The sequence below is a fragment of the Cannabis sativa genome, chromosome 7 (assembly GCF_029168945.1).
Source record: "Cannabis sativa cultivar Pink pepper isolate KNU-18-1 chromosome 7, ASM2916894v1, whole genome shotgun sequence".
In the NCBI taxonomy this organism is placed as follows: domain Eukaryota; kingdom Viridiplantae; phylum Streptophyta; class Magnoliopsida; order Rosales; family Cannabaceae; genus Cannabis; species Cannabis sativa.
In genome coordinates this window covers 16,172,341-16,244,429 of record NC_083607.1, presented here as the reverse complement: position 1 = coordinate 16,244,429, position 72,089 = coordinate 16,172,341, and the positions used below count along the sequence as shown (strand labels likewise).

The 72,089-nt window shown below is 32.6% G+C and overlaps 5 protein-coding genes across 7 annotated transcripts; 3 read left to right on the top strand and 2 right to left on the bottom strand.

The window, feature by feature from the left end:
* The first annotated feature begins 21,020 nt into the window (after positions 1-21,020).
* LOC115697360 (AP-4 complex subunit epsilon) lies at positions 21,021-33,562 on the top strand. The gene is made up of 10 exons (XM_030624335.2): positions 21,021-22,150; positions 22,230-22,445; positions 22,566-22,676; positions 22,763-22,960; positions 23,076-23,207; positions 27,748-27,804; positions 27,909-28,025; positions 28,871-28,948; positions 31,345-31,488; positions 31,975-33,562. Exons 1-10 carry the CDS (start codon positions 21,362-21,364, stop codon positions 33,043-33,045), a joined length of 2,913 nt encoding a protein of 970 aa, XP_030480195.1. The 5' UTR covers positions 21,021-21,361; the 3' UTR covers positions 33,046-33,562.
* A 630-nt stretch (positions 33,563-34,192) lies between these two features.
* LOC115697361 (UNC93-like protein 3) lies at positions 34,193-38,198 on the top strand. Of its 2 annotated transcripts, none has more exons than XM_030624336.2 (10): positions 34,193-34,674; positions 34,851-35,014; positions 35,440-35,503; positions 35,583-35,696; positions 35,800-35,844; positions 36,163-36,413; positions 36,537-36,627; positions 37,423-37,535; positions 37,626-37,749; positions 37,886-38,198. In XM_030624336.2, exons 1-10 carry the CDS (start codon positions 34,498-34,500, stop codon positions 38,069-38,071), a joined length of 1,329 nt encoding a protein of 442 aa, XP_030480196.1. In that variant the 5' UTR covers positions 34,193-34,497; the 3' UTR covers positions 38,072-38,198. The 2 variants fall into 2 exon arrangements, with proteins under 2 accessions (XP_030480196.1, XP_030480197.1); XM_030624337.2 differs by having other exon boundaries at positions 34,197-34,674; positions 37,423-37,529.
* An 820-nt stretch (positions 38,199-39,018) lies between these two features.
* Positions 39,019-41,568, top strand: LOC115697364 (uncharacterized). Its single transcript, XM_061101871.1, has one exon. It carries the CDS (start codon positions 39,019-39,021, stop codon positions 39,403-39,405), a length of 387 nt encoding a protein of 128 aa, XP_060957854.1. The 3' UTR covers positions 39,406-41,568.
* LOC115697362 (short-chain dehydrogenase TIC 32 B, chloroplastic) lies at positions 39,595-41,803 on the bottom strand. Of its 2 annotated transcripts, XM_030624338.2 has the most exons (8): positions 41,404-41,803; positions 41,019-41,250; positions 40,835-40,914; positions 40,567-40,720; positions 40,401-40,479; positions 40,225-40,309; positions 40,070-40,116; positions 39,595-39,986 (listed from the first exon to the last, which is right to left on the bottom strand). In XM_030624338.2, exons 1-8 carry the CDS (start codon positions 41,519-41,521, stop codon positions 39,813-39,815), a joined length of 969 nt encoding a protein of 322 aa, XP_030480198.1. In that variant the 5' UTR covers positions 41,522-41,803; the 3' UTR covers positions 39,595-39,812. The 2 variants fall into 2 exon arrangements, with proteins under 2 accessions (XP_030480198.1, XP_060957853.1); XM_061101870.1 differs by lacking the exon at positions 40,070-40,116 and having other exon boundaries at positions 39,595-40,010; positions 40,192-40,309; positions 41,404-41,799.
* A 4,446-nt stretch (positions 41,804-46,249) lies between these two features.
* On the bottom strand, positions 46,250-47,484 carry LOC115696544 (uncharacterized). The gene is made up of 3 exons (XM_030623438.1): positions 47,041-47,484; positions 46,552-46,956; positions 46,250-46,429 (listed from the first exon to the last, which is right to left on the bottom strand). The coding sequence occupies exons 1-3, from the start codon at positions 47,482-47,484 to the stop codon at positions 46,250-46,252; spliced, it is 1,029 nt and encodes a 342-aa protein (XP_030479298.1).
* Positions 47,485-72,089: the final 24,605 nt, after the last annotated feature.

Sequence of the window (72,089 nt, the reverse complement as noted above, 5' to 3'; positions counted from 1 at the left end):
ATATTGACAATGCTCTGCTACAGAAAGGAATCAAGGGCTAGATATCTGAACGGAAGGAGTCATGTTATTCCGCTGCACTCAATGTAAGGTTTCTTAAACTTTATATGTGTTTAATTTATCGTTTTAGAAAGTTCATATTTAGGATGTTAATAAACATACTTGTGAGTAGATCTAAGATCCTGGTAAAATAAATTCCAACAACTGGTATCAGAGCCATGGTAATTGATTTACTTACATGAAATTTGGACTTTAAAACGATTGTTTGTATGTTCTTTGGATGGTATCATGTTGTATTGAGTGTTATTTGATGATTGATTGATGTTTGTGAAATTTTTGTGAAAAATAATTGCGATTTTATCTCTGGAATTATTTTTATTGGATAATATGGAAAAAATTAAGCAAGTTAGCCTTTTACAAAACTTAATTTGGATTTTATTTGAATTAGTTATGATTTTTTGAAGATTTGAAAAAATCGGGGTTGTGCTGATATTTTCCTGCGATCGCAAATTTGTCCGTACAGTTTCGAATTTTTTTGTTTTTCTTCGATTTTTCATGCTTTTTCATGGAATTAACTTCCAATTTTTTGTATAGTTTTGTATTTATACTATTACTATTCCTAATTCAATTCTAATTATCATTTTGAATAAATTTAATATTTTTTAAATTTAATTCAAGATATTAGTGTAATTTGAATTTGAATAGAATTAGTATCTATCTTCTTGCTTAAAAATCTATCTTATTTTTAAATTTGATTATATCTTTTTTTTTTTTTAAATTTAAGGTCAGATTTTATAAGATATTTATAAAATCTTTTAAGATATTTTTTAAAATATCTTATCTTTTAAGATATTTTTAATTATATCTTATCTTTTAAGATTTTTTTTTAAAATTAAATCTTTTTAGATATTTCGACCTTACTTAAATTTAAAATAAGATATTTATAATTTAAATAGATGTAATGTATTTTGCTAACTTTTAAATTTTGTTATTTTATTTATTTAAATTAAATTTAAAATCTGAAAAGATATTTCATTTATCTTTTCTAATTTTTATTTTTAAAATAACATTTAAAATTTAAAAGTAGTTAGCAAATTTTTGAAATGATATTTAGGTTGGTTGAAACCTAATTTTTTCAAAATTGTAGGTTTAATTTTTTTTAATTTTCGAATTTTTTTTTTCAAATTCTTTTAAAATTTTCGAATTTTTTTATTATTTAATTAATTATTTTCGAAATTAAATATTTAATTTAAAATTAAATAAATCCTACATCCAACTATCCAGCTAACCTTGTTGCATGAGTATGTGTTTTAGCTTATGTGTAAGTTTTCAAAACCTATTATTACTTGATTGCAAATAGCCATGGTTACTTTTTGCCAGATCTAATGATCTGATGGCTCCCTTGGTCAAGTTAATAATTTGTAACAGGTATATTTACAATCTTCTTTCATCTGTGTATGACCTAGCAACATGATAGGACCCATCCAAAGTGTGCCTGTGTGAGCCTATGTGTTTAATTTGATTATAGATGCATATAGGTTAATGTTGCTAAAATAAATTATCGTAGTTATTGATAGAATTTATTTAGGCCCATTTAGTTTATGGGCCTATTCAATTAATAACAGTTGTTCTTATTAAGGTTAAATTCCTCTCTTTTGGGCCTTGTGTGAGAGTTGGGAGCCATAGAAGTGGGTACAACATACTGAACCCAGCACCCCCTCACACAAACCACCCCAATTGTGAAGGCACATTTGCCTGATTTGAATGACTGTACTAGGTTAATTACACTAGTTTAACCTAATTAAAATTGATTAGCAACATAATTAATTTCATTTATTTTGAAATTAATTTAGAAAATCATAGTTTAAAGAATTTTATATTCTAAGCTAAACTATATGTATTTTCTTGTATTTAATTAAATATAGAATTATAACCATCTAGATTCTTTCTGGAACTTAATTTAAATTTTTTCATTAAATATTCTTATTTAAGTTTATATTTAGTTATCTACAACTAACCAACTTAAATCTGAATATCTTTTGAATTTCAAATTTCAAAATTAAGTTGAGGAATTTTAGGCATTGGTTATTAAGATTCTTTAGATATTTTTTAAGTTAATATCTTTTCGAATATTAACTTAAAATGGAATATTTTCAAATTAAGTGGTTACAACTTAATTTTTTATATTTAATTAAATTTAAATTTGAAAAATATTTAAGTTCTAGATTTTTTCTAATACAACTTAAATTAGATATTTTTTCAAATTTTGTGGAAAATATACTTAGTCAAATAAGATATTTTCTAGATAGTTATTTCTAGACTACTTATTATTTCTAATATTAAATAGGAAAATATTATAAATTGTGAAATTAATTATTTAATTAATTTTGGTACAATTTATTTTAAGTATATTTTTCCTAGTATTAAACTAGAGATTAATAATTAAGCCTTCTCTACACTTAATTATTTATTTCTTGAATTTAATACATTTAATTAATTTGAAAATTAAATATCTAAGTTGATTTTTATCATCATACTTAAATATTTCTTTTTTCATGATATTATTTTTAGTTGAAATTTATTTTTTCAACTAAATTTAAATAATTTTCAAAATATATTTTTTTTATTTTATTAATCAATTTTCGAAATTGCATTTCTTAAATGCTAGAATTTCGAATTTTATCTTGAAAAATAGATTAAGTTGTAAATTAATTATTTATTTTAATTAATTCTTGGATCAACTTAAATCAATGATTTTTTCATTTATTGATTAATTTAAAATAAATTAAATTAAAGTATATTATTAGAAATTGAATTAATTAGTCAAAGGAAAATATAGATGGATGATATTTTTGCTTGAAGTATTTTTCTAGTGTATTTAATTAAATAGAAAATTAATATTTAAGTTGATTTTCATCATCATACTTAAATATTTGAAATTTTTCTTATATATTTAATTAAATAGGAAAATTATATTTTTTGTTGTAAATTAATTTTATTAATTAATTTTGGGCCAACATTAAATTAGAATAATTTTTCCAGGATTAATTTTTTATTTTAACATGCATTTTCGAAAATTGTATTCTTAAATACTTTAATTTTTCGAAATGCAATATATATTTATAGAAAATTAAATTTGAGTTGTAAATTAATTTATATTAATTTTGTAACAACTTAAATTGAATATTTTTCTAAATATTTATTGGAAATTATTACTAAGATGGAAATAATTCATGTTATTTTCATATCCATCTAAGTAAAATTTATAAATATTAAATTAAAATCTATATTTAGAATTTTTCATTCTAAATTGGAAATTTTAAATAAATATATATTTAAAATAAATAAATTAAATAAAGAGAATCAAAGAAAATACAACTCACTTTAAATAATGAGCTTGATTATTATTAAGATATTCGATCTCCATTGTTGGTCTTACAAAAGTTAAATGTTTTCAATATAACCTCGAGACGCTAGACTTCGTCCCCCTATGGATGGTTATTCGTTGAACGCATTTAACACCGTAAGATTTCATTTGATAAGTGTTTTGTAAGTTTTCGTCTCTATTAGACTCTCCCCTACGGTGACTACTTTGAGATAAACTTATGAAATATGAAACAATGGTAGAGGCTCATGAAATGAGAATAACCTTGACTCTCGCCTACCAGGACAACGTTGGATTCTTATTTTGATCGAATAAAAGGTTGCTAGAATGGTTTCTATTTTAGATGAGCTGACAACTCTATTCAATAAATGATGCTTTGACTCTCGCCTCTTAGGGACCTTTGTATCAGTTTGTTGAAAACCTTGGAAATTATTTAGGATTGTATGTTTTAGTATTTTCACTAGTCATTCCTACTTGCTATATGTTTATAATTTCTGAATTGTTTATGAATTTATATTGAAACATATTATTTTCTGTTATTAAGTTGTAGTTTAATTTCGAATCTTCATTGTTGGTCTAACATGTTAGTTTTTCTAATGAGATAAATCCCTAATGGATTTTCACCATTAGACATACATAATAGTGTTAGATCTCGAAAGATAAATATTGTATATGCGACATCTAACTGTTCATCAATTGATGACACCTTAGACTAGTATTTTTACAATATGAAACAAGAAGATTACATAAATAAGATTACTTTGTCTTTCGCTAATCGAAGCATCGTTGGATTCTTATTTATAAACGAAATTATCCTAATTCCTCTTAGCTTATTCATATCGAATTAGCTTCAAAACATATCATTGGATGAATGGTCTATAAATCATTTCGTGTCATTCTATATTTTCTCTTAAGAAATTTAATGACGCATATGATTATAATCCCGAAATTCTATTCCCAATTGATATAAATCCTCAATCTTAGACATCTCCTACTTGTATGGGCAAATCTGACATAGAGTTAAATTAGTAGTGGTGGTCCAAGAAAGAATTACTCATTATATTTGGTTGAATTTAAGTCTTTGACTTTAATTTTAGAATCCAAACAGAAATTTTCTTATATTTCTAATTCCAGAATACAATACAGTTACACTTTCTCAAGTGTTTAATATCCATCTTCTATTAATGGATTAAAACTGTATGGAATATGAGTTAGGTATTTTGTGACCAGGATCCACTTGCAGTATTCTAAGAACTCTTTGATGTAACTAAACCTATGTCATCAATAGACACTACAATTCTTTTAATCTATGGCATTTGTATCTTGTTCATAGTGGATTTGACAAGATCAATTTCTGCAAAGAGTTAATATGCCTATATCCACTGAAAGTAGTTCATCTCATTCGCAGATGGATGTACATTCAGGGGTGGATATGAGTTTTTTCGTTGTATTCTTAAAACGATAACTCTAGATTATACCTTTTAGCAAAGAAATTTGAAATGTTTGAAAAATTTCATTAATTTCTAGCAATGGTTAAAACCATTAAGGTAAGTGGTTAAAGATCTTGCGAACTGATAGGGGTGGAGAAATAGTTAGTTGATATGCAGTTGAAAGATCATTAATTTGATTTTTGAATTATATCCAAACTTACCTCCCCAGAAATTTCGAGTTGCATGTTGATGATTAGTTACTAGTCGTTGCCTAATTCCTTCTATGGTAATACAATTTCAGAATGATGTAATGGCTGTATACTTAATGTAAATCATTACTAGATTCATGGATGACCTACTCAAAATCTTAAGAAAAGCTAAAACTGCTAACCATGGTTTGTTAGCTATTCTAAGTGATTAGGGGTGGACCATCCCATTGTCAATAGATAAGAAAGTGTTTGTTCAAACAAATACTACTTTTCTAAGAAAATGACTAAGTCTCAAAAACAAGTACAAATAAAGGAGATATTTAATTCTTGATTCCAAAAGTGCTCTATCATCTTATATAACATATGATGATCCCACTGCCTCTGTTGTCTTGTCACAACCGAAGAGATAAATAACATTTTGTTTTCTTAGACATAATTCACGGTGCCTTGTCGTAGTGGGAGAGTTTCTAGGAACTCACCTTCTTATGACTTGGGAGACACTAGTGATTAAAATCCATTGTGAGTTTAAATAAGTAATGGATTGTCAAGATAAGAAACTAAGAAGAAAGCCAATAGAACTATGGTTTAATCCATTCACATGGAGTAACCTAAAGTTTTCTATTACAAGGACATAAAAGGAAATTTTCGTTTATAAGTCCATTCAATGGACTTAACAAAACTTCCTGTTCCTAGTATTATAGGTTTGAGTTTATCTAAACCTATGGCTTGTGGTATACCTGGTAATTACTTACTCTAATGCAAGCAACTTACTTTAGTAAGATGCTGAAGCATTTTCTTTCTAATGGCAATCTATAGAAGCTTCACGACTTCTTAGGTATAGATTTTATTTATCTAAGGAAAAGTCTTAACTATTCTAGAAAAGATAAAGCCATGAAAGAATTTCTTATATCAACAGTGAGAGGTCTCAGATATGCTTTTGTATGCCTTACACCAGACACCTGCTGTTGAGTGGGAGTAATGAGTAGGTATCAGATTAATCCAGGAGAAGAACATTGGAAGACAATCAAGTAAATCTTAAGATTAAGAAGAGGAACTATATGTTAGTCTATAAGGGTGTGTTTAAAACTCTTAGACTACACCATATCAGATTTCGAAATTTGCCTATGTGCTAGTAAATCTTTCTGATAAGATGGTGGTTACTCTGGGGGTGGAATAGTGATTTTAGAGAAGTGTAAAAACCTATCTGAAGTCTCTAGGTCTACCAGAGAGAGACTAAATGTTAAAGCTACAGGAAAGGTACTTATTCAGTCTAAGGAAAGTTCTATACATTTTTGGCATCAATCCAAATTGCCTTAAACTTCTAGTGTTAATTTCCTGATTAACCAAATGTAGTTGCCAAAGATATAGAATCCAGTATCCCAAGAGAGTAGACATATAGAGAGGAATTTCACATTATCAATGATTTTGTGATTAAGGAAGAGTAATAGTGGAGAAAAGGTTGTGGTTAATTCAACCTTTTAGATCCTATTACGAGGAGTTTACTACTACTACACTTGATTTGTATATCAAGGTGTTGAGATTATTTGAAACGCACTTTTTGTTTTATATTAGTGCAAGTGGGAGTTTGTTGGGTTTTATGCCCTAAATAAAACTCTTTTCAATATAATCAGATTTACTTATTAATATAGATCAGAAATAACATTTAATGTTGCATGGTTCACATGATTTATTTCATGATTATATGTATTTAATGTATAAATTCATCTGAAACCCTTTTCACATACTTGATCCTGTTTATTGTGCCGTCAACACATTGGAAAGTAAACATGACTATGTGAATAAAGTTTCCTAGATTTATCAGACACAGGGTTTTACTGATATGATAATCTACAACAGAGTTTACTTGCATTTGGAGAAGTGCTACGTTCTTTCCAGAGCATTGGTTAAAGTAAAGCTCAGGTTGGATGCATGGAGTATGCATCGGAAGGGACCGATATTGAACTTTGACTTAGATTTAATTAAACTTACCGTAAAATCTATTCAAGCCAATATCGCCTAGTTGATCCTAGATCAAATGATCTTAATCCTGTTATGATTAGGCTCAATCTTGAAAGGCTATTCGTGTTCCTTGAATTGTTAGTTAAGCCTACCTTTTGGTCAGGGTGATACGTACTTTTTGGGAACACAGTAGTGCAATTGAGTGGGAGCGCTATCATAAACATGGAATCTATAGCTTCTATCTGGCGAATAGTAAGCAAAGGATGATCTCCTTCGAGCTTGACCAAACGAACATAAATGGTGGAGTACTCATTTCACATAAGCTGAAATATCATTTGTACGGGGTCAAGTGTTTTAAGGAATAAATACATTGTAGGGTGTAACGGTAATTTAATCCCTTTACAGTGTAGATCATTCATATAGAGGATCATTGATCACATTAGGATTATAACAATGGATAACTAATGATGTGTCTGTTAGCCCAAGATATGTTTCCAAGAGGGGGGGTGAATTGGAAATTTAAACTAATTTCGGAAAATTAAAACTTTTAACACAAAATTATGCAATTAGTCAATTAATCAAGTAAAAGCAAGTAGTATGGCAAGCAATATATTAAGACAAATAATTAAACTTGTAAAGTAAAGAGTTTAAGGATTAGAAAATGCAAACTCTCGATTTTTACAAGGTTCGGTAGAACTATGCCACCTACGTCCTTGGTCTTCAAAGCTATGGACCTAGCTTTGAGTTCCAATATCGAGCCAAGTTAACGGGCTTGACTAACCGGGAAATTTTCACCAAGGTATTTCCAAACCTCTTACAATAGTTTCGCACCCCCGAGGACTATTAACCTCTTTCTCGGATTGTTAAAGTGCCAATCTCACTATTTTCGGGTTGTTTACAAAACCGGTGCCAACCTCACCTCAATCACAATATGGAAATGTGTTTGATATACAAGCTAAAATCACTCTAGAAATATGATGATACAATCGAAACCTAGAGTGAAAAGCAAGCACACTTAAGATGAATAAAATCAAATTTTGGCTCAAAGTGTGTGAAATGTGTTGGTTTGGATTTCAAACTTAGAAGCTCCTTAATCTCACTTAGATAGGTTAGATATATGTAATAAATGCTCAACCAACTTGTTTTTTGAAAGAAAAATCGAGTTTATATAGTGTTTGATAAAAAACTAGTCGTTTATAGCCGTTAGCACGTTTCCCGAGGTGGGGTCAGCCATGAACCGGAAGTCCGGATGGGAACCAGAATTCCGGATTGATTACAACCGGAATTCCGGTTGCCATCCGGAATTCTGGATGACTGACCAGTGGCAAAAGTGCCATTTTTCGGGACTTAAACGCGCATAACTTCTTACTCGATTATCCGATTTCAGAAATTCCAACTTTGTTCTCTTAGTTAAACAAAATGTAATTTAGAAATTCAATCAAAAAAAATTTTGAACTATCGTGTGAGAAAACTTGTTGCACAAGTTAGTGAATGAGCCAAAATTCAAATTTATAAAAACTTAGTGTGCTATGCAAATCACTTTAACAAGACTAAAGTAGATTTATACCATTTAATTTTGAGTAGTCTTGATGTAGAAGAGCCTCCTAGCTTGATTTGCATGTTTTTGATCCCAAGTTGATTTTTCCCGAGAGTTGACCTTGACTTTGACTTTGACTTTGACTTTCGGGTTGACTTTTTGACTTTGGGATTTTGAAGACCTCTTTTGAATAGGGTCTTGAGTTGTTGATCCCTTGATGAATCTTTTGCTCTTGACATGCTTGTTGAGTCCATTTAGTGTTGCTCTTAAGAGTTTGGTAAAAATACCAAAATATTTATTTTCTCTTTTAAATTTGCTACAAAATCAATAAATCATTAGTAACAAATAATAATCAAATATTTGCTAATCATCAAAACAAGGAGATCGAAAAGTTTGAGTTAACAATCTCCCCCTTTTTGATGATATCAAATATTTGATTATTTTGAAAGGGAAAGAAAAAATTTAAGCAAAGTAAGTTGGATTAGCTCCCCCTTAATGTGTGCAAGAAAAAAAATTTACCTTTTAATTTTACCTTGCATGAATTTGTAAACTCCCCCTCAATTTTTACTTATGATAAAAGGATTAGATACCAAAAAAAAATTTTGAGGTGATGCCAAAAATTAATCAATAGTTGTTCTCCCCCTTTTGATTCATCAAAAAGGGTGGCAAGGAATTCACAAAAAATAAAAGAAAAGAGAAAAAATAATAAAAAATAAAAACAAAGCAACAAGTCAATGCATTAAAAAAAAACATAACATCCAAAATAACATTCAACACAACAAACAAACAACAAAAAAAAAAAACAAAGAAAAAGTACCAACTAACACAAAGTCAAAAGGCATGAAGCCTTTGCACACAACCAAAAAAAAATAAAAACAAATAAAAAGAAACTAAATAAGCCAAAAAAAAATAATGCAAGAACTAGTTTGGTGGGGGGCCAAAGCGATCCATGTATGCCCTCCATTGTGCCATCTCCTCTTGCACATTAGCAAACCCATGCACCATGTCACTCCTCATGGTGTTGATGTCATTGTTGAGGTTGGTGAGTTGTGAGTTGAGATCATTCCTCAAGGTTTGAAATTGGTTGTCAACCGAAGTGTGAAGACGAGTAAAAGCTTCCTCAAGGTTAAATTGGGGAAAAGTAGGCATGGGAGGAGCTTGAGGAGGCATCTCTTCTTCTTCTTCTTCTTCTTCTTCTTCTTCTTCACTTTCACTTGCGGGCAAATTAATTTCTTCATCATCACTCTCCAAATCAATTTGCATTCTTTGCCCTCTTTTGGGTGTGAACACCCACTCATTGTTAAGGAATTTGTAACCCATAGCCTTGAAAGTTTTGGATCCTAGAATGTCACTAGAGGTAGGATCATTTTTCTTTTCTTGTAGGGTAGGAATTCCTAAGAGAGGAAAAAGGTAGCTAAGAAGAAAACCAAAGGGAAGTGCCTTAATCATATTAGGCTTGTCCACATCAAGTATGAATTTTAAAATAAGATAGCCTAGGTTGATGGGTGTGGTTTTGGCTATGATGAGATGCATGAGTAATTGATCAATGGAATTGATCTCATCTTGGTGGCCACTTCTAGGAGCAAGATTTGCAACAATAAATTTGTGGAGGATTTTAGCCTCTAAAGTGAGTTGGTGTCTTTTTGGTCTCATAATAAAAGGGCCATCACCACAAATATTCCTAGAACACTCATCAAAGTTAAAAATGGCATCATTTTTGAGAGAAAGTTTGGGTTCAAGTAATATGCCACCATTTGGTGCTCCTAACATGTCATTGAGAGAGGCTACATTGAGTTCAAAAGCTACTCCTCTAAGGGTTCCTCTAACACCTAAAGGTTCTAAGGTAGGTTTAATGCAAGCATAAAAACCTTGAACTAGCCTAGGATACAATGGAGTATTAATTTGAATAAAAGATGTCCATCCTAGGGTATCAAAATGATGACTAAAATCAACACAATCAAGGCTAGGGAGATCACAAATTTTACCTTTGAGAATTTTCCTAGAAGAGAAATCATTGACAAACTTGTTGTGATCTTCATCATTGAAGAAGAGAGTGGGCTCTTGCCTTGCTTTTGCCCTTATTTCCCTTTGTTGAATTGCACTAGCCATTCTCTTGGAAGCTCTTGATGAGGAAGCCATTGAAGAACACACTTCTCTTTTTTTTTTAATTATTGGAAGATGAGAGTGAGGCTTTGAAAGAGAGAATTTTAGAGAAAAGAAAAGAGTGGCTGCTGTATTAGGGTTGAAATATCTGAATGGGGGAGGAAAAATTCGGTGGTAGGGTTTAAAAAGGGAAAAAATCGCATTAAAAAGACAAAAATGCCCCTTTTGCTGATCCTGTGCCATCCGGAATTCCGGACGGTTGGTACAGGACCAGAAAAAAAAAAGTTCCTAAAAATGTGCTAAAAAATCCAATTTTGACCCAAATGACCCCAAACCAATTCTAATACCTTTAATATGATAAAACAAAATTACTCAAACAAGAAAATCTGAAAAATAATGAAAAATGACGATTTACGGTAAGTTTTTCGAAAATTGCCAAGAAAACTAGAACCGTACCAAAAATGAGTTTTATGCAACGAAATTGAAAAATTCATTTTCCAGCAGTTTTATAAAATAAAATGTGAGGTGTACAAACTTACGGAATCGAAAAATGTTGAAAAATGAGAGAGTTTGGCGAAAAACACTCTTTTAGGCCTAAAAATCTAAAAATTCAACAAGTGAGGTACCAAAAATTTGTTTCATGCAAATTTCAATCAAGGCAAACCTATAGGCATACTAAATACACTCTATTTCACATATTCAAGCATATAGACACATAAGAAAATCAAATATGCAAAAATTCACATGTTCACTTGTTTAAAAACAAGTCCAAAGTTCACCAAAAATCCACATTTTGACCTATAATTTTAAGTTTTTCAACAAGGATAGTTCATATAGGTCAAGTATCAATAAATTTTCACATCTATGCATATAAATCTCATTAATATCATATTTGGAACAATTATGCATAAATAAGTGAGTAAAGAGACATGAAATTTTTTTTATTTTTTTATTATAGCTAACAAACCTTATATTTCATTTAGGTTGGTCATTCCTAGCTCTCTTCTAATGAAACTAAATCTCTCATCACTAAGAGGCTTGGTGAATATATCCGCTAATTGGAATTCGGTGCTTACAAAGTCTAGCATAATATCACCTCTTTGGATATGATCTCTAAGGAAGTGGTGCCTTATGTCAATATGCTTGGCTCTAGAATGCAATATTGGATTCTTAGAGAGGTTAATGGCACTAGTGTTATCACATTTTATGGGTGTACACTCAAAATCAATATCAAAATCCTTAAGAGTTTGTTTCATCCAAAGTATTTGTGCACAACAACTACCCGCGGCTATATATTCGGCTTCGGTTGTGGATAGAGCTACCGAGTTTTGTTTCTTGCTAAACCATGACACTAAGGAATTTCCTAAAAAGTGACAAGTTCCACTAGTACTTTTTCTATCCGTCTTACAACCGGCAAATTCGGCATCCGAGTAGCTAACTATTTCAAAGTTTGAGTTCTTGGGGTACCAAAGTCCTAGATTCATTGTGCCTATCAAGTATCTAAATATTCTTTTAACGGCACTCAAGTGGGATTCTTTAGGACAAGATTGGTACCTAGCACAAAGACCAACACTAAACAAAATATCCGGTCTACTAGCGGTTAAATATAATAAAGAGCCAATCATACCTCGATACTTGGTGATGTCTACATTCTTACCGCTTTCATCTTTGTCCATCTTTATGGATGTGCTCATGGGTGTATTCATGGACTTTGCATTTGCCAAGTCAAACTTTTGAAGAAGATCCTTAATGTACTTAGTTTGACCTATGAATATGCCATCTTTTTGTTGCTTGATTTGAAGTCCCAGAAAAAAGTTGAGTTCTCCCATCATGCTCATCTCAAACTCACTATGCATACACTTAGAAAATTCTTCACAAAGAACATCATTAGTAGCACCAAAAATAATATCATCAACATAAATTTGTACTATAATAATGTCTTTGGATTTTCTTTTTATAAAAAGTGTATTATCCGCTTTACCCATTGAAAAACCATTTGAAATAAGAAAAGTGCTTAATCTTTCATACCAAGCTCTCGGAGCTTGCTTTAAACCATATAAAGCCTTTTTCAATTTGTAAACATGGTTAGGGTATTTATGATTTTGAAAACCGGGTGGTTGAGAGACATAAACCTCTTCCATAATGTACCCATTTAAGAATGCACTTTTTACATCCATTTGATACAAGATAAAATTCTTGTGGCATGCAAAAGCTAACAACATTCTAATGGACTCAAGTCTTGCTACCGGGGCAAAGGTTTCCTCATAATCAATTCCTTCTTCTTGATTGTAACCTTGGGCCACTAATCTAGCCTTGTTACGCACAATGACCCCATGCTCATCTACCTTATTTCTATAGACCCATTTTGTTCCAATCACCGATTGATGTGACGGTCTTGGAACTAACTCCCAAACATTATTTCTTATAAATTGATTTATTTCTTCTTGCATAGCTAGAAGCCAAAATTCATCAACTTCGGCCTCTTTAAAATTCTTTGGTTCAATTTGAGAAATAAAAGCAATGAAATTACACAAGTTTCTAAGGGAGTTTCTAGTAGTGACACCTTGAGAAGGATCACCTAGAATTTGGTCTATAGGATGAGCACTTTTGAATTTCCACTCATGTGGAAGGTTAGAGTTCATACCTTGGCTTTCATTTACCTTTTCCACGGGTGGTTCCTCTTTGGGAGTTTGTGAAGGAGCATTGGAAGTCTCTCCAATTTCGAGATTTTGAACCTCATCTCCCAAACCTACAACATCATCATCTAAACTTTTGCTTGTAGGCGGGTTAGTCTCATCAAAAGCAACATGAATAGATTCTTCAACAACATTAGTTCTTTTGTTATAAATTCTATAAGCTTTACTATGTGTTGAATACCCTATAAAAATTCCAACATCGGATTTCACATCAAATTTTCCAAGGTTGTCCTTGGTGTTTAAAATGTAACATTTGCATCCAAAAACTTTAAAATAGCCAATGTTGGGTTTTCTTCCTTTCCAAAGCTCATAAGGGGTTTTATTCATGTTGGGCCTAATGAAAACACGATTCAAAATATAGCAAGAGGTATTGACGGCCTCGGCCCAAAAATATTTTGGTAATGAAATTTCATTTAGCATTGACCTAGCCATTTCTTGAATTGTTCTATTCTTCCTTTCGACAACTCCATTTTGTTGTGGAGTTCTTGGTGCCGAAAAGTTATGGTTAAAACCATGATCATCACAAAACAATTCTAAGGCATCATTGTCAAACTCACCACCATGGTCACTCCTAACGGAGGTAATAGAATATCCTTTTTCATTTTGCACATTTTTACAAAATTTGACAAAGTTTTCCAAAACATCACTTTTAAGAGTCAAGAAAATAACCCAAGTAAATCTTGAAAAATCATCAACAATTACAAAAGCATAGCATTTACCACCAAGACTAGCAATTCTAGAAGGACCAAATAAATCAATATGAAGCAATTGCAAAGGTCTAGTAGTTGAAATTTCTTTCTTGGAATGAAAAGATGTTTTAATTTGTTTTCCAAATTGGCATGCATCACAAAGTTTATCTTTAACAAACGGAATAGATGGCAAACCAATAACAAGATCTTTTCTAACCAATTTTGAAATAGAATTCATACTAGCATGTCCTAATCTTCTATGCCACAACCAAGAATTATCATTCATAACGGTTAAACATTTATTTTTACTATCAAAAGAATCAACATCAATAACATACACATTATCCTTCCTTACTCCAAGGAAAATAACTTCATTGGTTGAAACATTTTCAATGGAGCATTTTGAGGATTCAAACACAACACGAAAACCTATATCACATAATTGACTAATACTAAGCAAGTTATGTTTAAGATTATCAACAAGAAGCACATTTTTAATACATGGAGAGTATACGTTACCGATATCACCAATGCCCAAGATTTTTCCTTTTGAATTGTCTCCAAAAGTGACAAAGCCACTTTCCTTGCTTTTAAAGCTTGAAAATCTTGATGGATCACCGGTCATATGCTTTGAACATCCACTATCCAAGAACCATAAGCTTTGGCTCTTTCTTGTTGATTCCTACAAAAACAAGTTCATTTGTTGGCTTTTGGTACCCATATAACTTTGGGTCCATTTATGTTAGTTCTAGAACCCTTTGGTACCCATTTAGTCTTGCCTAGATATGCAAATTTCTTTACATGACAATAGGAAATAGTATGACCATCTCGGTTACAATACGTGCATGTAAAGTGAGGTAGACTAGATGATTTCACAAAAAAGTTTCTCAAAAATTTTTGTTTCTTACTAGGATCATAGCCAATACCATTTTTTGAAAAACCACATGATTGGTTTCCCACCATGAGATCATAGCCTTCCTTACCTCTAGTGAAGGTATATATGTCATTTTTTAGGCTTCTCACATGGGCTTTCAAATCAATAATTTCTTTCTTATGTGAAGCACATGTAGCACATTGAGATTTAGCTATAAGTTCTTTTTCATTTATTTTCAAAATCTCAATTTCTTTTAAAAGCATGTTGGTCTTCTCTCTAAGGGTTTGGTTTTTAATAAGCAATTTACCAAAATCATCAAATAGTTCCTTAAATGAATTAGACAACTCATCATATGACATATCTAAGTTATCATCATCATTTTCGCTATCACAATCATTTTGGTTAGAAATGCTTACCCCATCATCAAGTGCCATCATGCACATGTTTGCCACTTCATTCTTTCCTTCTTCTTCGGAGTCCTCTTCGTCACTATTGAGCCAATCCGCCAACATTGCCCTTCCTTTGTATTTGTTCTTCTTTCTCATTGGACAATCCATCTTCATATGTCCAGGCTTCTTGCACTCAAAGCAAATTGGTGGATCATCTTTGCTTTTTCTTTCTTTTGAGTCACTCCCTCTTTGTGGCCTCTTCCCAAAGTTCTTTTTGAATTTCATGAACTTTTTGTATTTCTTAGAGAAGAGTGCCAAGTCCTCCATGTCACTACATAAGCTTTCCTCATCTTCTTCACTAATGGCATGTGAGGAGGAAGACTTGAATGCAATAGTCTTCTTTTTCTTCTCAACTTCCTCTTCTTCGAGCACTCATGAAAATTTCATGGTTCATGAGTGAGCCAATTAGTTCTTCCAAGGGAAGTGTTGAGAGATCCTTGGCTTCTTGAATGGCAACCACCTTTCCTTGATAAGCCTTGGTGAGACTTCTCAAAATCTTGGTCACCATATCCTTTTGAGTAAGTACCTTGCCAAGAGAGTTCAAACCATTAGTAATTGTAGTGAAGCGAGTATACATATTAGCAATGGTTTCATCCGATTTCATCTTAAAGTTCTCATATTGAGTGGAATAAATTTGAATTTTAGTTTCCTTCATAGCACTAGTTCCTTGATGAGTAAGTTCAAGCATTTTCCACATATCATAAGCGGTAGAGGCTTGTTCAATATTTTTAAAAATATCTCTATCCAAACCACATATAAGAGCATATTTAGCTTTAGCATTTTTAGAAAGCATTTTCTTATCATTTTCATCATATGCTTCATAAGTCTTAATTACTTCAACACCATTTATGACATGTTTAGCAACATAAGGACCACTAGACACAATATGCCACAAATCATAGTCAATAGATTGAAGGTAAGTTTCCATTCTAATTTTCCAATAAGGAAAATCTACTCCATTGAAGTATGGTGCTCTATTTGTGCTAAAACCTTCTAACATGTTATTTTGTGAATTACTTGGAAACGCCATGCTCTAGATTGTGAAATCTAATCAAATAATTTGAGCCCTTGCTCTGATACCAATTGTTAGCCCAAGATATGTTTCCAAGAGGGGGGCTGAATTGGAAATTTAAACTAATTTCGGAAAATTAAAACTTTTAACACAAAATTATGCAATTAGTCAATTAATCAAGTAAAAGCAAGTAGTATGGCAAGCAATATATTAAGACAAATAATTAAACTTGTAAAGTAAAGAGTTTAAGGATTAGAAAATGCAAACTCTCGATTTTTACAAGGTTCGGTAGAACTATGCCACCTACGTCCTTGGTCTTCAAAGCTATGGACCTAGCTTTGAGTTCCAATATCGAGCCAAGTTAACGGGCTTGACTAACCGGGAAATTTTCACCAAGGTATTTCCAAACCTCTTACAATAGTTTTGCACCCCCGAGGACTATTAACCTCTTTCTCGGATTGTTAAAGTGTCAATCTCACTATTTCCGGGTTGTTTACAAAACCGGTGCCAACCTCACCTCAATCACAATATGGAAATGTGTTTGATATACAAGCTAAAATCACTCTAGAAATATGATGATACAATCGAAACCTAGAGTGAAAAGCAAGCACACTTAAGATGAATAAAATCAAATTTTGGCTCAAAGTGTGTGAAATGTGTTGGTTTGGATTTCAAACTTAGAAGCTCCTTAATCTCACTTAGATAGGTTAGATATATGTAATAAATGCTCAACCAACTTGTTTTTTGAAAGAAAAATCGAGTTTATACAGTGTTTGATAAAAAACTAGCCGTTTATAGCCGTTAGCACGTTTCCCGAGGTGGGGTCAGCCATGAACCGGAAGTCCGGATGGGAACCGGAATTCCGGATTGATTACAACCGGAATTCCGGTTGCCATCCGGAATTCGGATGACCGACCAAAGGGCAAAAGTGCCTTTTTTGGGACTTAAACGCGCATAACTTCTTACTCGATTATCCGATTTCAGAAATTCCAACTTTGTTCTCTTAGTTAAACAAAATGTAATTTAGAAATTCAATCAAAAAAATTTTTGAACTATCGTGTGAGAAAACTTGTTGCACAAGTTAGTGAATGAGCCAAAATTCAAATTTATAAAAACTTAGTGTGCTATGCAAATCACTTTAACAAGACTAAAGTAGATTTATACCATTTAATTTTGAGTAGTCTTGATGTAGAAGAGCCTCCTAGCTTGATTTGCATGTTTTTGATCCCAAGTTGATTTTTCCCGAGAGTTGACCTTGACTTTGACTTTGACTTTGACTTTCGGGTTGACTTTTTGACTTTGGGATTTTGAAGACCTCTTTTGAATAGGGTCTTGAGTTGTTGATCCCTTGATGAATCTTTTGCTCTTGACATGCTTGTTGAGTCCATTTAGTGTTGCTCTTAAGAGTTTGGTAAAAATACCAAAATATTTATTTTCTCTTTTAAATTTGCTACAAAATCAATAAATCATTAGTAACAAATAATAATCAAATATTTGCTAATCATCAAAACAAGGAGATCGAAAAGTTTGAGTTAACAGTGTCTATATGGTGGAACATATAGAGCATTCTATATACTGAGAGTGCAATTCTAAGTTCTATGCGTGGATTCAACGAAGAATTAATAAGTTAGTGAATTTTAGTGCTAAATTCTTGATCTACTTATTGGAAGCTCGGTTATATAGACCCATGGTCCCCTCACTAGTTGAGATAATATTGCTTGTAAGACTCATGTAATTGGTTTTGATTAATCAATTATAATTCACAAGTTAGACTATGTCTATTTGTGAAATTTTCACTAAGTAAGGGCGAAATTGTAAAGAAAGAGTTTATAGGGGCATATTTGTTAATTATGATACTTTGTATGGTTCAATTAATAAATATGATAAATGAAAATATTATTTAATAATTATTTATAGTTATTAAATAGTTAGAATTGGCATTTAAATAGTTGAATTAGGAAATTGGCATTTTTGAGAAAATCAGATACAAAAGGTGTTAAAATTGCAAAATTGCAAAGCCCAAGGCCCAATCCACTAATGCTTGGCCGGCCACCTATTGTAGGTTTTTAAATTGATTTTTCATTATTTTAATGCCATATAATTCAAATCTAACCCTAGTGGAATGTTATAAATAGATAGTGAAGGCTTCAGAAAAATTAGACTTTTCTTCTGACACTTTCTGAATCAGAAAAACTAAGCCTTCTCTCTCCCTATCTTTAGCTGCCACTTCTTCTTTCTTCTTCCATTGAAATTTCGAAATTTCTTAGTGTATGAGTAGTGCCCACACACATCAAGTGATACCTCAATCATAGTGAGGAAGATCGTGAAGAAAGATCATCAGCAAAGGAGTTTCAGCATCAAAGATTCAGAGAAAGAGATCCAGGTTCAGATATTGATAATGCTCTGCTACAGAAAGGAATCAAGGGCTAGAAATCTGAACGGAAGGAGTCATATTATTCCGCTGCACCCAATGTAAGGTTTCTTAAACTTTATATGTGTTTAATTTATCGTTTTAGAAAGTTCATATTTAGGATGTTAATAAACATACTTGTGAGTAGATCTAAGATCCTGGTAAAATAAATTCCAACAATAACAAACTAGAAATGTAAAGAGTTTAGGGATAAAAATTACAAACTTTTAATTTTTACAAGGTTCGGTAGAACCGAGCCACCTACGTCCTTGGTCTTCAAAGCTATGGACCTAGCTTTGAGTTTAACTATCAAGCCAAGTCAACGGGCTTGACTAACCCTTACAACCGGGGAATTTTTCACCAAGGTTTTTCCCGAACCTCTCACAATAGTGTTATTCTAAGGACTATCAACCTCACCGGATTGTTGAAGTGCCAATCTCACCAACCGAGTTGTTTTTCCACCGGTACCAACTTCACCTCAACCAATAATTTTCCAAAGGACTATCAACCTCTTCAGATTGTTGAAGTGCCAATCTCACTCTCGGATTGTTGTAGTGACAATCTCACTTTTCTCGAGTTGTTTACAAAAATCAGTGTCAACCTCACCTACAACCGAGTTTTTTTTTCTATCGGTGCCAACCTCACCTCTCAATACAATGAATATGTAATTTTGAAATACAAAACAAACTCTCTCTAATAAGATGAAATACAATGTGAAATCCTAGAGATTTGCAAGCAAACTAGAGAATATAAGGAAAAGTTTGGCTCAAGTGTGTGTGGTTGGTGTGTTTATGAAAATATGATAATTCTTTAACTTAGAACACGTAGAATGATGTTATATGATGAATAGAAGCTAGACTAACCTTAATTTTTGAGTGAAAAATGAGTTTATATAGTGTAGGAACAAAAACTTTCTATTTATAGCTGTTAGCACGTTTTTCAAAAAGAATCCTGGGAAAAACAGACTTCTCTTTTTTTTTTAAAAAAACGGATTACCTATTCTGTGAAAAACGGACTACCTACTGGAAAAAGGTAGGCTGAAAATCAGGCAGGTTCAAAACTTATATTTTTTGGCTCTAAAATGCAACTCTTTACTCGATTCTCCGATTTAAAAAATTCTAGTTGCATTCTCTTAGTTAAAGGATATGTGATTTAAAAAGTCAATTAAAAAGTTTATTGAATTATTTGGTGAGAAAACTTGTCGCACAAGTTAGTGAGTAAGCCACAATTTGTACTTACAAACCCTAGTGTACTATGCAAATCACTTTAACAAGACTAAAGTAAATTCATACCATTTGATTGTGTGTAGTCTTGATGTAGATGAGCTTCTTAGCTTGATTTGCATGTTTTAATCCAAAGTTGACTTTTTCCCGAGAGTTGACTTTGACTTTTGAGTTGACTTTTGACTTTGAGCTTTTGAAGACCTCTTTTGAATAAGGTCTTGAATTCTTGATCCCTTCATGAATCTTTTGCTCTTATCAAGTACGAAGTAGTTGATATACTTGTTGAATCCACTTCTTTGATTATGTTTGACTTTACCGAGTAAACATTGATACTTTGTGATTTGGTTGCAAAATGATCAAGAAAAGATTAGTAACAAATAATAATTAAATATTTGTTTATCATCAAAATAAGTGAGTGATTAACTTTTGGGCAACAGTTTGTCCCTACCAGATTAACCCAAATGGTTATTCAATCCTGTCCACCTTCTTCACCTTTTACCGCCTCACAAATTGGCCTATCCCAACTCCCCATGAAATCAACTTTTTTTTGTGACTTGAAAAGAAGTCCAACTCGAAAAGAAGAGGGATTCTATCACTTCCACCGATTTAGTACATATATAAACAATATAATCAAAAGTAACAGCAGCCTTTACCAGCAGGAATATTTCTATACCATGGGTGAACATATAACCTTTCAAAAAGCCGACCCTTTCAAGAGACATACTCCACTGATTGACATGAAGAGGAGAACAAATGCCATGCTTATTGAAATGGATGGACGGGAAAGAGATGGGAGGACTTTATTTACTACTGAGAACATTTGTAAAGTCGACCTGATAATGTCTTGTTCGAAAGTTTATATTGATACTCGCTTCTCTCATGATTCTTGGACGATGCCAATCAAACAAGATGAAGAGGATGATCAGAGTGCAACTGTCATCTTGTGTAAGACATAACACTCATGCTCATACTTTCGCGAATAGGACTGCTAGATATCTTAGTGTTGTTTTCACTTAGACCTTGTTTTTTGAGCTATTTGGTTGATGTTCTTTCATAAAAATTTTGTTATAAAAAAAAAAAAATAAATAACAGCAAGAAAATCATTTGTCCAACCGAACTAAAAAGAAACCAAGAAAAGCCGTAGTTAACAAATTAACAGTGTGGTAAGGCGAAGTAAAAAACTGTGAACTCGTTTTTGTTGCTCTCTTTTTTCACAAAAGAACAAAACAAAATAAAACGTGGAACATACCTACTTATTCTAAATTTACAATTCCAGAATCGAAAGAAGAATTCAGATCTACATATTTCAGATTCAATTGAATTGTTGGAATGATTTTGGATTCCAATTCCAATCTGTAAAACCCTAGAAACTCATAGTACAGTAAGTAATGGAGCAATTGAAGACCATAGGGCGGGAGTTGGCCATGGGATCGCAGGGTGGCTTCGGCCAATCCAAGGAGTTTCTTGACCTCGTCAAGTCGATCGGAGAAGCTCGATCCAAGGCCGAAGAGGATCGCATCGTTCTTCACGAGATCGAAACCCTCAAGCGCCGTCTCACCGAGCCTGACATCCCCAAGCGCAAGATGAAGGAGTACCTCATCCGTCTCGTCTATGTCGAGATGCTTGGTCACGATGCCTCCTTCGCTTACATCCACGCAGTCAAAATGACTCATGATGACAATCTACTACTCAAGCGCACTGGCTATCTCGCTGTCACTCTCTTCCTCTCCGACGATCACGACCTCATCATTCTCATCGTCAACACCATCCAGAAGGATCTCCGTTCCGATAATTACCTTGTTGTTTGTGCCGCTCTCAATGCCGTCTGCAAGCTCATCAATGACGAGACCATCCCCGCCGTTTTGCCCCAGGTCGTCGACCTCCTCGCTCACCCCAAAGAGGCCGTCAGGAAGAAGGCAATTATGGCCCTCCATCGCTTCCACCACAAATCCCCTTCTTCCATTTCCCATCTTCTCACCAATTTCCGTAAGCGACTCTGTGACAATGATCCTGGAGTTATGGGTGCTACACTCTGTCCGCTCTATGATCTTATCATCACCGATCCCAACTCTTACAAGGACTTGGTAGTTAGCTTCGTCAGCATTCTCAAGCAGGTGGCGGAGCGCAGGCTGCCCAAAGCTTATGACTACCATGCCTTGCCCGCCCCCTTCATTCAGGTGCAAAACCAATTCGTCTCAAGATCAAGTTGGTACTTACTTGTTCATTATAAACTTACTTAGAGAGCTGTGCATGCAGATTAAGTTGCTCAAGATTCTAGCGTTGCTTGGAATTGGGGATAAGCAAGCTAGCGAAAAGATGTACACTGTTGTTGGAGACATATTCCGCAAATGTGATTCATCTACTAATATAGGAAATGCTGTACTTTACGAGTCCATTTGCTGTGTTTCTTCCATATATCCTAATACCAAGCTATTAGGCGATGCCACCGAAGTCATTTCCAGATTTTTGAAGGTTTGTCTTAATGGGTTTCTTAGTTGTTTTTTTCTGTAAGGCACTGCACTGCACTGCATCTAATAGTTATTTTCCAATTTTACAGTTTCTTTTATTCAAAATTTCTATTGTTGTTCACAGAGCGATAGTCATAATCTCAAATATATGGGCATTGACGCTCTCGGTCGACTTATAAAGATGAGTCCCGATATAGCCGAGCCACATCAACTGGCTGTAATTGATTGTTTAGAGGTTAGCAACGCTTGATGCATGATGATTGTTTTTACTTTTCATACTTATTATTATCACTCTAATAAAATCTCGATCTGAACAATCAGGACCCGGATGATACTCTAAAGCGGAAAACGTTTGGACTATTATACAAAATGACCAAGTCCTCCAATGTTGAAGTGATTGTTGACCGTATGATTGATTACATGATAAGCATTAATGATAATCATTACAAAACTTATATAGCATCTAGATGTGTTGAACTTGCGGAACAATTTGCACCTAGTAACATTTGGTTTATACAGGTAATTTGTTTCGCCATTCTTGATTTACTATTTATGAAGGCACAACAAAGGGGAAAAAATTGTTTTCTTCATTGTCATATTGTAATTCTTTGCATGCCTGATATTTGCTCTACAGACAATGAATAAAGTCTTTGAGCATGCCGGAGATCTTGTGAATGTAAAGGTGGCACATAACTTGATGAGATTGATTGCTGAGGGATTTGGAGATGACAATGAAATGGCGGATACTCAGCTGAGATCATCTGCTGTATGTAATTTTGACAATGCTATCTATATATACCTTTCCATGTGTATTGTTGGATTTCTCAATATCAATAAATTCATGGAATTAGTTATTTGCTTTAGTTTACATTTCATGTTTTAGAAAGCGAAATGAGATATGATATCCATTCTGTCGATGATATGATTTGATGATGAAAGGGATAATATAATATAATAGTAATAGGAATAATATGTGTTTCAGTATTGAAAGGGATGATGAAGGAAAAACTTGATGAAATGTGATTCACACAATCACAACTCCATAGGTTTCGAGAGCCTGAGCCTCTCCTATTGATGCTGAAACAAACAATCAGATCAAGCATACCCACTACAACACTCAAAACACATATATATAGCACTCACACACTCACCAAGCCAAACCAAAGCCAACAATAATCACACAATAAATATACTAAAGACCTTTTACTTCTCTAAATTACTTCTAGTGAGACCTTTTACTTCTCCTAGCATAAGTGAAGCGAACCAAGGGTCTAACATTACCCCCCTCCCCACCCCACCCCACAATTTCTTTAACCTTGTCCTTAAATGTCGAAAATTGAGCTCGTATGGTGTCAAATTTTTTCCAAGTGGCTACGAACAAAGGCAGATTCTTTCGCTGAAAAAGCACCTCAATAACAGAATTAGAGTCTGCTCCATTGCACATCAAGAATTGCAATAGGTTCAACAATCAAATCCAAATCCGTTGTTAGAGTTGGTGGCAAGGTAGGAGAGGAGTGCGACATGCCAATGACTGCTCGTAGTTGAGACACATGAAATACTGAGTGAACTACTGAAGATGGAGGTAAATCCAAACGATAGGCGACAACACCAATGCGCTTCAGCACCTTAAAGGGACCATAGAAACGAGTAGCAAGTTTCTCATTTTTGCAAATAGCCAATGACTTTTGTCGATAAGGTCACAACTTAACAAACATAGGATTGCCCTCTTTAAATTCCACCAATCGACGAGACACGTCATCTGAAGATTTCATCTTTTCTTGAGCCTTGAGTAAAGGCATTTTTAAGTCATCTAGAAAGGAATCTCGCTCTTCTAACCGCTTATCCACTGCAATGGCAGCAGTGGTACTAGAAGAATATTAAACCAGTGAAGGAGGATCCCTTCCATACAATACCTTGGAAGGGGTACATCCTAAGGAGGAGTGAAAAGAAGTATTGTACCAATACTCAGGCCATGCTAGCCACTTGGCCCAAACTCTTGGTTTCTTGGAAGCGAAGCATTGTAAATAAGTCTCAAGGCAGCAGTTAACAACCTCTGTTTTCCCATCAGTTTGAGGGTGATAAGTGGTACTATGTTTCAATTTAGCATCGTGGAGACGGAAGAGTTCAGTCCAGAAGTGACTAAGAAAAATGCGATCCCTGTCAGATATGATACTTAGGCAACCCATGAAGTTTGACCACATTATGGAGAAAAGCTTCAACGACTGTTCGAGCAGCAAATGGATGTTTCAGCAATATCAAATGAGCGTACTTACTCAAACGATCCACCACAACAAAGATGGTGTCAAGACTTTTGTATTTGGGTAACCCTTCAATGAAATCCATAGTTAGATCCTCCTAACCCCGCTCGGGTAGCACCAATGGTTGCAACAAACTAGCAGGAGACTTGTTTATGGTCTTGGTACACCTCACACTCCCTTACAAACACAATCACCATCCGCTTCATACCAACCCAAGAAACGTCACCACAAAGTTGTTGGTAAGTGTGAGACTCCCCAAAATGATCGCCAATTGGTAAACAATGATACTTTTTTGAAAAGGAAGGGATTAACGTCGATGTAACAGATAAAACCATCCTCCCTTGATACACCAAGCGATCATGTTCCAAGGCAAAGCCAGGGACCGTAGTACCATTGGCTAAATCAGCTCGAACCCGAGAGAGAAAGACATCTTGTTGAATTTCTTGGATTGATCAGTGAGAGTTTGAGCAATGGTGCCATACCCAGCCACAAACTTCCAGTAATAACCAGTGAGGCTCGAAAAGCCTTGGAGTTCTTTGATGGTTCGAGGTAGCGGCCAATCTAGCATGGCTTGGACTTTAGACGAGTCATCTGTCATACCTTTAGATTAAATTATTTGCCCCAAGTATTCCAACTGTCGTCGAGCAAAGCAACACATCTTCATATTAGCATATAACTGATGCTTGGAAAGAGTTTGCAACACAATGTTGAGATGCTCAACATGAGTAGCTTCATCAGGACTATAAACAAGGATATCATCAAAGAATACCAACACAAAACGATGAAGAAAAGGCCTAAAAAATTCATCTATGAGTGCCTTGAAGGTAGCTGGCGCATTAGTCAAAGGTACCGGTCCTTCCTCTCGCAGACTTTTCTAAAACTTTTGTGGTGGAAACAGATGCTTCGGTTATGGAATCGAAGCTGTTTTGATGCAAGAAGGATCGCTTTAGTTGGACCGATGCTGCTACAAAATAATAGCCAAGCAACTTAACCAGCCACTTCTGATTGTTAGGTGTCACCAGACGTTGTTCCACAATATCCCAGTTTAACCAAGTGGTAGAGGTGAGAATTGAGCATGCCATTATGGGAACTCGAGATAAAGCATCAACAACACTATTGGCCGCCCCAAGTCTGAAATCCCATGATCAGAACTTGGCCGTGATCACAGAACAACCAAAGACGTTGATGAATGGTCAAGCTCGTATCGCCAATGAACTCGCTAGCATCTGTGAAGCTTCTGGGACTTCCCAAACCCCTCTTCGGCGTAATGTTGGTGAGAACTCATCAACCCCAGGTGCAATTTGGTATACACGAGAACGAAGCTGGTGGAAGACGACAAGAGTTCTGAGCTTAAAAAATTGAATTGCCCATGAATTTAGGGGCTGACCCAAACGACTGGACATAGGGCTGATCGTTATTTTGGCCTACAGCAATTGTCGGTAGCAGAATAGCTTGAAGCCGGTGTGTTGTGTTTGGAAGGAGTGGCTCTGCATTGGTTTCGACGGGAGAGCTCGCGATAACCTATACAAACTTGGGAAGAATTAAAAGCCTTGCTCCTTCGACGATTTCGTCCAGCGCATGAGGGACTGTTTACGATCGTTTCCTTCGTCTCCGCCAAGATTCAATTGTCCAAGAATATCGTAGACAATTCGAGAGTTTGGTTGCTTCAGTCAGAACGATTGGAGAGGCTATGTTGGAATGGACTTTCCTTAAAGGGCTTCAAATGGAGATCCAAGGCCAATTATGAAACCCACTGGGCTTGTCCAAACTATGGTGCTTGCTGAAATTATAGAAGCCAATCAAACTTCAGTGAGATGTCATCATCGATTAGGGCATGGGAAGTTGGGATCGACTGGGGCCCGACCCTTTAGTGCATCACAAATGGATGCTACCAAGGGTCTAACAGTCGAATAGCTAAACTTAGTTTATACTTTCAATTATCCACAAAATGTGGCTATTGCATTTTTCCATGCTCAAGTAGTTGAATGTGCCTTTAGCAAAAAAATTATAGTTGAATGCGAGGTGCAAGACCCAACAATTATGGGAATCACGGATCACCTGAATGAAACGGTTTGTGACCATGTGTAAGGATATTCTTTGACATTTTCCTTTACTTTCTACAAGATGGACTTTGTTGGAATATAATTTTTGAAGTGTTGATTTGCCTGTTACTTTCTACAAGATTAGCTTCTTTTTCTTCTATTCCACCAGCTGTACTTATATTCTCTGTGAGTTTTGTATCAAATCACAAGTTTAGAGACAATATCATGTTGTATACATATGCTTTACGAAAATAGTGAACTTTTAAGCATGCTATTCCATTATATTTCCTTGGTACCTTGACGAGTCTTATTATATAATAGTCCCTCTTTCTCTTTCCCCCAGTATATATTTGCAGTCACCTTCTTAAAAATACTGATATATAAGTCTGGTATGATTTTGATTTAAGGGTTTTGTTGATGTACTAGGGCTATTTTGATAACTTTTAGATTGTGCCTTATGATGATTTGTTAGTAATATCAGGTTCCATTTTAGTGTTGTATTATATGGTGGTAACTTATCCAGGATTCTGTGTGGTTTGAATTCCAAGTCATGGGGTGTTTATCTATCCATCTACATAAATATATATTATATGCCTTTACCAAGAACGAGTTTGAGAATTTTTTTTTGTTGCCTTGCTCTTGGAAATATGTGTATGTTGTGATGCATCTTTTAAAGTGTAAAACTGAGGACATCTGCGCTATTATAGGTCTTATTGTCATTGTTCTTATACCTAAAATTGGATATGCTGGAGCTACATTGTAAAATGCTTTGTTCACTGGGATTATCTTGTGTTTGCTGAGGAAGAGCCCACATGATGTGTGAGGCTTTTTTGATTGGTGATACATTTTCTATCTATTTGTAGCTGTGGTCTTATTTACATCTTTTAAAGCATTAACTGCCACCCCAACACTCATTACTTATAGCCCTGTTATCCTTGCGCAAACTTGTCATTAATGCTCCCTAGTTTTAATTATATATTTATATAAGTTGCTTGTAATCATGCAGGTACAGTCGTATTTGTATATTCTTAATGAGCCCAAACTGCCATCAGTGTTTCTTCAGGTATATTTGTGATTTTGTTCTACTTTTTCCACTTGTCAACAAAATGAGGAAGCCTGAAATAGTTCGACAAAGTATAATAAAAGATTGTGGTTTTCACGTGGTAGGTCATTTGTTGGGTATTGGGGGAATATGGAACTGCTGATGGGAAGTATGATGCTGCGTATATCACGGGAAAATTATGTGACATCGCAGAGGCATATTCCGGTGATGAAACTGTGAAGGTATCCTTAAATCTCATTCTACTGTTTATGTTTTGCTATATGAATATTGTTTAATTGGGAATTGGAATTAAAAGACATGATTTGTGCTTGTTTCACTCACATTTCTATGTTTCTTTTCCTTTTCAATTACCAATTATTACCGTGTGTTTGCTAATTGGATAAGAAAGAAAAAGTACCATTATAAATGGACATTCATTTTTTGTTTTTGGATAGCTGCTCACTGCAGTGACGTTATTACAATGAGCTGATCAGCAATCTTCAAATTGTTTGTAAGCACGTTTTGCAGGATGAGCTGGTTAGATCTTTCTGACTTTCTCAAACTTGCTTGCTAACTAATCATTAGTGGGTAAACAGGCAGATTGTGATCTTGATCGGAAACCCACTAACCTGCTGGTGTTTAGATTGTTATATTATAGGTCATTAATGGGGCATATAGTTACATAGGTTGCCTTTATACATGGTGTTAAAATGTTATGGGCATTTTCATTACAAATTACAACCCCATTGCACTTAACTTCATCCTTGCAATCAAAGTATCAATATTTTCTTTTCCGTAGAGCTTCATTATTATTATATTAATTTTGTGATAATTGCAAATATCCTCGCTCAGACTCTCGGAGGGATTCATAGAAAAATATTGCATATGTTTCCATCCATTTCATATTCTTATGCAGATGTGTCTTCTTTGTGTGTACAACATGTGTGTCTACACATGCATTGCCTGTGCTGGTATTTTTATCTGTGTATGTGTCCTTGTGTGTATATGTGAAGTTGTGTGCGTGTTACTTTTTTTTTTGTGCAAATAAAAACTGATTACTAATATTGGAAATTTTGTTTTCTTTTAGGCTTATGCTATCACAGCAATCATGAAAGTATATGCTTTTGAAATAGCAGCTGGGAGAGAAGTGGTTATGCTACCTGAGGTTAGTAGTATTAACAATTCCACAATCCTCTTGTTTTTAGCTTTATTTGCTTGAAGAGTTTAAAGGGTAGAATTTTTTTGATTATGATTTGGATAATGGAGCTAGTGAAAGTGTGTTATAATAATGTAATACCTTGCTAGGTCTGGGATTTGACACCTTATGAGACTAATAATACCTTCAAGTACTTTTTTTTTTCTTATGTTAAATTTCCATCCTTCCAATCCAAAGATTGTAGGGTACACCACATAGAAGGACAATTTATTTATTTAATTTTTAAGAGTTAAGCGGGGTGTATTGTTATAATCCCACATCTACTAAGGGTGTATTTGTTTGTTTGTTTGTTTTTTTTTTTAAGATCAAGACATTTGAATTTGAATGCATATCTGAATAATAAAATATCATATCTAAATCTGAATACTTAAATATTTAGACTGTTTTTTTAACATCTGAATTATTTAATATTTTTAATTTAATAATATTAACAAATTAATTACATTAGTTAATAAATGAAGTTGTTAAAGTGTATTTATTTTTTTGAAAAATACTTAAATATGAAATATAATTCATATATATATTGTTAAAAAAACTGTACTATAAACATAATATTATATAATACTACATATATATTAGAGTTAGTCCCACATTGCTAATGTGTGGAAATAAATTTTCATATAAAAGATGAATGGGCTACTCCTCTCATAGCCTATTGGTTTTGAGATGGAACCCCATGCATCTTATCCTAAATTCTAACATTGTATCAGAGCCATTAATGATTCGTTGTGAGCCCAAAATGTCGCTGGTCCAAAAAGACGAGCCAAACTAAAACCTTTCGTTGTTTCCCCTTTAATCTCCATTTGGGACCTTTTGGCCAATGTGTGCCAGTTTCTAGTGTTGGAGTTTTTGACCTGTTTCAAAATCTACAAATTTCCCGACGTGTACACCTATAAATTTCCCGATATTTTGCCTTTTGTGATTCTTTCAAATGTCACGTTCAGCACTGTGGTCTCTTAAAGGCCGTTCGTTATACCTACATATTCCAGGCCCACGCTAGGAGGGTGTATTAAATTAGTCTCACATTGCTAATGTGTAGAAACAACTTGTTATATATAAGATGAATGAGTTACTCCTCTTGTAGCTAATTGGTTTTGAGATGGAACTTCATGCATCTTATCCCAAATTCTAACAACATAACATCGAAAAGATGCTATATAAATTTATATAGGGAAAATATGTACTGCAACCCCTAAAAGGGTGTTTTGGTAGACTTAGAAGAGCTTTTAAGTCCAATTTTTTCCAAATCGAGTGCACTAATTATTTAGGATCATCTGTAAATTTTCAAAAAATTCGAAATAGTTTACAATGTTAAAAATAAAGTTCAAACAGTTGTTTACTACTCGTATAAGAAAAAATAGTTACGTGTACAACAAAATATTTGAAACTTATTTTGACTATTTAAGCTATTCAAAAAAATGGAAAATTTAATACTAGCCCTAAATAACTACAATGTACACAATTATAAAAAAAAATAAAACTAAAAAGTTTTCTTAAATGCTGAATTAGATAAAGAGTCTACTGAAATACCTATTTAGGAGTATGCTATATACTTTCTCACATATATATACACCTAAAAAATTTATAATTCACGTAAAAAAAGAATATATATATATAATATTATGTGAGAAGGTTTTGTAATATTATATATAAATAAAAGGGGAAGGTAGGAATTTTTTGAAAAAAAGAAAGAGAGCATTTATTTGATTTTCTTTTGATAATTTAGAGCTATATATGTATATTGTCTAAAAAAACTATGACACAAATTTATGTCTGAATCGGTAAGAGGAGTTAAGAGGTAATAAGAGTTTTGGGAAAAAAAATATAACAAATGGAGTTAATAGGGTTAAAATTCATTCCCAAATTAAGTGCAAACGAATTCACCAGTGTGGGATTAGTTGGTGGTTTATAACTACTTGCACACCCTCCTCTCTTTGGCAGTCTTTTCAGGAGTGAGTTCTACCAGTTGTAACTTTTTGTGATTGTTATGTTGTCTAGCTTCTTTTTGGGCTTCACCGGAGAATTTGAGGACTGCTCATATAGCTACTCGTATTTAATGGTGTTTACATCTATATCTCTTATTTTTTTTTTTTTTGTTTTCGTAAGCATAATTTATGTTGTCAATCAATAAAAGTTGGGTGTGTACTGTCTTTTTAGTTTAATAGAAGTCTTAACTTTGAAGAAAATAGGAGCGCATAGTAAGTTATTATGCTCTTTAGATGTTACCTTGCTCGCACCTGTCTTTGTTTCAACCAATGGATTACGGGAAATATAGAGCTAATGTGTTTTCACATTGTACCTCATTAATTATATCAGCATTTCTAATTCTTCTTCTGTCTTTGTAGTGTCAATCTTTGGTTGAGGCATTATCAGCTTCACACTCGACAGATCTGCAGCAGCGGGCATATGAGATGCAAGCTGTCATTGGTTTAGATGCTAATTCTGTTAGGAGTATCTTGCCATCCGATGCAAGTTGTGAAGACATTGAGGTCATATAATTAATACCCTATAATTAATTTGAAATTCTTATTGTATTTATTTTAGTTTAATGTTTGAATACTATAGAAATATTCTGGTGGCTATCATTTTCTGGATTATTGCTATTTTTAAATTTGTTGTGATTTTACATGTTAGTTTGATTATCTGAGATGCATGACATTTAAAATTGTGGTGAATTTCCCCCCCCCCCCCCCCCCCAAAAAAAAAATTGTGGTGGTCAAGTGTAAATTCAGCGTGTGCATAATTTGCACATGCCATAATTTTGTTAGTAACTAGAAATTTAGTTAATGATATTTCCAATGCTATTGTATTTATAATGAATAGGCTTCAATTTATATTTTTTACTTGTTCTCAAAGATTATTTTGCTTATAAATGCCCTCAATATATGTAGAATGGCAGACACGAATGAATATAACTATTATTGTTAATGTATTTTTATATACTGTGTGCTCATTATTATATATTGCTTTTGCAGATTGACAAAGATCTTAACTTTCTCAACAGCTATGTTCAACAGTCAATAGAACAAGGCGCACAACCCTACATTCCTGAGAGTGAGCGTTCTGGAGTGCTAAGTATTAGCACTTTTGGAATCCAAGAACAACATGAAGTGACTAGCCATAGTCTCAGATTTGAGGCATACGAGCTCCCAAGGCCACTAGTTCCATCAACAGTTACTCCTCTTTCGTCTTCATCTGAACTTGTTCCAGTACCTGAGCCATCATATCCTCGGGAGACTCCGAAGGCAGCATTAGTTCCACCAGCTGTTTTAGACCCAGGAGCAGGATCATCTGAACTTAAGCTACGCCTTGATGGTGTTCAGAAAAAATGGGGCAGGCCAAATTACTCTACTTCTGCATCATCATCCTCTGAATCTACTTCGCAGAAAACAACAAATGGGGTTACACAAACAAATGTTAGCACCATAAGCTCAAAAGGTCGAGAAACATATGACTCAAAGAAGACCCAAGTTGAAATTAACCCAGAAAAGCAGAAGCTTGCTGCTTCATTATTTGGGGGTTCGTCAAGAAGTGAGAGAAAGACATCCTCTGCCAACCATAAGGGGGTAAAAGCCAGTAGTAGTCATGCAACAGAGAAGCCTCAGGTACCAAAAGTGCCCAGTGAAAGCTCTGTGGACAGGACAAGTATTCAAGCTCCTGATCTTCTTGACTTAAGCGAATCAACTGTGACAAGTGCTCCTCCGTCTATTGATCCATTCAGGCAATTAGAAGGGCTTCTCGATCCAGGCCTAGTTAGTTCAACTGCAAATCATGGTGGGGATGGTGCTTCTAAAGCACCTGATTTAATGGCATTATATTCAGATACACCTGGAAGTGGCCAGAGTAGTGGGTTTGATGTCAATGTTGCTTCTGAATTATTGAATTCTACTGAGATTGATCAAGGCGGGGCTACAGGTGCATATCTCGCTCAATTTAGCAAAGGTCCAAATAGGAAGGAGGCTTTAGAAAAGGATGCCCTTGTAAGGCAGATGGGGGTTACCCCAACTAGTCAGAATCCAAATTTGTTTGGAGATTTGCTTGGGTAAATGATGCAGGGCGGAGCATAAGAAAAGATCTTTATCTTTGGACCGTGCAAGCTTTTGATTATTTGATGATGTATGCAATTTCTTTTTAACCTTGAAGGCCGAAAAAAGAGGAAAAAAATATAATGAAAGATTTCACAAGCTAGAAAAGCAGAGAGAAATCCTTGTGGAGTGATGAAACCTCCACGGGAGACATTGTAAAAAATATCAGGCATATTGGGTTCTTTAGAAATTAGGAGATAGTTGGTGATGATGCATTATGGGGGTTGGTCTCTGTTCTTACATCTTAACCAGTCTATTGGGTTTTCAGGGTCATTCACCTAGGTGGGTTTGTGCATTTTGCCTTTTGTTTTTGTGCGGGGGCAGGAGAGGGAGGCTTGTTGAGTGTTCCGGCGGTACACTACCGAGTTGTTTTTTTTTTTTTTTTTTTTTTTTAAGAACTTGTATAATTAAGATTTTGCATTTTCTCCTAGAATTGTCGAATTAATGTTGTATTAATAATAAGACTTTCTCTTTCCGATTTTTTACTGTATCAATTTGTGAACCATTTTGGGTTAATAGAACATTTTTAGTGTCGTTTATCTTGTAGATAAACAGAAATGGTATCACTTTCCTTTTTTTCTTTAGTAAATACAATTTTGGATATTTTGTAAAAGTTACATATTGGACTTTCTGTTTTGTTAAATGACAAAATAGATGTATTTTTTAAAATGGTAAAAATAGGACTTTGAGCTAGATTTTCGATAATATTTTTTTTTTTTTAATATAACTAACTTAAAGACAATTTTTAACACGAATAGATACATAAAATGTAAATAGTTTTGTTATAAATACATTTAGATTGAATTATTATTAAATTTTATTTTAATAAAAAATTAATTCAGAATTTTATTTGTACTATTTTAGAAAATACAAAGTTTATTTTGTAAATTAACAAACCAAAAGGTCCAATTAATAACTTTTGAAAAATATATGATGTAAAATAGTATTTATCCTCTTTAAAAGTAGTGTTATTTGGTAATTTATTTGGAATGAGAGATGCGCATATATGAATTTTTGGTTTTTTGTTAGATAAAATGGTGATATATTTTTCATTTTTTTTTGAAGTAATATTTATTTATTTTAATTCCAGAGCCTGAGCCTTCATGTTTGGTAGTAAAGAATCTACTATTAAAGAAAGATATATTTTGTTTTATATTGAAGTTTTTAACTGAAAACGAACTAACCAAATGACAAGAGGAAACGACAGATAAAAAAATGCCAATGGGTTCCCTAGGTATCGTCGTTTGTCTGTCCTTTATTGAATCTGTTTTTGGTGTGGAATCACAATCACCCACCAAGCTTAGACATGAATCTATAATCTTTCGTCCAACGATTTTCTCGTTGACCAAACATACCATTTGAAGCTCTTGTTCCAAATCCCAATTCTACTTGTCTCAAAAGGTTCACACTCGTATGGAGGCTGCGAATTCCGGTGACGAGGAGACCCCGCTCGTTGTCAACGACGATCTGTCCATTAAGAGCAATCACTCTCAGAACTATACCAGAGATGTTTATATTCTCAGCTTCGCCTTCTTGTTGATCTTCCTCGCCTATGGTGCTGCTCAGAACTTGCAGAGTACTCTCAACACTGTGAGTTTTGCTCTTCCCTTTTTCCTTCTCTCCCCCTCTCTCTCTCTCTATATATATGTTGTATATGTTCCTTCTCTCTCTCTCTCTATATATATATATATATTGTATATGTGTGTGTATAATTATATTCATGGGTTATTCATTCCTTTCTAATGTTTCCTTTTTGGGGTTGTCAGGAGCATGCTTTAGGCACAACTTCATTGGGGATTTTGTATACCTCTTTTACCTTTTTCTCCCTGATTGCCTCTATAGTGGTTCGCTTTCTGGGCTCAAAAAATGCTTTGGTTCTTGGGACTACTGGTTATTGGTTATTTGTTGCTGCAAATTTAAAACCAACATGGTGAGCTTCTTCTTCTTCTTCTTCTTCTTCTTTTTTTTTATTTTTTTTCAAGCTTATCATGGCGATTCAAGTTTGGACTGATACTGTTCTTTTTCATAGTGGAAGGAACTTGCATTTTTATGTCACACCTATTTAGACACTGGATTTCCTCATGGACCTGATTTTAACCTTGAATCTGGCGCCTATTGTTTTGATGTTTTCTCACATAAAGTGTGCAAGGATAAACTAATTTTGTTTGACCACTACACTAAATGGAATCTCGCATAGTTCAATTGAGTGTTACATGCACCAATAGTGTATGAAAGTTTTAATCAATTTGTGACCATGAATCATCACAAAATCTGTCAAGTTACTCATTTGAAATTTTGCATTGCATCAGATGTTGAAACCACACATGCTTTGTTTTTGAAGATATTTTCATGTAGGTATACAATGGTTCCAGCTTCTTTGTACCTTGGTTTTGCTGCTTCTATAATCTGGGTTGGCGAGGTGAAATTCCAGCTTTGTATTTTCTTTTCAGGTTTAATTTTTCCTTCATTTATTACTTACCTTAGTATGGTCCATTCAGGGTACGTATCTCACTTCTGTAGCCCGAAGTTATGCAAGAGACTCCAACTTGCATGAAGGAACAGTTATTGGTAACTTCAATGGAGTATTTTGGGGAATGTTTGCCGGTCACCAGGTCAACCCAATTAAAATTTGAATATTTCTTTTGCTGCTATCTATGATTTCTCTTGTTCTGTTCTGTGTTGTATAGCCTGAAGTGACAACTTTATTCATTGCAGTTTTTTGGGAATCTTCTCTCGCTTGCCCTCCTAAGAGATGGAACAGTATGTGTCATCATTATATTATAGTTTCGGATTCTGTATCTTGTTCAATTTACTATAACGTGGTTACACTTCTATCTAATACTACTGCAAGTTTATATATTTATTTAGTTTGATGTGTCACGAGTTAGATATGAGTAGCTTTATTAGTAGGAAGACCTTAGTATATAATTTGTCTGCAAGGAATGACATAACTAACCTATGTAAAAATTGGAAGACAAGCATTTGTTAAACTTTTTAGTCTTAACCGAGTATACTTACACTCTGTCTTCAAGTTTGTTTCATGTAATAATTTGCTTTGATCATGTCATGTCGCTGCAGGATGGAAGTACGAGCGGGACAACTTTATTGTATGTTGTGTTCCTTTGCAGTATGACTTTGGGTACTGTACTTATGTGCTTCCTACAAAAACGGGATGGTAAGGGAGAGGAGGTCCCCGAGTCTTCTTCAGTATCCTTATATGATTCACTTATCTCGTTGCTGAAGTCTGTCATCACTCCTTTGTTAAGTGCTCGGATGCTATTGATTATTCCTCTTATGGCATATTCAGGGCTACAACAAGCATTTGTGTGGTAAGTCTTCATTAAGCCATTTGATCTACTTTCAACAAAACCATTGTTGTTTAGCTCTTTTATTTTCTCATTTTATCTTTCAAAATTATTTTTTTAATCAAGGAAGATGTGTTTTAATTTTAGGGCTGAATTTACCGAGTATATTGTAACCCCTGCACTGGGTGTATCTGGTGTTGGAGGTTCAATGGCAGTTTATGGGGCTTTTGATGCAATAGTAAGTATGCAGTAGCAAGCAAACATTTTTTACCACTAACAAAACTGCTACTTTTGCTGAATTCAATTTTAAGTGTGCCTTTTTGCAAGTAATTGATAAGAACCGAGTATACTCCTGAGCCCAATGAATCTAATAGCAATAGAACGGTAGCCAAACAGTAGAGAATTATTGATATTAGTATATGAGAAAAGCTAATTACAACTGATGCAAATAGAGAATTAATCAATACATTGCATGCCTCATTTCTTCCCTTACCTATATGTAGAACCTATTCTCACTCACAAACCCATCCTCAATACAATGACTCAAATACCCTTTTTATTTGATCTCTTGTATCCTATTCAACTGTCTTGGGGTATAGCATTAATGTCCACATTAAATTCATTTATTTATTGTTGCATGAAATTTGGAATATTATTAATTGAGAATAAATAGGTAGGCATCATGAGGTTCATAATTTCTCAAAACAAAGTCAAATAAGAGCTCACAACCAGGTTACTTATTTATTTCGTTTGACACTAAAATATGAAAGTTCTAATGTAAAAAATTGATGATCAGCCATGGGAACAAACTTTCTTATCTTGCACAGCAATTATCTCACTGCTCTTGCTTATCACCTTCTGATCAGTGGTGGACATTTGAAATGCACAATTCTTTTTTTATTCATATCATATGGATACCCTTAAAATTTGTTGTCAAATGAGATGAAGTAAAGTTGAAAGAAAAAGTCTTCCACTCTGTACTTTAGTAAATCTTGATATATTGTAGTCTCAGATTGTGGTAATATTGTCTCAGTGTTCGTTGGTGGCTGGTCGACTTACTTCTGGTCTGAAGTCCATCACTCTGATAGTATCCGGAGGTGTTTTCGCTCATGCTATCGTATTCCTCTGGCTCCTCCTCAAGTACAGGTTATCCTTGTGTTCATATGGACTCATATTAATTCTTTAGAATAACTTTTTGCTGTTCTGACTTGGTTGTTTTACCATGCCATCCTGCAGTGCAACTAGTGGAGTACTCGGTGTCTTATACCCACTTCTCATGGCAGCTCTATTGGGCATTGGTGATGGAGTACTTAATACACAGCTCAATGCTTTGATTGGAATACTCTTCAAGCATGACACGGTACTGATTGAACTTCTGATATTTCTGAAGTATTTGCTTTATTATCTGTTCTTCTGAAGCTCATGATTGGGCTTGATAAGTTAATCAGTTGAGTTGGAATATTTAAAAAAAATTTACTGTTGCATTTGGGGGACAGGAAGGAGCATTTTCACAGCTGAAGGTGTGGCAGAGCGCATCTATAGCAGTCGTTTTCTTTCTAAGTCCACACATTTCACTGCAGGCAATGCTGTTGATTTTGATAGCTGGAATATGCATCTCCTATGGTGGGTTTCTTGTTCTGACTCTTTTGATGGAGAGAGTATTTTCACCACCCAGTTTGTAATATTTTAAGCACAAAACAGACTAATTACATACATAGGTATGTATATATAAACTGATATATACTGCCATGCTGAAGCTTCTTGTAAATCTGGTCAAGAATGATTAGAATATATGTTTATTTTCCCCAATGGTATGTAGCATGGAACTTTAGATAAACAAATGTATGTATATAGATATATATATATATTTATATGAGAGAGTGGGGACTGGGAATGGAAGATGGTTATGAATGTGCCGTACTACAATGGGCGATTTGCCTGTACAGTAGAGCAACCATGGGACGGCAATGGTATAAGTAATAACATGGGTGAGCGTGGTAGTATTGATGAAAGTGATGTTGACAGTTGAAAATGTTTTTCAAAACATGGTCATGTGGTTGTGGACGATAGTCATATTTCACAAGTAGTACGTTTCTTCATTAGACAGGAGAGGGCCAGCCATCCTAAAGAATGTAATGCTGACGTGTTTGTTGTGTACATTTATTCTTTGTCTCTTGATGTAACCCATAACGCCACTTTAGTAGTTTATCCTATTATGATTCATGAAACCAACACCTTGAATGTAGAATTATTGCATTTTGATGTGAAGACAGATTCGCCCCATTTACTCCATTATGTTTAGGGCAATCATCTTAGAACTTAGAAGAAAAGAGAAGCTGTTGACCAAATATTGGTCCATAATCCATATCAAGATAGCTTGTTGTTGAGCTTAATTGTGTGTGTGTGTGTGAGAGAGAGAGAGTTGGTCTCCTGTCCTAACCGAACACAAAACCACGTCAGCAGTAGTCAAACCACTCCATCCCTCGTCCTTTGTCTCTCACACACACACACCTAAACTCCTAACTTAGAAAAGTCGTTGAGATTAGGTTACCACTTTTATCATATATATACATTAACCAAGCAAGTACTCCTCACCTGTTCCCCAACAAAACAGAAAACAAACCAAACCATGTTCCGTATTCCTTCTGCTCATCATAACATTTCAATGACGAACGTGCTGATCTACCACATCCTCCGCCGGTGGCCACTGCTCATCTATGCCATCAGCTGGACCACAGTCCTCACCCTGACCGTGGCAGTGGCATCCTTCTCTCCCGAGATTGCGTTTGTCTCGGCCATTTCTCCCACCTCGTCCTTCCATGCCTGCCACACCAATAAGGCCATCAGAGTTCCGCTAGACATGCCTGGACAAGTGTTCTGCTTGCCATCCTATCTCTTCACCAAGTCCAAAATTGATCTTCTCGTGCCACCAGTCTTTGCAGCAGTGGTTGTTGCTGGCTCCGCCTTTTTGGTTCGAGCAGCTGCCTTGTGGGAGGACGATGCTCATTCTTATTAGTCCACTTGGATGTTTATGTTGCTTGTATACATACCTATATACATAGATATACCATAGTTTTTTTGGTTCATTTTTTCTTTCCTTTTTCGTCTCACTAAAGCCTTGAAAGTTTTCAATTTTCGTTACAACTTTACAAGGGTAATATTTATTCTTCAATCTTCATATGTTACACACAATACACACAAGTGCAAAAGAAAGAAAGAAATTGCTATTATATCAAATATTAATGGAAACAACGAACACAATCCATTCCAGTAAGTAAATAACTCGAGACCTCCAAGACATAATGATGAATCGTGAATAATACTAAGACTCTGTCTCACGCACACTCTTATTATGATGAATTTTTCTAATTATGAACACAGCATTACGATTAATGGTGAAATGAGGATAAGTAGTTGTTTTGATCAAGACTTTGCAGTAGAAGCAACCAACTTGTTGCTGAAGTCCCAGAGCTCCCTAGCCAGCTTTTGGTCTCTGGCATATGCACTTGGCTCCATCTCGTTACAATCCAAGTAGTATTTCCCACTTACACCTTTCAGCCTTGGATCCAATGCCACGTAGCATGTTGTGGAAGCCCCCTGTCCATACATATATAAAGTACACTTTATATAAAGAATTTTCCAAACAAAGATGCATCTGATTCACTCATTCAAGACTTTACCTGAGGTACATTCTTCCACAGGAGACATGTAAAAAACTTCAAAATTCCTGCAAATACATACATCATATATATATATATATATGCATCATGTCATGTGTTGTGATTGTAAATATATAATATACTTGTAAAATAAAGGTGAAGCATCATAAACACACTCATCAGAAGAGCAGAGTGCCTCATAAGAGGTGTCATTATCAATCCAGGGTGGACAGAATTCACTGTGATGTTTGCTCCGACTTCCTGCAATAATATCAAATGTAATTATAATCTTTTTTTTTTATTTTATTATTTTACTAACAATCCAATTTGACATAAAAAGATTCTTAATGACCTGCAACCGACGGGATAGTTCTTTGGCATGTAATATGTTGGCTAGTTTGGATTGGCCATAAGCTCTTTTGTCAGAATAACTGAAACCCAATAAAAATGATTATAAATATATATCTACTTATACAGAACAATATTCATTTTTAAATTTATTGCACCCTCATACATACCTTCTTTCATCATTGATCTTTTGGAAACGAATTCCTCCTTCATAAGTGTGTAGATGGGCTATAGAGGATAGATTCACAATCCTTCCTTCAATACCAGTGGTTCTGGCTGTGTCTTTCATTTTATCAAGGAGAAGGCTTGTTAAGAGGAAATGACCTGTTCATAAATCAAATAATCATGAAATCACACATAATTCTTAATTTCTATTAGAGAAAGAAAAAAAAAAACAAAAAAGTTAAAAACTTGTTGGTAACTAAATCTTAATTATACCTAGATGATTGGTTGCAAACTGCATCTCTATCCCATCTTCTGAAAGCTGGAATGGGCAAAACATTACACCAGCATTGTTTCTGTAATATACAGTGTTTTCATGTACATATATATCAATACTTTTTGTACGAGAAAAGAATATACGGTGTTTAATAGTGATTAGCTTAGATTAAGATAAGATTACATTAGTATGTTAAGGGGAAGATGAAGAGCATGGAAGTTATCCACAAAAGATCTAACAGATTTGGTTGAGCTGAGATCGAGTTTTAGAACATCCACTTTAGCATTTTCTATTTCATTCAAAATCACTTGTTTTGCTTTATTTGCAGCATCAGTGTTCCTTGCTGCAATGATCACATGGGCACCCCTAAGAGCCAAAACTCTTGAGGTTTCCAACCCAATCCCACTTCCACCTCCTGCAATTTTGTTTTTTCTAATTTTACTCAGCTCTTGTAATTATTCTTTTTAGCATACATTTCTAACAAAATCACAAACATATAAATACATGACCACACAAATAATCACTACATTAGTTTATTATGAGAAAGAAAGTAATAACAGCTGCTGACCAGTGACAATAACAGTGAGCTTAGATGCATCAATCCCTTCAGTGACTTCCTCGGCAGTGGAGGCTGATCCATAGCCGCTTGGGCCAGGTCTCCCAGTCACCAGAGAAAATATGCTCATTGTTACTTGGGTTTTTTTTTTGTTTGTTTAAAAATGCACTTGAGAATGAGTTGATTAAATTTATTGTGTGTAATATATATTTATAGAAAGAAGAGGAGAGGGTGGTACTTAGGTTGTAAATGCAGTTTTTGTTTAATTTTGATCACTCTCATTAGTCACACTTATATATAACCAAACCATTCTCTTAAACAAGTTAAATGCTCGTCGGTGATGACTCAACCTAGCTGTGCTTGTGAGATGTTAAATAGCCTCAACGACCTCTCAACCACTACTTTTCACTATTTCATGAGTCTTTTTCTCACACCATAACTCGTTTTCCTTTAAAGGAAATTAAGGAGAATAATAAGCTTGTCAACTCAACTTAATCAGCTTTTATTCTTACTTAAAAAATTTGTTTGCTTTAACATTATATGGGTGTGTATATATCACATCATAATGTATATAAATTTGACTCATGTGAATAGTAGTTGGTTGTTACTTCACAATCACACCATAGACACACCATTAGTAGCTCTCTAAAAGTTCACCCTATCAATATATTAATACGCTATCAATACTGTACTAGGCAAAATTATTATGGGGTCCCCTCTTTTCATAAATACCATATTTGTTCTTTCTTACTTATGTGGATTATTTTTATATGATTTATTATTTTTCCAACCAAACCTGCAAATGTTATAAATGAACAAAAAAAAAAAATCAACCTTCGCATGCACATAATGCATATGCGTATTCAATACAAATAGGAGTTGAGTTCCACTTTAGGCAAATAATAAGTACACTATATATAGTTATATACTTAATGAGGAATTAAGAGAAAGAGGGTGCGGGGTCGAGACCTAACTATTTAATGAGGAATTTTAAACAAACAAGCTCTCATCGAGTCTAATCTAATGAATTTGGAGTACGTTCTTGGGTTCGAAATTTACATCATGATAATTCTTTGACTAAGGTACGCCATCGTGTGTTGTACAACTCTTTATGGTCGGATACCTTTGGTAGTCATTCGGTGTCCAAATCTCAGTTACTGGGGATCTGATCATAGGTCTCTTCATGTTCAATTTTCTACTTCTCCCGACGGTTTGGCACCTGTTTTGAAGTTAAATTAGTCCCCTTTACACCTTGAGAATGCTTGGGCCGAGGGGAGATTAATTATTTGCCGGTCTTCGCATGATTGTTCAGGTACAAGGGTTGACTCCCTCGTTAAAATGTTTTATTTTTAATATATTTATTTATTAATTAATTCACTATAAAAAAAATAATTTTACTTTTAATCACAACAAAATTTGTAATTAAAAGCGAAAAAAATTGTGACTAAACATGTAAATCATTATTTTTATATTATCACTAAAAAGTTTGTGGCTAAAAATATTAATTAGTCACAAAAATTACAATTCGTTTTCACTAAATGTGTTTTTAATCGCAACACTTATAACTAAAACTAAATTAATAATACCTCATTATTAAATACTAGTTTTTAGTGACAAGTAATATTTGTTGTGACTAACTTAAAGTGATACAAACATTCTATATGACTAAAAAATTATCAAAATGTAGCATTTTTGATAAGTATTATCATATATGGTTAAATAGAAAAATTAATTAGTGATGTCTAATTAAATAAAGTTGAAGAAATTAATAAAAAAGTGAGAATTTAAAGTAGTATATACAAAAATTAAAAAAATAAAAAATTTAAAGTAAAATGAAAAAATAGAAAAGAGAATTAAGAAGAGAATAGATAGGGAGAATATTTATTATATTCAAGTATACATAATTTAAAGATGAGAAATAGTTAAGGATAACAAAAGTTATTAGAAAAATATTCAAATAAAAAAAATAATCAAGCAAAGAATAATTACTATACATACATATATGGCATACGTATACTAATAGAATAATTTGCCTTACATGTTCGTTATATGTAACAATCACTACTTTACTATGAGTAGATTCATTAAAATTTAAATAATATACTTAAAGCAAGTAATATAAACAATTACAATAGAGAATTTTTCTTTTAAAAAATAAAATAAAATGAAAAATGATGAATTATTGTAATAGTCAATTCTTCGTATATATGTAGAGAAAATCTAATGTGGGACTTTTTTTTTTTTTTTTTTGGTGAAGGGGAGGATGTATAACACCCATTCATTAAAAAACGGCATAGCCGACAAAGTACAACGAAAACTAAAAAGATCAAACCAAACTGAAATAACTGAAAATAAAAAACCAAACTCGAAAAGAAAAACAAACATTCACCTCCGCAAGAGGTACACAGAGATGTTCAAAACAAACATTAGTCAGGGGACCATTCAAGGAAGTCTGAAAAGATATTCTCATTCATGGTTCCCAGATCAAGAACGGCAATTACATGTGCGCCATGTAATTACAGTTCCTATCAATTTTTTTCAGCTTGAATTCATCCAGTGACCGAACCGCGCTCTTGAAACGATCTGCCACTCCCATGATATCGATATTCCGGTTTGTATTGCAGGTATTAGAGCAGTTTGAAACAACCACTTCGTTGTCACAGTAAAATGCGACTTTCCCCTTGAAATTCGCCCTTGCAAACTCTGTTGCACTAGCCAAAATTGTGGCTTCCACTAGCGTAGGATCAGTAGCAGAGAATCGCTCCGAGTAGATTGCCACAATCCTGTCCATATAAACTCTAAACACAGCCGCCTCGAATGATTGGTTTGTCTGAATTGAAACATTGGTACAACAGTTCCACCAACCTAATTTAGTAGTCCGCTTGTTTACTCTCTCTTTAGCATTCGGTTTCCATCTGGACAGGTGATCTTTGTATAACCGGTTCACTGAATTGATGACCTCCATTATAGGACGGAGTCTCGTTCCGTGAACCACTTCATTTCGAGCTTCCCAAATTACTTGGAATATACAGAGAGCACCTAACATAAACTCATCAAACGACAAGTTCTGTTGTCTATGCATTTGGTCATGAAACCAACTCATCCAATCTGTCCAGTTAAGATAGTGTAAATGATCAGCTCTCATTCCCCATAGACTTCCAAACCAAATTTCCTTTGCAAAATAACATTCCCAGAACAGATGTAAAGTTGTTTCCTCTCCCTCTTCACAAATAGGACATCCACGGGTTTGGAGAGATATAGCCATTCCGATCTTTTCTCTGGTTGGGAGAGCGTCTCTCATCAGTTGCCACCAAAGCATCTTCAACATCCCATGGGTAGGAGAGTTCCATAAAATCTTCCAATCCCAATTGGATTGGTCCTGCAAACTTGGGTTCGTCACCAACTTATACGCTGATTTTACCGAGAATATGCCCCTAGAATCACCTGGCCACCTCCAGGAGTCCGGTTGGTATTGAGCAGGTAGCCCAATATTCAGGATATTTCTAGAGTTCCTTTCATTGAACCATTGTCTTACCCTTTCTTCATTCCATGACATATTCTCATTAATAAAAATAGCTTACTAGATTTGCTCTTTGGGTTGCATCCAACAGGGGTTGCGGCATATGTTCTCCATTTGGTACCCAAGCATCAAACCAAATTGATGTAGATCTTCCGTCTCTAATTTTTCGGCAAAGGCCTTCTTTTAGTAAGGATCTAGTCCTTAGTATTGCTTTCCAGAGCATTGACTCCGTCCCTTTCAACTCAGCATCAAAGAGATCCCTCCCTTTTAGGTACTTCTCATTCATGATGGAGCTCCAGAGGTTATGAGGATCGGTAATGAGTTTCCAGCCCCACTTAAGAAGAAGGGCGGAATTAATATTTTTGATTTTCCGAAAACCTAGTCCTCCTTTGAATTTCGATTTGCAAATTGAGCTCCATGAGATAGTATGGAAGGATTTCTTCTTCTCATTATCGCCCCACCAAAAATTCCTTAGGCATTGTTCCATTTTGTTTGCTATCCTACTAGGAATCACCTCCGATGCTGCTATATAGATAGGAATGGAAGTTCCTACCGACTGTATGAGGCAGGCACGCCCTACTTTTGACAGGAGGCGGGATTTCCACCCATCAATTCTTGCAAGCACTTTCCGCACCAAATATTGCATATCTTTTGATCGGTTCTTGGATCTGAAGAGGGGAATTCCTAGATATGTGGCATCATTCTTCATCTTGCTCATTCCCAAAAGGCTTGTGATCTCATTACCCTGATTTCTAGGCACCCCTTTGGAAAAGTATACTGTCAATTTCTGAAGATTTATAGCTTGTCCCGACCATGAGCAATACTTCTGCAGGAATGCCATGAAAGCTTGTGCTTCTTTAATAGTTTCTTGGCCAAATAAAATTACATCATCCGAAAACATAAGATGTGTAATTGAGGGGGCTGTACGAGTGACTTTGAAGCCCCTAATCTTTCCTTTGTTTGTATAATCCTGTAGAAGTCGAGATAATAAATCCGCAGCTAGGATGAATAGAGTGGGGGATAGAGGGTCGCCCTGCCTGAGACCACTCGAGGGAGTGATAGTGCCTTGTTTCACCCTATTGATCAACAAGTTCATCTTCTTAATTTGGATACAGCTCTTGATCCACCCCAGTAGAGGGTTCTTTAGACCATGAAAGCTTAGAGCCTCCATTATAAAATCCTAGTCCATCTTGTCGTATGCCTTCTCCATGTCGAGCTTGATCATCATAAAACCTCTTGAGCCTTTCTTCAGGGACATAGAGTGGATGATTTATTTAGCAATTGCAGTATTCTCGGTGATGCATCTCCCTTTGATGAAAGTCGTTTGCGTCGGGGAGATTATGGAGGGTAGGTATCTCGTAACTGGGTGGCAATAATTTTTGAGATACTTTTGTACACAACATTGCACAAAGCTATGGGGCGAAAATCATTTACCATTGATGGACATTCCTTCTTTGGAACCAAAACTATATTTGTATCGTTGATGTAGTGAGGCAAATCTGCTGATTCAAAGAAGTGCTTAATGAATTTGAGGAAATCATCTCTGACAGTGTCCCAATGAGATCGATAGAAAGCTACTGGTAGCTCATCCGGTCCAGGGGCTTTGTCTATTCCATGGATGATAGGGCTTTCAAGACTACCTCCTCTGTAGGTGCTTCCATTAGATCTTCTTTTAACATATTATCTGCCTGCATGTGAGTCCACTCCTCAGCACTAAATTTAGTTCGTGAGCCATTCTTGTTGAAGGTGCTAGTGAATTTCTCAATGAATAGCTGGGCTATGTCGTGCATTTCTTCAATCGTCGTCCCCTGTTCATTCTTCAATGACTGAATGTAGTTGCATCTTCTCCTTGTTACGGTGTTGGTCATGAAGAATTTCGTTGAACGGTCTCCATCTTTTAACCAGGCAACTCTCGAATTTTGACGCCAAAAGATTTCTTCTCTTCTTAACCCCTCCGCTAGATTGGCTCTAGCTTCGGTGTGAGCCTTCTCGTCAAAGTTTTGCGCCTCTTCAATTGAACTGAGTGTTAGACGGGCCTCATTAATCTGTGTTGCAAGCTTCTTGAAATGGATCTTATTTCACTTGGTTAAGTGAGCCTTTGTGTGTTTGATTTTGCGGTACAAGTTAACCATCGAGTGCCCATGAGTTATCTCTTTCCATGCTCTCTTTACCACCCAGAAAACACGTGGGTCTCTTTCCCACATCATTTCGTATTTGAATTGAGGCTTAGTGCAATATTTCCCACCTATGGTATCCAGTAGAATAGGATTATGATCAGATAAGGAAGTTGTGAGATGAGACAAAACTGCATTCGACCACGCAATTGTCCAGTCAGTTGAGGCCAGTGCTCGATCGAGACGTGCTCTCTTGAGAGATGATCCCACCGAGGGATCAACACTTTTCTTAAACCAAGTGTATTTGATCCCTATATATCCCAGATCAATTAGCCCGGTGCGATGAACCATTCTTCTTAAATCGAATGAGTATCTTGTTGTGCTGGAGGAATTAGCATAATTCAGGCATTCCCCATCCTTTAAGGTTCCAGAGGGAGGCCCATAAGTTCCAATTACCATCCAAGGACGGTCCAGAGGATCAGACAAAATGAGGCCAATAATCTTATTTTTATCAGCATTCTGGATATTACAATCCACTCCCAAACCGCCAACATAAAGCTAGTCCACCCGCAGTACCCAGTGGTGGGACATAACATATCCCCGGATAGTGCAGTTTTCTCATGAGACAATTGAACTTCGCTTGTGTTAGCCTGACTTCGGAGAGGACCATTAATTCTGGATTTGACTTCCGGATAAGCTCCTTCAGTTGTCGAACTGTCGCTGCATTCTCGAAACCACGACAGTTCCAAGCCAGAACTCTCATGATGCATTGGGAAACATTTTCAGGCAAGTCTCTGTTGAATATATTTTACCAGGATCTAGATTTACTAACAAGTATGCTTCATTAACATCCTAATATGAATTCTAAAACAATGAAATAAAGATAAGAGTTTAGGAAACCTTACATTGGGTGCAGCGGAATATAATGACTCCTTCCGTTCAGATCTCTAGCCCTTGATTCCTTTCTGTAGCAGAGCAAAACCAAGATCTGAACCTGGATCTCTTTCTCTCCTTCCTTTGATGCTGATTCTCCTTCTTGTTGGTTGATTTTCCACAGTCTTACACACTATGATTGAGATACCACTTGATATGTGTGGGCACTCACTCATTTACTCAAGGAATTCGAAATTTAGAGAAGAAAAGAAGAGAGAACTAGTTCGGCCTATAGAGAAAAGAATAGGAGGCTCAAATTTCATCTGACAAAGTTAAGTGTGAATGAGAGCCATCACTATCTATTTATAGGTAACCACCTAGGTTTAAATTAGAATTATTTGGCATTAAAATAATGAAAAAATAAATAATAAAACCCTATAAGTGTGCCGGCCATGGGCCTTGGATAATGGGCCTCACTTATGCAATTTTACTGTTTTATCATTTCTGCATCTCATTTTCTCAAAAACGCCAATTTTCAAATTCAACCATTTAAATGTCAATTCTAATTATTTAACAACTAAAATTAATTATTAAATAATATTTTCATTTAATATATTTATTAATTAGACATACAAAGTCTCTTAATTAATAAATAAACCTAGAATCTCGTTTCTTTACAATTTCGCCATTGCTTAGTGAAAATTCACAAAGTAGACATAGTCTAACTTTAGAATTATAATTGATTAATCAAAATCAATTAACTGAGTCTTACAAGCAGTATGGTCTCAACTAGTATGGGGACCATGAGTCTATATATCCGAGCTTCCAATAAGCAGATCAAGAATTTATATCTTAAATTCACTGACTTATTAATTCTTCGTTGAATCCACGCATAGAACTTAGAATTGCACTCTCAGTATATAGAACACTCTATATGTTCCACGATATAGATACGTCATTAGTTATCCATTGTTATAATTCTAATTTGATCAATGATCCTCTAATAGATGATCTACATTGAAAATGCACTAAGTTACTGTTACACCTTCAATGTATTTTATCCTTAAAACACTTAGCTCCATATAAATGATATTTCAGCAGTGAAATGAGATCTCCACCATTTATCTCTGTTTAGCCATGCTCGAAAGATATCATCGTTTCACTTTTAAATCCCTATAGAAGTTATAAATTCTATATTTATGTTAGCGCTCCCACTCAATTATACTATCATGTTCCCAAAATGTACGTATCACCCTGACCCAAAAGTAGGCTTAACTAACAAATCAAAGAACATGTATAGTACTCTTGAGATCGAACCTAAACATATCAGGATTAAGATCATTTGATCTACGATCAACAGGCGATATTAAATTGAATAGATATTACGGTAAATTTTAATGTATCTAATCAAAGTTCAATATCGGTCCCTTCCGATGTATACTCCATACATCCGACGCTGGTAAACTTTGCCAATATCCTGGAAAGGACATAACACTTATCCAAGGTGTAAGAATACCTATCGTTGATTATCATGTCAGTCTAAATCCAGTGAACTGACAAATCAGGGAATAAACTTTCGAACATATAATTAAGATTATATTCCACTGTGTTGACAACACTATAATCATTAACAAATTGATATGTTCTGGACTTTAATTGAATTCATACATTATATGTATATGGGTAAATACCATTTTGGACCATATGTTTTACAAAAGTTACCAATTGGACCCTCTATTTTGTTAAATGACAAAATGGACCCTGTATTTTCCAAAATGGTACAAATAGGACCCTGAGCTTAATTTTTGACAACTTTTTTTTTTAATATAACCAACTTGAAAATACAAACAGATACAGAAAATGTAAACAGTTTTGTCATAACACTTTTACATTGGATTATTATTAAATTTTATTTTGACAAAAAATCAGTTCAGGGTCCTATTTTTACTATTTTAGAAAATACAGGGTCCATTTTGTCATTTAACAAAACAGAGGGTCCAATCGGTAACTTTTGCAAAACACAGGGTCCAAAATGGTATTTACCCTACGTATATAATCATGAAATAAATCATATGAACCATGGAACATTAAATGTTATTTATGATCTATATTCATAAGTAAATCTGATTATATTGAAATGAGTTTTATTTAGGGCATAAAACCCAACAAACTCCCACTTGCACTAATATAAAACAAAATATGCATTTCAAATAATCATTAACACCTTGATATATAAATCAAGTGTAGTAGTAGTAAACTCCTCGTAATAGGATCTGGCAGATTGAATTAACCACAACCTCTCCTCCACCATTACTCTTCCTTAATCACAAAATCATTGATAATGTGAAATTTCTCTCTATATGTCTACGCTCTTGCGATACTGGATTCTATACCTTTGGCAACTACTTTTTGTTAATCAGGAAATTAACACTAGTAGTTAAGACAAGTTGGAACGATGCCACAATTGTATAGAACTTTCCTTAGACTGAATAAGTACCTTTCCTGCAACTTTAACATTCAATCTCTCTCTGGTAGCCAAGAGACTTCAGATAGGTTTTTACACTTCTCCAAAATCACTACTCCACCCCCAAAGTAATCACCATCTCATCAACAGACTTTCTAGCACACAGGCAAGTCTCGAAATCTGATGTGGTGTAGTCTAAGAGTTTCAAAACCACCCTTATTGACTAACATATAGTTCCTCTTCTTAATCTTAAGATTTACTTGATTGTCTTCCAATGTTCTTCTCCTGGATTAATCTAATACCTACTCATTACTCCCACTCAACAGCAGGTGTCTGGTCTAAGGCATACTAAAGTGTTGGAAATTATTTTACCAGGATCTTAGATCTACTCACAAGTATGTTTATTAACACCCTAAATATGATTTTTCTAAAACAATGAAATAAACACATATAAAGTTTAAGAAACCTTACATTGGGTGCAGCGGAATATAATGACTCCTTCCGTTCAGATATCTAGCCCTTTATTCCTTTCTGTAGCAGAACATTATCAATATCTGAACCTGGATCTCTTTCTCTGAATCTTTGATGCTGAAACTCCTTTGCTGATGATCTTTCTTCACGATCTTCCTCACTATGATTGAGGTATCACTTGATGTGTGTGGGCACTACTCATACACTAAGGATTTCGAAATTATCAAGGAAGAAGAAAGAAGAAGTGGTAGCTAAAGATAGGGAGAGAGAAGGCTCAGTTTTTCTGAATCAGAAGAAGTCAGAAGAAAGTCTATTTTTCCTGAAGCCTTCACTATCTATTTATAGCATTCCACTAGGGTTAGATTTGAATTATATGGCATTAAAATAATGAAAAAATCAACTTAAAATACTACAATAGGTGGCCGGCCATACACTAATGGAATTGGCCTTGCTTTTTGCAATTTTGCAATTTTAACACCTTTTGTATCTGATTTTCTCAAAAATGCCAATTTCCTAATTCAACCATTTAAATGCCAATTCTAACTATTTAATAATGATAAATAATTATTAAATAATATTTTGATTTATCATATTTATTAATTGAACCATACAAAGTATCATAATTAACAAATATGCCCCTATAAACTCTTTCTTTACAATTTCGCCCTTACTTAGTGAAAAATTCACAAATAGACATAGTCTAATTTGAGAATTATAATTGATTAATCAAAACCAATTACATGAGTCTTACAAGCAATATTATCTCAACTAGTGGGGGGACCATGGGTCTATATAACCGAGCTTCCAATAAGTAGATCAAGAATTTAGCACTAAAATTCACTAACTTATTAATTCTTCGTTGAATCCACGCATAGAACTTAGAATTGCACTCTCAGTATATAGAATGCTCTATATGTTCCACCATATAGACACATCATTAGTTATCCATTGTTATAATCCTAATTTGATCAATGATCCTCTATATGAATGATCTACACTGTAAAGGGATTAAATTACTGTTACACCCTACAATGTATTTATTCCTTAAAACACTTGACCCCGTATAAATGATATTTCAGCTTATGTGAAATGAGTACTCCACCATTTATGTTCGTTTGGTCAAGCTCGAAAGAGATCATCCTTTGCTTACTATTCGCCAGATAGAAGCTATAGATTCCATGTTTATGATAGCGCTCCCACTCAATTGCACTACCGTGTTCCCAAAAAGTACGTATCACTCTGACCTAAAAACAGGCTTAACTAACAATTCAAGGAACACGAATAGCCTTTCAAGATTGAGCCTAATCATAATAGGATTAAGATCATTTGATGTAGGATCAACTAGGCGATATTGACTTGAATAGATTTTACTGTAAGTTTAATTAAATTTAAGTCAAAGTTCAATATCGGTCCCTTCCGATGCATACTCCATGCATCCAACCTGAGCTTTACTTTAACCAATGCTCTGGAAAGAACATAGCACTTCTCCAAATGCAAGTAAACTCTGTTGTAGATTATCATATCAGTAAAACCCTATGTCTGATAAATCTAAGAAACTTTATTCACATAGTCATGTTTACTTTCCAATGTGTTGACGGCACAATAAACAGGATCAAGTATGTGAAAAGGGTTTCAGATGAATTTGTACATTATATACATTAATCATGAAATAAATCATGTGAACCATCCAACATTAAATGTTATTTCTGATCTATATTAATAAGTAAATCTGATTATATTGAAATGAGTTTTATTTAGGGCATAAAACCCAACAAACTCCCACTTGCACTAATATAAAACAAAAAGTGTGTTTGAAATAATCTCAACACCTTGATATAAAAATCAAGTGTAGTAGTAGTAAACTCCTCGTAATAGGATCTGAAAGGTTGAATTAACCACAACCTTTTCTCCACTATTACTCTTCCTTTAATCACAAAATCATTGATAATGTGAAATTCCTCTCTATATGTCTACTCTCTTGGGATACTGGATTCTATATCTTTGGCAACTACTTTTGGTTAATCAGGAAATTAACACTAGTAGTTTAAGGCAATTTGGAATGATGCCAAAGATGTATAGAACTTTCCTTAGACTGAATAAGTACCTTTCCTGCAACCTTAACATTCAGTCCCTCTCTGGTAGACCTAGAGACTTCAGATAGGTTTTTACACTTCTCCAAAATCACTATTCCACCCCCAGAGTAACAACCATCTTATCAGAAAGATTTACTAGCACAAAGGCAAATTTCGAAATCTGATATGGTGTAGTCTAAGAGTTTTAAACACACCCTTATAGACTAACATATAGTTCCTCTTCTTAATCTTAAGATTTACTTGATTGTCTTCCAATGTTCTCCTGGATTAATCTGATACCTACTCATTACTCCCACTCAACAGCAAGTGTCTGGTCTAAGGCATACAAAAGCATATCTAAGACCTCTCACTGTTGATATGAGAAATTCTTTCATGGCTTTATCTTTTCTGGAATAGTTGAGACTTTTCCTTAGATAAAATCTATGCCTAAGAAGTTGTGAAGCTTCTATAGATTGCCATTAGAAAGAAAATGCTTCAGCATCTTACTAAAGTAAGTTGCTTGCATTAGAGTAAGTATTTACCAGGTATACCACAAGCCATAGGTTTAGATAAACTCAAACCTATAATACTAGGAACAGGAAGTTTTGTTAAGTCCATTGAATAGACTTATTAACTAAAATTTCCTTTTATGTCCTTGTAATAGAAAACTTTATGTTATTCCATGTGAATGGATTAAACCATAGTTCTATTGTCTTTCTTCTTAGTTTCTTATCTTGACAATCCATTACTTGTTTAAACTCACAATGGATTTTAATCACTAGTGTCTCCCAAGTCATAAGAAGGTGAGTTCCTAGAAACTCTCCCACTACGACGAGGTACCGTGAATTATGTCGAAGAAAACTAAATGGTATTGATCTCTTCGGTTGTGACAAGACAACAGAGGTAGTGGGATCATCATATGTTATATAAGATGATAGAACACTTTTGGAATCAAGAAAAATATCTCCATTATTTGCTACTTGTTTTCAGACTTAGTCATTATCTTAGAAAAGTAGTATTTGTTTGAACAAATACTTTCTTATCTATTGACAATGGGATGGTCCACCCCTAATCACTTAGAATAGCTAACAAACCATGATTAACAGTTCTAGCTTTTCTTAAGATTTTGATTAGGTCATCCATGAATCTAGTAATGATTTACATTAAGTAGCCAACCATTACATCATTCTGAAATTGTATTACCATAGAAGGATTTAGGCAACGACTAGTAACTAATCATCAACATGCAACTCGAAATTTACGGGAGGTAAGTTTGGATATAATTCAAAAATCAATTTAATGATCTTTGAACTGCATATCTACTAACTATTTCTCCACCCCTATCAGTTCGCAAGATCTTTAACCACTTACCTTAATGGTTTTAACCATTGCTAGAAATTAATGAAATTTTTAAACATTTCAAATTTCTTGCTAAAAGGTATAATCTAGAGTTTTCGTTTTAAGAATACAACGAAAAAGTCATATCCACCCCTGAATGTACATCCATCTGCGAATGAGATGAACTACTTTCAGTGGATATAGGCATATTAACTCTTTGCAGAGATCGATCTTGTCAAATCCACTATGAACAAGATACAAATGCCATAGATTAAAAAAAAAAGTGTGGTAGTGTCTTTTGATGACTTAGGTTTATAAAAGAATTCTTAGAATAGTGCAAGTGGATCCTGGTCACAGAATACCTAACTCATATTCCATACAGTTTCAATCCATTTATAGAAGATGGATATTAAACCCTTGAGAAAGTGTAACTGTATTGTATCTGGAATAAGAAATATAAGAAAATTTCTGTTTGGATTCTAAAATTAAAGTCAAAGACTTAAATTCAACCAAATATAATGAGTAATTCTTTCTTGGACCACCACTACTAATACAAACTCTAAGTCTGATTTGCCCATACAAGTAGGAGATTTTTAAGATTGAGGATTTATATCAGTTGGGAATAGAATTTCGGGATTATAATCATATTCGTCATATAAAATGACATGAAATGATTTATAGACCATTCATCCAATGATATGTTTTTAAAGCTAATTCGAAATGAATAAGCTAAGAGGAATTAGGATAATTTCGTTTAAAATAAGAATCCAACGATGCTTCAATTAGCGAAAGTCAAAGTAATCTTATTTACACAATCTTCTTGTTTCATATCGTAAAAATACTAGTCTAAGGTGTCATCAATTGATGAACAGCTAGATGTCGCATATACAATATTTATCTTTCGAGATCTAACACTATTATGTATGTCTAATGTTGAAAATCCACTAGGGATTTATCTCATTAGATAAACAAACATGTTGGACCAACAATGAAGATTCGAAATTAAACTACAACTTAATAACAGAAAATAACATGGTTCAATATAAATTCATACACAATTCAGAAATTATAAGCATATAGCAAGTAGGAATGACAAGTGAAAATACTAAAACTTACAATCCTAAATAATTTCCAAGGTTTTTCAACAAACTGATACAGTGTCCCGTTTAGGCGAGAGTCAAAGTATCATCCATTGAATAGAGTTGTCAGCTCATCTAAAATGATAATCATTCTAGCAACCTTTTATTCGATCAAGGATGGAATTCAGCGTTGTCCCGTTTAGGCGAGAGTCAAGGCAATTCTATCTTATGAGCTTCCACCATTGTTTCATAATTTGCAAGTCAAGTATGGTCGCCACCATTAGGGTGATCTATACCATACAAAACACTTACAAACTACTTATCATGCGAGGTTAAACGGTGCGAAATTGCTAATGAACGTTCCTCCATTAGGGAGGATTACTCACTAAAACAAACGCGGTGTAAAACTCACAATGGAGACCGAATGTCTTAATAATAATCAAGCTCATTATTTAAAGTGAGCGGTATTTTCTTTGATTCTCTTTATTTATTCATTTATTTTAAATATATATATATATATTTATTTAATTAAAATTTCCAATTTAGAATAAAAAATTCTAAATATAAATTTTAATTTAATATTTATAAATTTTACTTAGATGGATATGAAAATAACATGAATTATTTCCATCTTAGTAATAATTTCCAATAAATATTTAGAAAAATATTCAATTTAAGTTGTTACAAAATTAATTTAAATTAATTTACAACTCAAATTTAATTTTCTATAAATATATATTGCATTTCGAAAAATTAAAGTATATAAGAATACAATTTTCGAAAAATGCATATTAAAATAAAAAATAAATCCTGGAAAAATTATTCTAATTTAATGTTGGCCCAAAATTAATTAATAAAATTAATTTACAACAAAAAATATAATTTTCCTATTTAATTAAATATATAAGAAAAATTACAAATATTTAAGTATGATGATGAAAATCAACTTAAATATTAATTTTCTATTTAATTAAATACATTAGAAAAATACTTCAAGCAAAAATATCATCTATCTAGATTTTCCTTTGACTAATTAATTCAATTTCTAATAATAATATACTTTAATTCAATTTATTTTAAATTAATCAATAAATGAAAAAATCATTGATTTAAGTTGATCCAAGAATTAATTAAAATAAATAATTAATTTACAACTTAATCTATTTTTCAAGATAAAATTCGAAATTCTAGCATTTAAGAAATGCAATTTCGAAAATTGATTAATAAAATAAAGAAAAAATATATTTTGAAAATTATTTAAATTTAGTTGAAAAAATAAATTTCAACTAAAAATAATTTTCTATTTAATTAAATGTCATGAAAAAGAAATATTTAAGTATGATGATAAAAATCAACTTAGATATTTAATTTTCAAATTAATTAAATGTATTAAATTCAGGAAATAAATAATTAAGTGTAGAGAAGGCTTAATTATTAATCTCTAGTTTAATACTAGGAAAAATATACTTAAAATAAATTGTACCAAAATTAATTAATAAATAATTAATTTCACAATGTATAATATTTCCTATTTACTATTACAAATAATAAGTAGTCTAGAAATAACTATCTAGAAAATATCTTATTTGACTAAGTATCTTTTCCACAAAATTTGAAAAATATCTAATTTAAGTTGTATTAGAAAAAATCTAGAACTTAAATATTTTCAAATTTAAATTTAATTAAATATCAGAAATTAAGTTGTAACCACTTAATTTAAAAATATTCCATTTTAAGTTAATATTTGAAAAGATATTAACTTAAAAAATATATAAAGAATCTTAATAACCAATGCCTAAAATTCCTCAACTTAATTTTGAAATTTGAAATTCAAAAGATATTCAGATTTAAGTTGGTTAGTTGTAGATAACTAAATATCAACTTAAATAAGAATATTTAATGAAAATTTTAAATTAAGTTCCAGAAAGAATCTAGATGGTTATAATTCTATATTTAATTAAATACAAGAAAATACATATAGTTTAGCTTAGAATAAAAAATTCTTTAAACTATAATTTTCTTAAATTAATTTCAAAATAAATGAAATTAATTATGTTGCTAATCAATTTTATTAGGTTAAACTAGTGTAATTAACCTAGTACAGTTGTTTAAATCAGGCAAATGGGCCTTCACAATTGGGGTGGTTTGTGTGAGGGGGTGCTGGGTTCAGTATGTCGTACCCACTTCTATGGCTCCCAACTCTCACATAAGGCCCAAAAGAGAGGAATTTAACCTTAATAAGAACAACTGTTATTAATTGAATAAGCCCAAAACTAAATGGGCCTAAATAAAATCTATCAAGAACTATGATATTTTATTTAGCAACAACAACCTATATGCATCTATAATAAAATTAAACACATAGGCTCACACAGGCACACTTTGGATGGGTCCTATCATGTTGCTAGGTCATACACAGATGAAAGAAGATTGTAAATTATACCTGTTACAAATTATTATCTTGACCAAGGGAGCCATCAGATCATTAGATCTGACAAAAAGTAACCATGGCTATTTGCAATCAAGTAATAATAGGTTTTGAAAACTTACACATAAGCTAAAACCACATACTCCTGCAACAAGGTTAGCTGGATAGTTGGAAGTAGGATTTATTTAATTTTAAATAAATAATTTCGAAAAATAAATAATTTAAAAAAAATATTTAATTAATTTCGAAAATAAAGTTTAAAAAAAATATTTAATTTCGAAAATAAAAAAAAAATTAAATTTCGAAATTTTAAAAAAAATATTTAAAATTAAACCTACTATTTTAAAAAATTAGGTTTCAACCAACCTAAATATCATTTCAAAAATTTGCTAACTACTTTTAAATTTTTAAATGTTATTTTATAAATAAAAATTAAATAAAAAATTAGAAAAGATAAATAAATATCTTTTCAGATTTTAAATTTAATTTAAATAAATAAAATAACAAAATTTAAAAGTTAGCAAAATATCTTACCTCAATTTAAAATTACATGATTATAAATATCTTATTTTAAATTTAAATAAGGTCAAAATATCTAAAAAGATTTAATTTAAAAAAAATATCTTAAAAGATAAGATATAATTAAAAATATCTTAAAAGATAAGATATCTTAAAAATATCTTAAAAGATTTTATAAATATCTTATAAAATCTGACCTTAAATTTAAAAAAAATAAGATATAATCAAATTTAAAAATAAGATAGATTTTTAAGCAAGAAGATAGATACTAATTCTATTCAAATTCAAATTACACTAATATCTTGAATTAAATTTAAAAAATATTAAATTAATTCAAAATGATAATTAGAATTGAATTAGGAATAGTAATAGTATAAATACAAAACTATACAAAAAATTGGAAGTTAATTCCATGAAAAAGCATGAAAAATCGAAGAAAAACGAAAAAATTCGAAACTGTACGGACAGATTTGCGATCGCAGGAAAATATCAACACAGCCCCGATTTTTTCAAATCTTCAAAAAATCATAACTAATTCAAATAAAATCCAAATGAAGTTCTGTAAAAGCCTAACTTGCTTAATTTTTTCCATACTATCCAATAAAAATAATTTCAGAGATAAAATCGCAACTATTGTTCACGAAAATTTCACAAACATTAATCAATCATCAAATAACACTCAATACAACATGATACCATCCAAAGAACATACAAACAATCGTTTTAAAGTCCATATTTCTTGCAAGTAAATCAATTACCATGGCTCTGAGGCCAGTTGTTGGAAATTATTTTACCAGGATCTTAGATCTACTCACAAGTATGTTTATTAACACCCTAAATATGAACTTTCTAAAACGATGAAATAAACACATATAAAGTTTAAGAAACCTTACATTGGGTGCAGCGGAATATAATGACTCCTTCCGTTCAGATATCTAGCCCTTGATTCCTTTCTGTAGCAGAACATTATCAATATCTGAACCTGGATCTCTTTCTCTGAATCTTTGATGCTGAAACTCCTTTGCTGATGATCTTTCTTCACGATCTTCCTCATTATGATTGAGGTATCACTTGATGTGTGTGGGCACTACTCATACACTAAGGATTTCGAAATTATCAAGGAAGAAGAAAGAAGAAGTGATAACTAAAGATAGGGAGAGAGAAGGCTCAGTTTTTCTGAATCAGAAGAAGTCAGAAGAAAGTCTATTTTTCCTGAAGCCTTCACGGTCTATTTATAGCATTCCACTAGGGTTAGATTTGAATTTTATGGCATTAAAATAATGAAAAAATCAACTTAAAATACTACAATAGGTGGCCGGCCATACACTAATGGATTGGGCCTTGCTTTTTGCAATTTTGCAATTTTAACACCTTTTGTATCTGATTTTCTCAAAAATGCCAATTTCCTAATTCAACCATTTAAATGCCAATTTTAACTATTTAATAATTATAAATAATTATTAAATAATATTGTCATTTATCATATTTATTAATTGAACCATACAAAGTATCATAATTACCAAATATGCCCCTATAAACTCTTTCTTTACAATTTCGCCCTTACTTAGTGAAAAATTCACAAATAGACATAGTCTAATTTGAGAATTATAATTAATTAATCAAAACCAATTACATGAGTCTTACAAGCAATATTATCTCAACTAGTGGGGGGACCATGGGTCTATATAACCGAGCTTCCAATAAGTAGATCAAGAATTTAGTACTAAAATTCACTAACTTATTAATTCTTCGTTGAATCCACGCATAGAACTTAGAATTGCACTCTCAGTATATAGAATGCTCTATATGTTCCACCATATAGACACATCATTAGTTATCCATTGTTATAATCCTAATTTGATCAATGATCCTCTATATGAATGATCTACACTGTAAAGGGATTAAATTACCGTTACACCCTACAATGTTTTTATTCCTTAAAACACTTGACCCCGTATAAATGATATTTCAGCTTATGTGAAATGAGTACTCCACCATTTATGTTCGTTTGGTCAAGCTCGAAAGAGATCATCCTTTGCTTACTATTCGCCAGATAGAAGCTATAGATTCCATGTTTATGATAGCGCTCCCACTCAATTGCACTACCGTGTTCCCAAAAAGTACGTATCACCCTGACCTAAAAGCAGGCTTAACTAACAATTCAAGGAACACGAATAGCCTTTCAAGATTGAGCCTAATCATAACAGGATTAAGATCATTTGATCTAGGATAAACTAGGCGATATTGACTTGAATAGATTTTACGGTAAGTTTAATTAAATCTAAGTCCAAGTTCAATATCGGTCCCTTCTGATGCATACTCCATGCATCCAACCTGAGCTTTACTTTAACCAATGCTCTGGAAAGAACATAGCACTTCTCCAAATGCAAGTAAACTCTGTTGTAGATTATCATATCAGTAAAACCCTATGTCTGATAAATGTAGGAAACTTTATTCACATAGTCATGTTTACTTTCCAATGTGTTGACGGCACAATAAACAGGATCAAGTATGTGAAAAGGGTTTCAGATGAATTTATACATTATATACATTAATCATGAAATAAATCATGTGAACAATGCAACATTAAATGTTATTTCTGATCTACATTAATAAGTAAATCTGATTATATTGAAATGAGTTTTATTTAGGGCATAAAACCCAACATAAAGCATGTCTGAGACCTCTCACTGTTGATTTAAGAAATTCTTTCATGGCTTTATCTTTTCTGGAATAGTTGATACTTTTCCTTAGATAAATAAAATCTATGCCTAGAAGTCGAGAAGCTTCTATAGATTGCCACTAATAAGAAAATACTTCAGCATCTTACTAAAGTAAGTTACTTGCATTAGAGTAAGTAATTACCAGGTATACCATAAGCCATAGGTTTAGATAAACTCAAACCTATAATACTAGGAACAGGAAGTTTTGTTAAGTCCATTGAATAGACTTATACACGAAATTTCCTTTTATGTCCTTGTAATAGAAAGTTTAGGTTACTCCATGTGAATGGATTAAACCATAGTTCTATTGGCTTTTCTTCTTAGTTTCTTATTTTGACAATCCATTACTTGTTTAAACTCACAATGGATTTTAATCACTAGTGTCTTCCAAGTCATAAGAAGTGAAGTTCCTTGAAACTCTCCCACTAGAACAAGGTACCGTGAATTATGTCTAAGAAAACTAAATGGTATTGACCTCTTCGGTTGTGACAAGACAACAGAGGCAGTGGTATCATCTTGTATCGAATAAGATGATAGAACACTTATGGAATCAAGAAAAATATCTCCTTTATTTGCTACTTTATTTTCAGACTTAGTCATTTTCTTAGAAAAGTAGTATTTGTTTAAACAAACACTTTCTTATCTATTGACTATGGGATGGTCCACCCCTAATCACTTAGAATAGCTAACAAACATGCAAACCATGGTTAACAGTTCTAGCTTTTCTTAAGATTTTGATTAGGTTATCCATGAATCTAGTAATGATTTACACTAAACACCTAACCATTGCATCATTCTGAAATGGTATTACTATAGAAGGACTTAGGCAACGACTAGTAACTAATCATCAATATGCAAATCGAAATTTCTGGGGAAGTAAGTTTGGATATAATTCAAAAATCAATTTAATGATCTTTGAACTGCATATCTACTAACTATTTCTCCACCCCTATCAGTTCGCAAGATCTTTAACCACTTACCTTAATGGTTTTCTACCATTGCTAGAAAGTAATGAAATTTTTCAAACATTTCAAATTTCTTTTGCATAAGGTATAATCTAGAGTGATCGTTTTAAGAATACAATGAAAAACTCATATCCACCCCTGAATGTACATCCATCTTCGAATGAGATGAACTTACTTTCAGTGGATATAGGCATATTAACTCTTTGCAGAGAATGATCTTGTCAAAACCACTATGAACAAGATACAAATGCCATAGATTTAAAAAATATGTGGTTGTATCTTTTGATGACTTAGGTTTAGTTACATCAAAGTGTTCTTAGAATAGTGCAAGTGGATCCTGGTCACAGAATACTAAACTATATTTCATACAGGTTGAATCCATTGATAGAAAATGGTTATTAAACACTTGTGAAAGTGTAACTCTATTGTATAAAAAAAATTATTTGGAATCTAAAATTTAAAGTCAAAGACTTAAATTTATACCAAATATACATGAGTAATTCTTTCTTGGACCACCACTACTAATTTTACTCTAAGTCTAATTTGCCCTTACAAGTAGGAGATTTCTAAGATTGAGGATTTATATCATTTTGGGATGGAATTTCGGGATTATAATCATATGCGTCATTAAATTTCTTAAAAGAAAATAGAATGACATGAAATGATTTATAGACCATTCATCCAATGATATGGTATTAGGCTAATTCGAAATGAATAAGCTAAGAGGAATTAGGATAATTTCGTTTTTAAATAAGAAACCAACGATGCTTCGATTGAGAGACAAAGTAATCTTATTTATACAATCTTCTTGTTTCATATTGTGAATACTAGTCTAAGGTCATCAATTGATGAACAGCTAGATGTTGCATTTACAATATTTATCTTTCGAGATCTAACACAATTATGTATGTCTAATGGTGAAAATCCATTAGGGATTTGTCCCATTAAAACAACAAAACATGTTAGACCAACAATGAAGATTCGAAATTAAACTACAATTTAATAACAGAAAATAACATAGTTCAATATAAATTCATACACAATTCAGAAATTATCAAACATATAGCAAATAACAAAGACATGTGAAAATACAAAACAGACACATCTTAAATAATTTCTAAGGTTTTCAACAAACTGATAAAGTGTCCCGGTAGGCGAGAGTCAAAGTATCATTCATTGAATAGAGTTGTCAGCTCATCTAAAATGCAAACCATTCTAGCAACCTTTTATTCGATCAAAATAATAATCTAACGTTGTCCCGGTAGGCGAGAGTCAAGGTCATTCTCATTTTATGAGCTTCCACCATTGTTTCATGTTTTATAAGTTTATCTCTAAGTAGTCACTGTAGGGGAGAGTCTAATAGAGACGAAAACTTACAAAACACTTATCAAATGAGATCTTACGGTGTTAAATGCGTTCAACGAATAACCATCCATCAAATTTGGTGTTAAAAAATATTTTTACTCCAATTACAATATTAAAAATTAAACTAACAAAAAAAATTTCTTATTATTATATTAATTTTCAAATAAAATAAAAAAAATTAATATCATATTAATTAACAAAAATCACCACAATTGTTATATTTAACTAATAATTTTCGGCAAGTTAAAAATTTTCCAAAATTTTGTAGGATGTCTTAAATAACTATAAAGTACACGACAATGAAAAAAAAGACCAAAAAGTCTTTTGAATTCCGAAATATGTAGGAGTATATCAGTCCGCCGCTTTTAAAGAAGATTGTTTTCGGCGTGTTAATTTTTTATAAATTTTTCAAAATTTTATAGGATGTCTTAAATAACTATAATATACACTATATATAAAAAAATGACTAAAAAAATCTGTTAGATGCCGAAACAAAAGTTTCTCTTTTGAAGAGGAAGCCCCTTGTAGACGTAATTAACTCAGTTTGATTGATAAAAATTATATTTTTTAAGAAAAAAAATTAACAAAATATTTTAGATAAAAATAGTAATACATAATTTTATAATAATATTAAAGCAAATTAATTTAAAAGATAATTATGGTAGAATTATGTATGTAAATAAATTGGTGGCGAAAGTACTCAAGTAATCAATTTTGTCATAGTTAACTATTAGTATAAAAAATTGATATCAAAATTTGTAAGTAAATTTATTTTTGTAAATAAATACTTATAAATAATTCAAATTTTTATAAAAAAAAATATTAATAATTCAAAATAAAAATTAACAAATTTTTAAATTACTAATATTATTTTTTTAAAAAATAAATATTATTATAATATGTATAAGATTTTAATTGTATATAAGCAGTCTTATCGTAAGAGTCTACACCTTACATCATAATAACCACATCATCTAAAAATCAATGGTCAAAAAAAGTTCCCTACCGGTAGGGAACGTTTGCTAGGTCCTACCATAGTCTTACCCTTTATATATATATATATATGCTTTTTTAAAAAGCTTATTCATATATATATTTAGAGGGATATGATTTTGTCCCGTTATTGTAATTTTACGGATTGTAATTTGTGATGTACGACAGCCGTCAGATGAGGGAGTTATTTGATCTGACGGCTGAGATTGATCTAGGGGTAGTTAGGGTTAAAAAGTAGAAACGTACCCTGACACTCATTTAATATACCCTGAGACCCATCTAATGTACCACAGAATACATTCCGTGAAAGTACATCACGGGACAAAATCATATCCCTATATTTAGATATAGATATAAATATTTTAACAAAATATTCTTTATTAATTTTATTATATTATTATATATATTTAAAAATAAAAATTATGTAAATATTTTATATAAAGAAATTTAAATTTAAAATATTATAGATATTTTTAATCATATTTTTAAATTTATTAGTTTAACTTTGAATTAAAATAAAAAAAATTATGTAAATATTTTATAGAAAAAAATTTAAATTTAAAATTTTATAAATATTTTTAACCATATTTTTAACTTTATTATTATTTATTTTATATTTTAAATTGAAATGGTTATAATAAGAAATTGATTACTTTCCATTTTAGTTATGGTAAACTGATTCACACACTATATTTTTCGTAAAGTTTGGGAACAAAAAACCTTTATATCAAATTTACGAATCCAGCCTATATATAGACACACTCAAATTTGATTATGTGAGTTTTGATTAAGAATATAGTAAATTACAATATATAATATGTATTATCAGATACATTACCTAATTAAGAAAATTTAAAACATTTAAAAAATACGTATATATAATCATATCCAAATGACACATCAATGTAGTACTAGCTAAATTTTTTTTTCTCGAAGATTAAAATCTCAAACTCCATTTAAAAATTTGAAGAAAATTATATTACCTAATTAAAAAAAATTAAATATTTACATCACTTAATTGAACCTAATTAAAAAAAAAACTAATTATATGTGAATTGCACGTAATATCAACCGAGTATATATATATATATATATATATATATCTAATATGTATAAGTACCAGGTTGTTGGAGACATCAAATGGAACTTAAAGACTCGAATCAACCTATTTTTGCCAAAGAAAATTAAAAGTGTAGATAGGGATTGGTTTTATGCTTTATAGATGTATTGTATAAAATGGAAGATAGTTGAGTAGAGGGAAGTAAAGAGAAATACATTGTATATATTTTTAGGCCCTTGTGTGGGTGCTATTATGGTGTAAATATGTTTGTGCAATACAACTCACTGATTTATTGAAAAAAATATATGTATAACAACTAATGAAGTAGAATGAAAAAAAACTATAGAAAAGGAGTTTACCACACCACGCGTTATAAAAATAGAGAAAAAAAAGTTGTCAACTTATAACATCATGCGTATAAATTTTGAGATATTTTCTTCTTCTAAAAAAATACAGATCTTAGAGATATTTTTTAGAAAATAATTTTAGTTAGTGTATAGTATGTTTGAGCTATATATTTTTCATTAGATTTTCTTTTGTATTCAAATTATCTATGTTTCTATAATTATTAATTGTATTAAGTGTTTTTGTCAATTATTTAACATTTAGTTTAATAAAATAAATGTATAGATAATTTTTTTTCATAAAAAATTAAAAAATTGAGAGAATTAAGGAGAGAATAGATAAACTATTTGGAGTTGTTTTAGAATGACATGTCACCGTCTCATATCTCTCATTTCTATATAAATATATAAATAGATAGATTAATTCTACTGCTTTTGCTATTGGAGCTTGGAACCATAATGTGTATAGGCGACACCAGAAGAAGGTTAAGAATAAATAAAAAAACGCAGATTCAAGGCCTTGACAATAAGTCCGACCTTGAAAGTAAGTGGGACATAAGAAAAAATTATTTTTGGGTCCTTATTTAGAAAAAAAAAATTGTATTTTTCAAAATTAGTAAAAAATGTGTATTTTTAAAAGTGTTTTTTTGGCCCTGGGATAGGTGAGCCCTAGGCACAGGCCTAGCCTGCCTATGCGCAGGGCCGACCTTACTTGACAATCATAATTCTTCTTCTAATAGGTTGCGTCATATTTTAGGGCGTTTAATTACTTTTAGGGCCCGTATAGAATTCAGGAGTGAATTGGAAAAGATTGGATTAGATTGGACTGGACTAGACAAAATTGGATTATGGTGAAAGTAATCTTATATTTGGTTTAAGAATAGTGGACTATTTTATTTATTTTTGTTATCCCAATTTTGGCACTTTGATGTGGCATCACATACTGGTGACACGTGAAATCGACTTCACCTATCTGTCTGAAAGAGATATGCCGAGTAGAACACCGCATGTATCTACACGAACGAAGCCTTCTTAGCCGTGCAGTGGACAGTCCGAACAGCGTGCCAACACTTAGCAACTTCAACACTTGCATCGTAAATCACAGAAGCAATCCCTATGATCATATCACAGAGATATGGCAAGCTGTCCAAATCCCTTAATCAGTGTATTCTCTATTTAATGTGTAATCTTACCAATTATAGACATTGCAAGCAGAAGGAAAGCTTTCCCTCAAAGCTTATAGCCCTATAAATAGTGATTTATTCTCACTAGGCAAAAGATGGAAAAATTGATCCAAGAGTATATACTCAGAGATATTATTCATCTGAAACCCTTTTCACATACTTTATCCTGTTTATTGTGCCGTGAACACATTGGAAAGTAAACATGACTATGTGAATAAAGTTTCCTAGATTTATCAGACACAGGGTTTTACTGATATGATAATCTACAACAAGAGTTTACTTGCATTTGGAGAAATGCTATGTTCTTTCTAGAGCATTGGTTAAAGTAAAGCTCAGGTTGGATGCATGGAGTATGCATCGGAAGGGACCGATATTGAACTTTGACTTAGATTTATTAAACTTACCGTAATATCTATTCAAGTCAATATCGCCTAGTTGATCCTAGATCAAATGATTTTAATCCTGATATGATTAGGCTCAATCTCGAGAGGCTATTCGTGTTCTTTGATTTGTTAGTTAAGCCTACTTTTAGGTCAGGGTGATACGTACATTTTGGGAACACGGTAGTGCAATTGAGTGGGAGCGCTATCATAAACATGGAATCTATAGCTTCTTCTGGCAAATAGTAAGCAAAGGATGATCTCCTTCGAGCTTGACCGAACGAACATAAATGGTGGAGTACTCATTTCACATAAGCTGAAATATCATTTATACGGGGTCAAGTGTTTTAAGGAATAAATACATTGTAGGGTGTAACGGTAATTTAATCCCTTTACAATGTAGATCATTCATATAGAGGATCAGTGATCAAATTAGGATTATAACAATGGATAACTAATGATGTGTCTATATGGTGGAACATATAGAGCATTCTATATAACTGAGAGTGCAATTCTAAGTTCTATGCGTGGATTCAACGAAGAATTAATAAGTTAGTGAATTTTAGTGCTAAATTCTTGATCTACTTATTGGAAGCTCGGTTATATAGACCCATGGTCCCCGCACTAGTTGAGATAATATTGCTTGTAAGACTCATATAATTGGTTTTGATTAATCAATTATAATTCTCAAATTAGACTATGTCTATTTGTGAATTTTTCACTAAGTAAGGGCGAAATTGTAAAGAAAGAGTTTTAGGGGCATATTTGTTAATTATGATACTTTGTATGGTTCAATTAATAAATATGATAAATGACAATATTATTTAATAATTTTTTATAGTTATTAAATAGTTAGAATTGGCATTTAAATGGTTGAATTAGAAAATTGGCATTTTTGAGAAAATCAGATGCAGAAAAGGTAAAACTGCAAAATTGCAAAAAGTGAGGCCCAAATCCACTAGTATAGGGCCAGCCACTTTTGTAGGAAATTTAAACTGATTTTTTTTCATTATTTTAATGCCAAATAATTCAAACCTAACCCTAGTGGAATGCTATAAATAGATAGTGAAGGCTTCAGGAAATTTACACTTAAAATTTCTACTTTTTCATTCAGAAAAAACTGAGCCTTCTCTCTCCCTATCTTTGGCCGAACCCACTCTCTCTCTCTTCCTCATTGAGATTTCGAAATTCTTAGTGCATGAGTAGTGCCCACACACAGCAAGCAATACCTCAATCATAGTGAGGAAGATCGTGAAGAAAGACATTCAGCAGAAGGAGGTTTCAGCATCAAAGATTTAGAGAAAGAGATCCAAGTTCAGATATTGATAATGCTCTGCTACAGAAAGGAATCAAGGGCTAGATATCTGAACAGAAGGAGTCATATTATTCCGCTGCACCCAATGTAAGGTTTCTTTAACTTTATATGTGTTTATTTCATCGTTTTAGAAAGTTCATATTTAGGGTGTTAATAAACATACTTGTGAGTAGATCTAAGATCCTGGTAAAATAAATTCCAACAACTGGCCTCAGAGCCATGGTAATTGATTTACTTGCAAGAAATTTGGACTTTAAAATGATTGTTTGTTTGTTTTTGGATGGTATCATGTTGTATTGAGTGTTATTTGATGATTGATTAATGTTTGTGAATTTTCGTGAAAAATAATTGCGATTCTGTTTCTGGAATTATTTATATTGGATAGTATGGAAAAAATTAAGCAAGTTACTTTTTTACAGAACTCAATTTCGATTTAATTTGAATTAGTAATGATTTTTTGAAGATTCGAAAAAATCGGAGCTGTGCTGAAATTTTCCTCCGATCGCGAAAACTGTTCGTACAGCTCACAATTTTTTCGTTTTTCTTCGTTTTTTCATGATTTTTCATGGAATTAACTTCCGATTTTTTGTTTAGTTCTGTATTTATACTATTACTATTCCTAATTCAATTCTAATTATCATTTTGAATTAATTTAATATTTTTTAAATTTAATTCAAGATATTAGTGTAATTTGAATTTAAAAATAGTTAGTATTCATCTTTTTTGCTTAATAATCTATCTTATTTTTAAATTTGATTATATCTTATCTTATTTTTAAATTTAAGGTCAGATTTTAAATTTTTAAATTAAATCTTTTTCTTAAAATAATTTGACCTTATTTAAATTTAAAATAAGATAACTATAATCATGTAATTTTAAAAAGATATAAGATATTTTGCTAACTTTTAAATTTTGTTATTTTATTTATTTAAATTACATTTAAAATCTGAAAAAGATATTCAATTATCTTTTTTAATTTTTTATTTAGTTTTTATTTATAAAATAACATTTAAATTTTAGAAGTAGTTAGCAAATTTTGTAATGATACTTAGGTTGGTTGAAACCTAATTTTTCAAAATTGTAGGTTTAATTTTAAATTTAAATTTTTTTTATTTCGAAATTTTTTCAAATTTTATTTAAAATTTTCGAAAATAAATATTTTATTTATTTTATTAATTATTTTGAAATTAATAATTTAATTTAAAATTAAATAAATCCTACATCCAACTATCCAGCTAACCTTGTTGCAGGAGTATGTGTTTTAGCTTGTTTGTAAGTTTTCAAAACCTATTATTACTTGATTGCAAATAGCCATGGTTACCTTTTGCCAGATCTAATGATCTGATGGCTCCCTTGGTCAAGTTAATAATTTGTAACAGGTATATTTACATTCTTCTTTCATCTGTGTATGACCTAGCAACATGATAGGACCCATCCAAAGTGTGCCTGTGTGAGCCTATGTGTTTAATTTTATTATAGATGCATATATGTTGCTGTTGCTAAAATAAATTATCATAGTTCTTGATAGAATTTATTTAGGCCCATTTAGTTTTTGGGCCTATTCAATTAATAACATTTGCTCATTTTAAGGTTAAATTCCTCTCTTTTGGGCCTTGTGTGAGAGTTGGGAGCCATAGTAGTGGGTACGACATACTGAACCCAGCACCCCCTCACATGAACCACCCCAATTGTGAAGGCCCATTTGCCTGATTTGAACAACTGTACTAGGTTAATTACACTAGTTTAACCTAATAAAATTGATTAGCAACATAATTAATTTCATTTATTTTGAAATTAATTTAAGAAAATTATAGTTTAAAAAATTCTTTATTCTAAGCTAAACTATATGTATTTTCTTGTATTTAATTAAATATAGAATTATAACCATCTAGATTCTTTCTTGAACTTAATTTAAATTTTTCATTAAATATTCTTATTTAAGTTGATATTTAGTTATCTACAACTAACCAACTTAAATCTGAATATCTTTTGAATTTTAAATTTCAAAATTAAGTTGAGGAATTTTTGCCATTGGTTATTAAGATTCTTTAGATATTTTTTAAGTTAATATCTTTTCGAATATTAACTTAAAATGGAATATTTTCAAATTAAGTGGTTACAACTTAATTTTTGATATTTAATTAAATTTAAATTTGAAAAATATTTAGGTTCTAGATTTTTTCTAATACAACCTAAATTAGATATTTTTTCAAATTTTGTGGAAAAGATACTTAGTCAAATAAGATATTTTCTAGATAGTCATTTCTAGACTACTTATTATTTCTAATATTTAAAAGGAAAATATTATACATTGTGAAATTAATTATTTATATAATTAATTTTGGTACAATTTATTTTAAGTATATTTTTCCTAGTATTAAACTAGAGATTAATAATTAAGCCTTCTCTACACTTAATTATTTATTTCTTGAATTTAATTATCTTGAAAATTAAATATCTAAGTTGATTCTCATCATCATACTTAAATATTTCTTTTTCATGACACTTAATTAAATAGAAAATTATTTTTAGTTGAAATTTATTTTTTTTCAACTAAATTTAAATAATTTTCAAAATATATTTTTCTTTATTTTATTAATCAATTTTCGAAATTGCATTTCTTAAATGCTGGAATTTCGAATTTTATCTTGAAAAATAGATTAAGTTGTAAATTAATTATTTATTTTAATCACAGCCGGCCCTATTGGTGTGCAGCCAGTTCTACTGCACAGGGCCCAACCAAAGAAAGGGCCCATATTTTCTATAATTAAGTTAAGAGAAACTTGCCTACGTGTGCTATTTGTTTTGGTTTTTTCTTTTTTTTTGTTGTTAAGTTATATATTGGTCAAAGCCTAGAATTTAGGGGCTGAATGATTTTCTCTCATTTTAAATACCATTTCAATCATTTTTTTTTCAAAAAAATTAACTTGCCGTTATCTTTAAATTCCCTAATTTATAGGCTAGCAATGTAAGTAACGGTACAATTCTTTTAAAATTTATTAATGTTATTTAGTTGTTTTTTTCAAACCTTTTATATGACTATATATAAATATCTAATTTAAGCTTTTCATCAAAATTAAAAATTAAAATTGTTTCAGAGAATTGAGAGGAAAGGCATTACATATATTTTGCTCTAATCTATATTTTTAGTTTTCTTTTCTTTGATAGAAAATATAAAATAAAAAAATTAGAGAATAATATCATTCATTGAAATTTCTTGAGGCAAATTTATCAACGATTAATAGAAGGTATGTGTTTAATATTTACTCTTTGCTCATTTTATCTACGTTGTTTATTATTTTTAAATCTGTATTTTTGTTATATTTAATCTACTAGCCATCATCAATAATATTCATATATTAGTAGTTAGCTAGTTTCTTCTTCCTTGTTTTTTTACCTTTTATTTTTTAAAAAAACTAAATGTACCTATTTATATAATGCTGAAACTAATGGAGAAAAAGAAGTATGTACTCTGTATATGATGTAAATTC

Excerpts from the sequence above, each read along its gene's own strand:
- LOC115697360 (XM_030624335.2), top strand. The coding sequence starts at position 21,362 with ATGGAGCAATTGAAGACCATAGGGCGGGAGTTGGCCATGGGATCGCAG. Across the intron at positions 22,151-22,229 it reads TGCCCGCCCCCTTCATTCAG|ATTAAGTTGCTCAAGATTCT; the intron begins GTGCAAAACCAA and ends CTGTGCATGCAG. Across the intron at positions 31,489-31,974 it reads CAAGTTGTGAAGACATTGAG|ATTGACAAAGATCTTAACTT; the intron begins GTCATATAATTA and ends TTGCTTTTGCAG.
- LOC115697361 (XM_030624336.2), top strand. The coding sequence starts at position 34,498 with ATGGAGGCTGCGAATTCCGGTGACGAGGAGACCCCGCTCGTTGTCAAC. Across the intron at positions 36,628-37,422 it reads ATGGGGCTTTTGATGCAATA|TGTTCGTTGGTGGCTGGTCG; the intron begins GTAAGTATGCAG and ends ATATTGTCTCAG. Across the intron at positions 37,750-37,885 it reads TACTCTTCAAGCATGACACG|GAAGGAGCATTTTCACAGCT; the intron begins GTACTGATTGAA and ends TTTGGGGGACAG.
- LOC115697364 (XM_061101871.1), top strand. The coding sequence starts at position 39,019 with ATGTTCCGTATTCCTTCTGCTCATCATAACATTTCAATGACGAACGTG.
- LOC115697362 (XM_030624338.2), bottom strand. The coding sequence starts at position 41,521 with ATGAGCATATTTTCTCTGGTGACTGGGAGACCTGGCCCAAGCGGCTAT. Across the intron at positions 40,721-40,834 it reads GTTTGCAACCAATCATCTAG|GTCATTTCCTCTTAACAAGC; the intron begins GTATAATTAAGA and ends ATTTATGAACAG. Across the intron at positions 40,480-40,566 it reads AAGATCAATGATGAAAGAAG|TTATTCTGACAAAAGAGCTT; the intron begins GTATGTATGAGG and ends ATTGGGTTTCAG.
- LOC115696544 (XM_030623438.1), bottom strand. The coding sequence starts at position 47,484 with ATGGTAATTGGAACTTATGGGCCTCCCTCTGGAACCTTAAAGGATGGG. Across the intron at positions 46,957-47,040 it reads TAACTCATGGGCACTCGATG|ATTAATGAGGCCCGTCTAAC; the intron begins GTTAACTTGTAC and ends CTTGCAACACAG. Across the intron at positions 46,430-46,551 it reads TGGAAGCACCTACAGAGGAG|CACTTCTTTGAATCAGCAGA; the intron begins GTAGTCTTGAAA and ends AAATTCATTAAG.